Source organism: Mizuhopecten yessoensis, unplaced genomic scaffold, assembly GCF_002113885.1.
Source record: "Mizuhopecten yessoensis strain PY_sf001 unplaced genomic scaffold, ASM211388v2 scaffold4819, whole genome shotgun sequence".
In the NCBI taxonomy this organism is placed as follows: Eukaryota; Metazoa; Mollusca; class Bivalvia; order Pectinida; family Pectinidae; genus Mizuhopecten; species Mizuhopecten yessoensis.
Window position 1 is genome coordinate 45,599 of NW_018405737.1, and position 72,089 is coordinate 117,687.

General features: G+C 35.7%; 2 protein-coding genes across 5 annotated transcripts in view; one reads left to right on the forward strand and one right to left on the reverse strand.

Moving 5' to 3' along the window:
- Positions 1-8,003, forward strand: part of LOC110449756 (melanotransferrin-like) — a 20,098-nt gene extending 12,095 nt beyond the window's left edge. For both annotated transcript variants that reach the window (XM_021496810.1, XM_021496811.1), the window contains 7 exons: positions 1-206; positions 479-594; positions 1,132-1,248; positions 2,953-3,126; positions 3,662-3,856; positions 4,743-4,818; positions 5,394-8,003. The exon at positions 1-206 is cut by the window's left edge and continues 41 nt beyond it. In XM_021496810.1, the coding sequence (XP_021352485.1) occupies positions 1-206; positions 479-594; positions 1,132-1,248; positions 2,953-3,126; positions 3,662-3,856; positions 4,743-4,818; positions 5,394-5,664 (1,155 nt within the window). In that variant the 3' untranslated portion in view covers positions 5,665-8,003. The remainder of the gene's footprint in view (positions 207-478; positions 595-1,131; positions 1,249-2,952; positions 3,127-3,661; positions 3,857-4,742; positions 4,819-5,393) is intronic.
- Positions 8,004-17,882: 9,879 nt separating this feature from the next.
- On the reverse strand, positions 17,883-43,338 carry LOC110449757 (neurogenic locus notch homolog protein 1-like). 3 transcript variants are annotated; one of them, XR_002462896.1, is made up of 12 exons: positions 42,627-43,337; positions 37,892-38,033; positions 34,498-34,754; positions 28,712-28,892; positions 26,234-26,404; positions 24,049-24,156; positions 23,455-23,695; positions 23,051-23,241; positions 22,698-22,811; positions 22,301-22,498; positions 18,574-21,945; positions 17,883-18,475 (listed from the first exon to the last, which is right to left on the reverse strand). XR_002462896.1 is itself a non-coding variant. In XM_021496814.1 (11 exons), exons 2-11 carry the CDS (start codon positions 38,010-38,012, stop codon positions 21,899-21,901), a joined length of 1,614 nt encoding a protein of 537 aa, XP_021352489.1. In that variant the 5' UTR covers positions 38,013-38,033; positions 42,627-43,338; the 3' UTR covers positions 17,883-21,898. The 3 variants fall into 3 exon arrangements, 2 of the variants coding, with proteins under 2 accessions (XP_021352489.1, XP_021352487.1); XM_021496814.1 differs by having other exon boundaries at positions 17,883-21,945; positions 28,727-28,892; positions 42,627-43,338; XM_021496812.1 differs by having other exon boundaries at positions 17,883-21,945.
- Positions 43,339-72,089: the final 28,751 nt, after the last annotated feature.

Here is a 72,089-nt window from a genome sequence, read left to right on the forward strand (position 1 = left end):
CCCTTGAACTGGGCACGTTGGTGTGTCATCTCCAAAGACGAAAAATCAAAATGCCAGACCATGTTGATGGCGTTTGAAGCCAAAGACCTTCGCCCTCGACTTGACTGCATTCTTGGCTCCAGTACAGATAACTGTATGTCCATGATTGCCAATGGCGATGCTGATCTCATGAACCTTGACCCCGGTGATGTGTACACCGCTGGCAGGTGAGGATTTGTACCAAAGCTGGACGCATTGACCATCAAAACAATGATATATAGGCTTGTCTTTAACTGCTAGATATTAACTGCTCAATAAATGAATATCAACAAATTGTTAATAATCCAATGTGTCTGTGTTTATAATAAAAAATTAGTAAAAAAATACGAAAAAATTATAAGATAAAGTTATTTTTCAGAATTAAAATGCGTGCCATTCAAAATCCAATTATCAGTGCAGGGATATTTGCCATCTCACAGCAAGACTAATACTTTTACAGGAAATATGGTTTAAAACCTATAGCATCAGAGGATTATGGGAACATGAATTCATCATTCTATGTGGTTGCCGTGGCGAGGAAGAGGGACCACTACATGACGCTCTTCAATCTGAAAAGTAACAACTTTTCTTTGCTTCATATTATGTTATCAATTATCTAATCTATGAAATAATGAAGCATATCTTTCTTTTCTGCATCTGATGAATCATTGATCTTGTAGTTTATAAAACCATCAAGATTAATTCCACATAACTACAAACCAGATGGGTTTTATCCTTGTGTTTGAGTAGAACAGACATACAAACATGTATTTGACAAAACCTGAACATCTAAGTTGTTGGGATTGTGGAACATTTTGATAACTATCAAGGTTTTCAAGATATCAGACTTTGAATTGCTGATAACTCTTCTTTTCCTAAGAAAGGGAGTGCACTATGAAAAAACAACAAATACATACTTTTATGACCTAAATTAAAAAAATAATCTTCTCAAATTGTTATTGCTTGATGACAATAGTAAATACAAATCATGACAGGACATACATTATGTGTCACCCAGTTTTAGTTTAATACTTTGCTACATAAAACCACAGAGCACTGCAGACTGACTATTGTAGGTATGTTTAGTCACATTTATGAACTGTTGTGTTACAGAGAAGCGAGCCTGTCTACCCGGGATAGGACGAGGTGACGGGTGGATTGTACCGGTCAACATCTTCATTGAGACGGAACAGTTCCTGCCACAGCATTGTACAATATTTGAAAATCTTGGTACGCATTTCAACTGTTCTCTACTTCCCATGAAACCAAGGCATTAGGCTCTTCTTCCCATGAAACCAAGGCATTAGTCTCTTCTTCCCATGAGACCAAGGCATTAGTCTCTTCTTCCAATGAAACCAAAGCATAAGTCTCTCCGACCCATGAAACCAAGGCATTAGTATTTTCTTCCCATGAAACCAAGGCATAAGTCGCTTCTTCCCATGAAACCAAGGCATAAGTCTCTTCTTCCCATGAAACCAAGGCTTTAGTCTCTTCTTCCCATGAAATCAAGGCCTTAGTCTTTTCTTCCCATGAAACCAAGGCATGAGTCTCTTCAAGGCATTAGTCTCTTCTTCCCATGAGACCAAGGCATTAGTCTCTTCTTCCAATGAAACCAAAGCATAAGTCTCTCCTTCCCATGAAACCAAGGCATTAGGCTCTTCTTCCCATGAATCCAAGGCATTAGTCTCTTCTTCCAATGAAACCAAAGCATAAGTCTCTCCGACCCATGAAACCAAGGCATTAGTATTTTCTTCCCATGAAACCAAGGCATTCGTCTCTTCTTCCCATGCAACCAAAGCATAAGTCTCTCCTTCCCATGAAACCAAGGCATTCGTCTCTTCTTCCCATGCAACCAAGGCATTAGTCTCTTCTTCCAATGAAACCAAAGCATAAGTCTCTCCGTCCCATGAAACCAAGGCATTAGTCTCTTATTCCCATGAAACCAAGGCATTAGTATTTTCTTCCCATGAAACCAAGGCATTAGGCTCTTCTTCCCATGAAACCAAGGCATTGGGCTCTTCTTCCCATGAAACCAAGGAATGAGTCTCTTCTTCCCATGAAACCAGGGCATTAGTCTCTTCTTCCCATGCAACCAAGGCATTAGTCTCTTCTTCCCAAGAAACCAAGGCATGAGTCTCTTCATGGCATTAGTCTCTTCTTCCCATGCAACCAAGGCATTAGTCTCTTCTTCCAATGAAACCAAAGCATAAGTCTCTCCTTCCCATGAAACCACGGCATTAGTCTCTTCTTCCCATGCAACCAAGGCATTAGTCTCTTCTTCCCATCAAACCAAGGCATTAGTCTCTTCTTCCAATGAAACCAAAGCATAAGTCTCTCCTTCCCATGAAACCACGGCATTAGTCTCTTCTTCCCATGAAACCAAGGCATGAGTCTCTTCTTCCCATGAAACCAAGACATGAGTCTCTTCTTCCTGTTCAAAGCATGGCAGTCATACAAGTTGTCCTTATTTACTATCTAAGGTATAAACCGTACCAGTTGACTCTACCTCTTGTGTGTAGTATATCAGTTATATCAGTTATCTCGTCCACCTGTCTATAGTAAACCAGTTAATACTACAGCCTATTTTAAGCATGCCAGTTACCTCTTTACTAGAAGTCCAAATAAGTCACATTCAAAAATATTATTTATAGGACATATATTCTACTTCACAAAGTAACATTCAAACTTTGAAATTTGATTTGATGCTATGGAATCCACCAACATGTTGGGTTGTACTTATCGTAATTGGTAACATCCTAGGAGCATTTTGATTGGTTGATAAGAAATGGTAACTGATACCTTGTATATTGTGTTTCACAGCAGTTTCTATCCTAAGACTGAAGTTATGTGTTTGCTAGTTGATGAGAAGGTTTTCAGTTGATATTTGTTTTTGTGTGTGTTTCTTAACCTTAACTTTCGTGTGTGTAAATCTAGGTCAACTGTTTGTGCGGAGTTGTATCCCGGGCGCGGTGGACAAGTTATACAACCCCACACAGAAACCTATCAGTCTGGTAGAGGGATGCGCCTCGGGAGGGGCAAAGAAGGGGCGACGTAACAGTGACGACTATTACTACGGAGCCACAGGGGCCTTCAGGTGTCTCGTAGAGAGTAAGTGTTGTGTACATTGTAACAGTCATATAGGAGTTACTATTTGTTGACATATCAATACGATATGAGTAATAAATTCACTGGCTAGCCTGTATCAAGGGAAATAAGTTGAAATTTTCCACTGAAGATTCATATAATTTGAAAATTTGATTGTCAGTTTAAAGGTGAAGAAAAAAGATAGGTTAACATATTATTTTGAGAAAAAAATGATGAAAGGAATTATGTAATGATTTGAAATTTTGTGAGTTAAATGATCCTCCTTATCTTCAAGCCGAATATTTGATTAATTATATAAAAGTGCAAAACAACAGAGAAATAAGATAGGCCTTTAGCTGTAGTGCTATTAGGTGTGGCCATGTAAAATGATACAGGATTGGGACCATACATAATCTAGGTTAAATTATAGGACACCTATTAAACGTGCTATCTTTGCAGTTTCTGTGTAATACCATTTTTGGTAGACATGATTGTTCAGTTGGCTAACAGAAAACATGGTAGATCTTTTATTACATCAAAATGGTTTTGCACATTACAGAGGGTGGAGATATCGCCTTTGTCCGTCACTTGACAGTCCGAGATAATACTGACAGCAGAAATCGAGCTATCTGGGCGAGAAATCGTCGTGCTGATGACTACGAGCTCATGTGTAAAGATGGAAGTCGTACTCAGATCGACAACTGGAGAAACTGTCATCTTGGCAAAGTACCGGCCAACGCAGTGGTGACAGCTCGTAAGTTTGTCTCAGTCGTGTAAGGGAGATAACCTCTTCTCTACTGACTTATTCGTCTATTTAGCTCTGCGTTTCTGAATTTCAAAACTTATGCAATTTAATGAAAAAAGCAGTATCAATATTTGAATAGCCCCAGATGATGGTGGACAGTGCAGGAGCTAAAAGATCTTCACTGAGACCTTCACTGTGACCTTCAATTTATTTTATGATTATATTACTACATTTACTTTATTCAGTTTCTGAACTGTTATAATCAGATAACTAGATCTACAGAGAAACAAACATAATTGCCATTGAAAAATAAAATAGTCACTTTACAGAATAAGCGATTTTGTCTAACACTGTATGTTCTTCGGTTTAAAAAAGACATGTATTTAAGAAAAGCAATTTGGAGGAGACATATATCACTCAACAAAATGATCTGCATTGTGATAATAAATTGTAACACTAAACTAAATTACCAATTCTCATATAAATTTACAGATATGTAAATACAGTGATGATCATTACACTGTCACCATTTGTCCAGGGAAATTTTGGCATAATAAAGGGGTTTGGCAATATTGTTTTCTAGTGCCACCATTTTTCAAGAAAGGAAGGGCCTTACTAAGAGGTTTTGTGACACAATAATTGGGGCAAAAGAGCAATTGTTAAAAATGAAAATGTTATACAATGACATTGTAGGTATTAGGATATGTTTATGGTATTAGGATGATGAGGCAAATAAAACAAGTGGCATTATATCAAGGTTTTACTGCACAGCAGTGGGGTGGGCACTTGGTGTAGGTCTCATTACACAGGGTTTCATGTTAGTCAGGTACACAGTATAATGACTCCCTTTAAGAATATTATACATTATAATGATATGTGTTTCCCTTTATTTCAGAATATAAATCAGAGGAGGAAAAACATATATACTGGCAGCTTATGAATTACGGACAACAGTTTTTCTCATCTGATATGTAAGTTTTATTTTGTTCTTAATTTAGTTTAGGCAAGAGTATACTTACATTCAAGAAAAACTTTCTGAATAGCTAAAAGTGTAATTCTACAAACAAGAGTCAATATACAAAGAGGTTTTGAATGGGAAAATTTCCCTATTCTTGTTCTTGCCCCATTGCGTCCTTGATATATACTTTTGTATAAATAATGATAACACATTTACACATAGAAATCTGGTGCTAGCTGAACAGTTGTTAAATGTCCATGTGTGAATCCTGTGGTTGACAAGGTTACAAGGAATTAAATTTTTCTTGTGCTTTTCTTGCTATTTACGAAATTCTGTAAAGTAATTTAGAGATGATATTCTCATTGCATGGCCAAGATATTAATAAACTATTAATGGATATACCACAATTACATAGAATAATGGTATAACAGTGTCATATACCATTTATATAACTATATATAGCTAGAAAGATGTTTCCCTAAGGCACCCCACAGGCCATACAATACAAAATATGGTATTCTCACCAACACACATATTTATATTGACATACTATAGTCTTAAATCAATAATATAAACTTTGTGTTACAGACTTGGTGACTTCAATATGTTTGATTCTGGGAAATGGTCGTCAAAGTCGTGGTCTAGTGATCTCATTTTCACGGATGACGCAGTGAGGCTGATGAAGGTTGAGCCGGCGAGACAGAACTATAAGACATACCTGGGCCGGTCTTTCATCAACCAGATAGAAAACCTACACAAATACACCTGTGTTCCAATCAAAGAGGTCAGCTCGGCCACCACATGGTCAGCCTCAGTAGTTATAATAACACTGACCACCATACTTCAACTTCTCATCTGAAGTTCATTTCTCTGTTAACATTTTATAAAAGTTAAGTATGAATTTCTGGCAATGTACATTTCAAATGATGAGTTACCATATCAAGGCTTATAAAATCACCTCTGTTTTATTTTGTAAAGATCATACTTACAATTCTTAACCGTATTCGTTGTAATAAGTGCCCCTCCCTTTATAAGCGCTCTCACATCATTTCAGTAGGATTTGAAACTAGATAACCAGCCTCCCTGTCTTGAACAGGCCCAACCAATAAATAGTACTCACACTATAAAGGAGAGATATATGCCTGGACACCATAGCTGGACATCCTATGAAGGGAATGAAACCTTTGATTTCCAAACCTCCAGCCACACTGGAATGTTTAGAATGTCCTTCAACAACAGTTTTAGTTTCTCAACCTTTTCTTTCATAACCCACTTTTCATTATCCTAATAAAGTGCCCTGGGAGCTAATCACAGCAAATATGGTAAAAGAATCAATAAACACCTTGAAAGTCCAACTATCCATTTCAAAAGATTGCTCAATTACATATAGTTTCTGTATTAAATTTTGAAAAATTTGATGATAAACCTGGAATATTAAGAGCAACCCTAATGCATTGTTGTTTGGTCAGTTATAACTAATGCTGGACCGAAAATATGTTTGAGGAAGCTAGCTTTTAGTCTTTTATATTTGTCTTCCTTGTATTTTAAACTTTTATTTGTAGATTTTTTGAGCAAGAAAAAAACGTATTACAAGATGAAAGAAATAAAATAAAACATATACTAAATACTAACATTCCAAATTTAGTGAAAGGGTTTAATCTAACCAGAGAATAATAGATATTTTTAATGAAGATTATTAATATTTCATGTCAGACATGTAAATATGTTGTCATAAGTGATCAAATCAATTATTTTTGTACACAAAATGTCTGTATATTTTGTCCATGTAAATAGTTTTATACTTGTAAATATGTACATTTTATAATCAGCTGATGCAAATTTTATACATCTTATGATCATGTGCCATTGCAATACCTGTTGTGTAGTTCTGTGGCTATCTAACATTCTCTGGCCTCTCCTCTTACTGAAAAGGCCAAAACATGTCCTGTAGCTTTCGTTTGTAGTGGAGGAAAGATATGATTGAATTATCTCCCCTCATCTACTCATTCCTCTCATAGAGATTTACTGGAGCTAAACAGAATACATTTACAGATAATACAATTACTGTTACACCTGTAAAATATAATAAGGATGCTTGGTCACTTCAGCAAAGATATTTTGTTATAGTTCAGACTTAGGCTAATTATGCCTGTATTTCCATACAACCGTGTCTAGATCTTTCACTAATTATGCCTGTATTTCCATACAACAGTGTCCAGGTCTTTCACTTATGTATTTATTTTTAAGCATAAATAAGAAAAAAAATGTTCTGTTCCATACAAATCACATGACATTGCATTTGTACGTTTTGCATTATAATGAACTTGACCATTTTTGAAATAATTTCTCTTTCCAAATGTAAAGGATATAATATTGAACGCAGTTGAATAATTAATAAATGGTCTCCTTTCAAACATTTTATTTTTAAAAACATTAAAGGTTTTTAAAAATAAAATGTTTGAAAAGAGAAAATTTAAATTTGGTGATGATATTTTATTCTACAAATGACCTGATTATCCATTGTGGGAGACTTGGTGAGTACTGTTTCTGTATGATACTGTTGTGGGCCCCTTTAGTCAGTATGTAGTCCCTCTCTGTATAATACCGTTATGTAAACACCATTGTAGCGGCTCATTTCTGTACATTTTCACTTGAAACCTGTTTAGAATTCAGACTTCACCATATACTGTCATGTGTATATATTCATTGTGAATCGTGAAAAGTGTATGAAATAGAATTGTCATGATAATGGAAGTTCATATTTATAATTATCATGGGAGAAAGATTACCATTTATTCATTGTATAATTATAGGAAGCACTTATATGGATCTAGAAAAAATCGTAAGAAATTTAAATATTCATTGTCTCGTGAGTGCTTGTAACATTTACGTCAGAGTACAGAAGTTATATACGTGTACAAGTACAAATATATGTGGAGAACAGTTACCAGAGTTGTTTCCCCTTGCACTGGATTAGTCAACAAAAGGCTTGTTGACACTCTGTCAATCTCTGAATGTTTAATATTTTAAGTATGAACCATTGCATAAGTTATGCAGTCCTTAGCAACTTCTTTAAATCGATTCTATAAATTATGATTGTTGACAAGTTTTAGCAAATCAATTTCAATATTCTACTTTTCATCAGAAGTGATTCGTTTATAAATCTAGTAAGTGCTTTTGTATATATAAATGTGTGACTGATTTTTAAAGAGTCAAATTGAAATCATCAAATCAGTGTTTAGCAAAATTGTATATAACTACTACAACTAATTTGTACAATAAAAGATTTTTTAATAAAATATTTTGATATATTATGATTATTTTGTGTATTTCTTTCTTTTGGACGGATAGCACATACAGTGTTAAATGAGAGTATTTTGTAGTAGTCTGTTATTAGAATGTGTTCTAGAAGTCAAGGTCACTTGTTGGTTCACAATAATAATAATAAAAAAAAATCATGACTTTAACAATACTCCTCATAATCTCAATATTTCTCCTTACAATGTATAAATTTCCTACTTTGAGACAGAAATGGTATTTTCACAGACTTTCATACAAATATAGGTCAGGTTGTCACACTGAATGTCATTTCCCCCATTGAGTTGGTTCACTTTGGCATACAGTAACAGTTAAACTTTGTTACTGTTGTCTTGCAATATACATAGAAGAACTATTTGTGTATTTTTGTTTGTTTCGGGTTTAGCGTCCTCTGCAAAGTGCCAAGGTCATATAAAGATAGGTCTATTTCAGTTAAAATGACATGTGGTATAAGTCTGTATGAAGTGTTGTCTTTATGATAATGTATATTGAGGTAATACCCCCGCTAAGTGTGAAAAGTAAGTGGGTATTGTATAAATCATGATAAAACTTACCAGGTAATTGCTTGCTGACGAAAGATGCACAACGCCATGGTGACATTTGTAGATTTGGCAGGGCCAGACATACCTGTCTGACTGGCAGTCTGATGCTGCAGGAATCGCCAGACAACAAGAATTCGGTCTGCCAGGTATGAAATGGGAGATTACTCTATATAAACTATTCAGATAATGGATTGGACCTTATGATGCTACTTGGCGTTCAGCCTTATACTTAAAGGTAATCCGTTCAAGATACCTTTTTTTTAAAATTCATTCCATTTCATTTAATGTTGGAGACATTGTTTATATGAAACTTTGGAGCTTTATTCACGTACAATTTTGATAATTTAATCTTTGATTTTTCACATGGACTATAACAGTATATACTTAAAACAGGGCTATCTGCCTGTGGTAGTTAATGTCTTAATATGAAATATATTAATTACCGACTTCTTAACTTTGTAAGCAGCACATGAATCTTAAAGAGAAGACATCTCGGACACATCATTGTAAAGCATACATATTGAACACATTGAGAGAATACACTTTTTAAGATAATGTCCCTCTAAGTTTGGAGAGTTCGTAATAGAGGCTGTTTATACACGTTATAAAGGAGATTAGTACACCGGGTATATGTTATAGAGATAAGTACACCGGGTATATGTTATAGAGATTAGTACAACGGGTATATGTTATAGAGATTAATACACAGGGTATATGTTAGATTAATACACCGAGTATATGTTATAGAGATTAGTACATGGGGTATATGTTATAGAGATTAGTACACCGGGTATATGTTATAGTGATTAGTACACCAGGTATATGTTACAGAGATTAGTACATGGGGTATATGTTATAGAGATTAGTACACTGGGTATATGTTATAGAGATTAGTACACCAGGTATATGTTATAGAGATTAGTACACCGGGTATATGTTATAGAGATTAGTACACCGGGTATATGTTATAGAGATTAGTACATGGGGTATATGTTATAGAGATTAGTACACCGGGTATATGTTATAGAGATTAGTACACCGGGTACATGTTACAGAGATTAGTACACTGGGTATATGTTATAGAGGTTAGTACACCGGGTATATGTTATAGAGATTAGTACAACGGGTATATGTTATAAAGATTAGTACAATGGGTATATGTTATAGAGATTAGTACAATGGGTATATGTTATAGAGATTAGTACACCGGGTACATGTTACAGAGATTAGTACAATGGGTATATGTTATAGAGATTAGTACACCGGGTATATGTTATAGAGATTAGTACAACGGGTATATGTTATAGTGATTAGTACACCGGGTATATGTTACAGAGATTAGTACACCGGGTATATGTTATAGAGATTAGTACACTGGGTATATGTTATAGAGATTAGTACACCGGGTATATGTTATAGAGATTAGTACACCGGGAATATGTTATAAAGATTAGTACAACGGGTATATGTTATAGAGATTAGTACACCGGGTATATGTTATAGAGATTAGTACACCAGGTATATGTTATAGAGATTAGTACACCGGGTATATGTTACAGAGATTAATACACCGGGTATATGTTATAGAGATGAGTACACTGGGTATATGTTACAGAGATTAGTACACCGGGTATATGTTATAGAGATTAGTACATCGGGTATATGTTATAGAGATTAGTACACTGGGTATATGTTATAGAGATTAGTACACCGGGTATATGTTATAGAGATTAATACACCGGGTATATGTTATAGAGATGAGTACACCGGGTATATGTTATAGAGATTAGCTCACATGAAGTTTTATATTGTAATGGATGATCTCAACATAAACTTCTATAATTATTGAACAGCCTGTGTACCAGATGTAGCTGTTGGTTTATCTCTGATGATCACAGATACACTAGACTGAGATAGGTCTGATACTAATTGTTATAACTAGGGTAGTGAGTTGATACTACTCTAAAGTCACTTCCATGTCTATAATGTCACTGTGACCTTGACTGTCTGTAGATGACAGATACATAACACTCTGACCTTGACTGTCTTTGTAAGAACGGAACATGTCACTCTTGTGTCATTGTGACCTTGACTGTCTGTAGATGACAGATACATAACACTCTGGCCTTGACTGTCTTTGTAAGATCGGAACATTTCTCTCTTGTGTCACTGTTACCTTGACTGTCTTGGTAAGAACGGAACATGTCACTCTTGTGTCACTGTGACATTGACTGTCTTTGTAAGACAGAAACATGTCATTCTTGTGTCACTGTGACATTGACTGTCTTTGTAAGATCGGAACATTTCACTCTTGTGTCACTGTGACCTTGACTGTCTTTGTAAGAACGGAACATGTTACTCTTGTGTCACTGTGACCTTGACTGTCTTTGTAAGACAGAAACATGTCACTCTTGTGTCACTGTGACATTGACTGTCTTTGTAAGACAAAAACATGTCATTCTTGTGTCACTGTGACATTGACTGTCTTTGTAAGAACGGAACATTTCACTCTTGTGTCACTGTGTCCTTGACTGTCTTTGTAAGAACGGAACATGTCACTTTTGTGTCACTGTGACCTTGACTGTCTGTGTAAGAAAGGAACATGTCACTTTCATGTCACTGTGACCTTGACTGTCTTTGTAAGAAAGGAACATGTCACTCTTGTGTCACTGTGACCTTGACTGTCTGTGTAAGAAAGGAACATGTCACTTTTGTGTCACTGTGACCTTGACTGTCTTTGTAAGACAGAAACATGTCCCTCTTGTGTCACTGTGACTTTGACTGTCTTAGACATCTATCTACATACCAGCCTCTCTGATCAGTGCCCTAACAAGACTTTGTAAGAAAGGAACATGCCACTCTTGTGTCACTGTGACCTTGACTGTCTTTGTGAGAGAGAAACATGTCACTCTTGTGTCACTGTGACCTTGACTGTCTGTGTAAGAATGGAACATGTCACTTTTATGTCATTGTGACCTTGACTGTCCGTATATGACAGATACATATCACTGTGACCTTGACTGTCTGTGATTTCATTTTTACTGTGCAAAACATTCAAATTATTTGAAATATTTTGAACATAAAACACAAGGTCACCTGGTTTCTGATAGCACCAATCAACAATTTAGATATATTTATTAATTTTCACTGCAGTCTTGGGTGAATCTTGGCCATTATCAAATGTGGTCTTTTATCTTAATGTTGATGACACAATTTAAGATCGTCTTGAACTCTCTAGTGTTTGAAATTCACTTTTATACATGGACTTCTTGGCCAATTTCAGTTCACTCCTTATTTGAAAAAGTAATTGCATATTTAAATCTTATGTAATGTTATATATTTTTATCCTATCTACAAATTAAATACAGTTGATTACATCTAATTTACAGTTTGAATTTTATCTTCTGCCAATAAATCCTAACGACTTAAATCATTAACTAGTGTACACTGTTCATAGTAATGGCTATATATTGTAGGACTCTAATGATAATCTATTTATCTCGGTCATAAACAACATTTTTTCATTAAATAGCTGTATATTGTAAAGCAGGTGTTGTATTGTAGCTACTTGTAACTGATGAACATCAAACAGAGACATATCAAAGTTAAAATCTTAGAAAAAAATGTATAGAATACATACATAAAGTATTTACAACTGAGAACATATTAATTCAATTTTTTCATTAAATCTGTAATAGTTATAGCTTATATGTTGAGCAGGTGTTACTCTGATGTTAATTGGAGCTGACGACCTACAAACAAACTTACTTATCTGAATTAAAATCTAAACTAATGCAACAATACCTGTATATAGTTATAGATAATAAGCTATCTGACCTCAAAAATCGCAGATCAATAAAAATGTATCAATCGTATTGAATCATTTTGAATTTTTTTTCTCTCTGTAAATGTTATCTGTTAGCAGAAAAAAGCCAATTTAATGAGGCTTATTAATGGGTTTTACAATTAAGATGTTTTGTTTTAACATGACAGTGCGATTATACTTTAGTCATTATCACTGAGGAATATTATGTAACATGAACAAGCATTGTAGTCGATCTTCTCGGTAAAATAGACCTATCAGATTTAATATCTAGATTAACTTGATACTGTGGTGCATTTGAATGGATAACTTGATACTGCTGATAATGGCGTATCAAATCCGAAACACGCTATACCAGTTTGTAACAGCTGAAATCTGGACGCGTGCCTATGTTCCGTCAAAAGGGTGAGAAAAAATACATTCTGGTCAATTAGTGACCAACTAAGATCAACTAATGTCGCGAAAGACAATACCATTAAATAGAAAAAAGCAATTAATATCAATTTTGTGCAGCTCTTTTAAATATTATATACTGCATTGTTAATTTGGTTGAAGATTCTTCAACATAACCAATTCATAAGCTAATCATGGAACTGGTGATTTTCAATTATTTATACAAAAATATTTCCTTATTTTAATATATATTTAATAACAAAAAATGAAACACAAATATCCGTTTTCACTTTTATGCATGCAAATACATGTATTTAGAATAAAAACGTAAATATTTTTTTTTTATATTAAATTTTGAAACTAACTAGACATTTTACCTGTAATTCCGGTAAAACAAAGGAATCAGGTAGGCAGATAATTAACACAGGTACAAACAGATTAATTGCTCGTTAAGACACACCTGAACCACGCTAATTAGGTGTCGGGTAAGACAATAGGTAGACAATAATAAGGTGTGTATAAAGTATGTAGATAGGAAGTTGCCAGCTAGGGGTTATAGGTCAAATAATGTACTCAGCAAAACTGCAAAATCACTGTTTAAAATTGCTGAACACATTTTTAAAAAGGTAGTGAAGTTCTAATTAGTGGTTGTTCTTCATATCTCACCAAACAACTGGATAGTGACTAGATTTGTCGCAGAAGTGCAAAATATCTGTCATAGGGGTAAAACAATGTGAAATTCAATGAGAAATCAATAAAAAGAGCATGATGCCTCGATCATCTGTTAAACAAGATATCCATAAAGAAATTACTTTTGTATAAAACTTTTGAACAGAGAAATCTGTTATTGTTTATATGTAAGTGGTATTTTTTGCAACTCTAGTTGCCAGATTGTATAGATAGGACCAGATCTGAAAAACGTGTTTAATCAGTTTTTTCAGTAAATCTGGATGTCTAAATATAGCATTTAGGGGTAAACCCCTACTGCTTTTCAAATGAAGTTAATTTTGTAAATGAATATTTAAAGTGGTTATGGTATATTTTTTAAAATAAAATATATTGTAATGTTCAGCACGATTGTTCAACATTAATTATACTTACGGTAGTCAAATTGTATGATTAGGACACAGATTTAAATATGGTAGAAACCTGACAGCACTATCCAAATAATTCAATAAATAACCTATTTTCCTTTCATCTTATTAAAGAAGCATATACTAAACAGTAAAGCACTAATTCAGCTTTATATCACATCATATTCACTATCACAATTAATAAGTCCAGAATTGTATTTTAATTATAACATCTGGCTAAAGAGAACAAATGCTATTATAACACCTCAATAAGTGGGCGGATTGGTCGAGTGGTTAACACTTCGGCCTTCAGCGCAGACGGCTAGGGTTCGATCCTCGAAGTCGTCGTACGAATGGAATATCAGAGAAAGCGTTTTTCTCCTGCCCACACAACTGTATCTGTGCTGTAGTATTCAAGTGAGGTGGCACTATAAAAGATGCCGTTGGAAGCACGGTCCCACTACCAAACAGAACACAATACATATCCAGCACACACGCAGGCATACACACATAGGGAGATATTAGCAAGGTGGCATAGGACTAGTAGTTAGCACCTGATAAGGCAGCTCCTGCGAATTCCTCAAAATTGAATTAATTAATGTATATGCTAATTATATGAATTGTATATCTATGTACTGTAAAGCGCTTTAGAGTGGCTTATGTTAGCTAGATAGGGCGCTATATCAAATGTTATATATTATTATTATTATAATAAAGAGACACCTGTAGGTTGTATTTATAGAGAAATCACCTCCATACATTGTATTATCTGATTAAGGGATGGACATCTCAATCATTTCCATGTTGTGACATAGAGTATAAGCTGCCAGGGGAGGGGCAGACCCAGTGGCAAATCCTGGTAGCATATCTGTGTTTTTCTCATGTCCAGCAAATGCATGTATGGTAATGGGATGGGGATTTCAAATCTTTCAAAGTTATAACCCTATGACTAAGCAACCAAGTATGGGGCCAATCCTTCATACTCAGCAAGGGTACACATGGCTATAGGGTGGGACTCTTTTCCATGGTATGACCCTGGGACTGAGTCCCTATAGGAGGTAGCCCAAGTTTCCTCTGGCCCTACACCAGACTTTGACATTTTGACCGATAGATGTCTGTTATGGGGCCAGAGCGCACTGCTATATGAAAACGTGGATTTTTTTGAAATTTTGAACGATTGAAAATATTTGTAGGTAATGGGGTGACTTATCAACAAACTGTACTGATCTTGACCGAAAGCGTAATATATTATTCTTGTTGAGAAGATTTCCGGACTGTGTCTTTTTGTTGATTAGTCACTCCCCGATACCAAACGGTGTCTGAGAATTCCACGTTTTCATATAGCAGTGCGCTCTGGCCCCACACCAGACATCTATCTGTCAAAATGTCAAAGTCTGGTGTAAGGGCCAGAGAAAACCCGGGCTACATGGGAGGGGACAGACCCTGAGGTCAAACCTGGTAGCACATCTGTATTTGAACTTTCCTGCACTGCACCTGTATGCATCTTTATAGGGTTGAGATCTTAACAGTTTCCAATTCTGACACAGAAATTTAAGTCCCTCGTGATGTGGCCGGACCTAAGAGTCAATTCACATATCATGATTGTGTTCCGTCTTTTATATCCAGTAATTGTATATTTGGTTATAGATTGGGCTGAACTCGACTGTTTCAAAGCTATGTCCTGTGGACTAAGTCTCTAAGGATGGAGCAAAACCCTGGAACAATACTGGTAGCATATGTGCATTTTCCTCTTTATCCTCAGTAATTTTAAATACAATTATATGGTTAGTGTTCGGACTTCAAATGTTTTCAAGTTGTGACCAAAGTTCGTAGGGGTGTGTGCAACCCCAGGGTAAATCATTCTCTTTGGCCTCACTTCTCAGATCCACTATTTGGACAATTTTGAATTCTCACCAGCTAGAGATGTTTGGAGTCAAATTTAGTTAAATTTCAATCGGTTTTTCAGAAGAAGACGCTTAAAGAACAGTTGCCACACTATGGCATAAGCTCACCGTGGTCCTTCGGAATAGGCGAGCTAAAAGCACTGGTTGGAGTAATCATTCAAGATTTACATTGTACTTTAAAAGGAGCAATCTAAAACAAATAAACTAAACAACAAACCTATCAAATTTCATATGATATATCAATTTTCTTTCACAATATTGAAATAATATAGCTGTTGATATTGTAAGTCTTATCTTTGAAACAGGACACTATCAACTTCTCAACTATGTAATTTGACACTTATTTTTTTTTTAAATATGAGACATTTGGTTTAATGAACAACAATGACAATTGAGTTTTGCGGTCACTGAGAACATAAACTACCATTGAATTCTCTAACACAATTCGTGATGTGATACGTTGATAAGATCATCCGAAGGCATTAGACTGGGCAATTCCTATTTCAAACAGCGGAAACTGTTTAGACAGAATCTATGGTGATGTAACAAAGCATTCTATTGGTTGGATTGACAGGTCATCTAATGGGGATAGACGGTATAACTCAATAAATAATTCATAAAGTTTTGGCTGTAGATTGTAATTAAACAGATCTTGTCGGATTGCTATATGATTAATACAATAAATCAATAACAATTATCAAATCTTTATTATTTTCTTATCTAATCAATGAACTGATCTAGTCTGTCTGCTCAACATATCAGGATGGTATAGATAACTTGTGGCAAAAGGTAGCGACTCCATTTTAACCGAGATCACTGTTTTGTACAGAGGACTGTCTGCTAGAAGCGTGACATCAAAAGACAGACAATATGCTATCAGAATAGTTCACGCCACTTAAACTAATCCATGTCACATTCAGACTACCCGACCACAATATCACCTCTGGTTCCAGTCCAAATTTTTGAAAAAGAAATAGCACAATTGCTTTGTAAAATGACATGGGAAAAACTATGTTTAATGTTAGTTCACAAAACCCTCAAAATACTTCAAAAAGTTTTTTAATTCCTTCTTTTTTTTTGAATGAATTTTTTATTTTAGTCAATCAAACTGGTTCCAATATGTCTGTGAGATTTATCTTTAAAATTCACGATGATCCTATCAGAACTGAGTGACACATGTACCTGTATTGTCAGTGGTGTAAGAAAGTTCGTTAAGGACATACCTTACCTGGCCCAGGTGTACCAAGTACAGTCATCTTGATCAAACATTAACAGTAGTATTCAAATACATGTAGTCCCCAACTTCATCTGCCACAATTGTAAAATCTTTGATATTGATGAAGAAGCGATGACCTATACATACTATACACTAAGAGAACACCATTTAGGATTAGACCTCTATAAATGGGTGCTTCTCCGTTCCCTTCTTTGGACACTAGACTATCCTTGCCACATTCTGTTTCGTCCTACTAAGGGGAACAGACAGTAACTCTAGTAACAGGTTTTCATATTACCACAGGTACATGGGGGTCACCTTCCTGAATCTCAAGTATTGTCCATATGTATCAAATTCAACATAAAAAGTGGATGTCAAGGTCAACATAAACAACAGAAATAAAAAAGTTTGTCAGATGTCTTAGGTGTGTGGTCTATCAACAGCATACAGGTTGGAGGTGGTCATGCTATCATTGCATTGACTGTTTAACGAGTTGATTTTGTTGTTAACATTGAAGTCTTTCTGCCATGTGAAGGTAGCACATCTTCTATTCTTCTCTCTGGTTGTCTTTAGTATCTTCAGTACCAAAGAAGGATAACAATTTTTTGTGATTGAATAAGGGTCAGTTCAAGGTTACATTTTGTTTTAAGTCCATTGGATTCTGATATAATCTCAGAAACAAAAGTGTGGACAGATAGATAGATAGACAGATGGACGGACACCATGCTAACTATGGGGCACCAGCCTCTCTGATCAGTGCCCTAACAAGATCTCCTATATCATTAGAGAAAACAACGAGAATACAGTGTCATCTTTTTTACACATTTTCTTTATTATTTGATATCACTGGCATTTGTTTGCACTTGCACTTTTAATATGGTATCATTCTGATAACAGGTGATGTTAAAATGTTATCAATGATAACAGATGATATTGAATCTGATATCATTGACAACACATACCATTTATAATGTTATTACTGATAACAGGTGGTTTTAATATGGTATCAATGGTAACATAATATTAAAAAATGTTATCACTGATAACAGATAACATGTTGTACTGATGATAAATGATATTCAATAATGTTGTGATGATAACAGATCAGATTTGGTTAATAACGATGACATTTACAAAATATAACAACAAGGAAAGGAAACTTAACATGTGACAATGTGGCATCAACAAAGTGGTGCTCAATCAACTTAAACAAAAACAATATCAACCCTTCCCTAAAGTGTGACTTCACCCTTACCTCAGAACAATATCTACCCTTCCCCAAAGTGTGACTATGTCCCTAACCTTGAGTCCATACAATATCTACCCTTCCCTAAAGTGTGACTTCACCCTTCCCTCAAAACAATACCAACCCTTCCCTCAAAATATGACTTTATCCCTAACCTTGTGTCAAAACAATATCAACTCTTCCCTAAAGTGTGACTTCACCCTTACCTCAAAACAATATCTACCCTTCCCCAAAGTGTGACTATATCCCTAACCTTGAGTCCATACAATATCTACCCTTCCCTAAAGTGTGACAATATCCCTAACCTTGAGTCCATACAATATCTACCCTTCCCCAAAGTGTGACTTCATCCATCACCTCAAAACAGTATCTACCCACAAAGTGTGACTATATCCCTAACCTTGAGTAAAACAGTATCTTAGTGACCCTCCCTCAAGTGTGACTTCAGCCCCCAACAATATCTATACCCTCACCCAAAGTGTGACTTCAGCCCCCAACAATATCTAACAATATCTACTCCAGCACAAATTAAAGTGTCACTTCATTCCTAAGCCCTCATTAAAAACATATCTACCCCTCCTAAAAAAGTGACTTAATTCTTGACCTTGTGTCACCAGACATCTACTCTTCCCTTGACTTTATTCCTCACCCATTTTCTAACAATAACAACGATTTGAAGACTTTTAACTTTTAAAACAAAATAGTCTTTTTGCGTCATAGTAAAACATATGTGACCTTTATAGCACATATGTCCTTGACATGACCTTTACCTGACCCTGGTGACAATGTTGTTATCATTTAGTATAAACAGAAAATATTCTTTTCAAATTAACTTATCATTTTTTTTCTTTTGTGGCTTTATTAACTACTTGACTGTCCTATTATTTTGTAGAGATTTATAAACATTAGTACATATTTAGCAAAAAGCATATTTTCTAATAAATCAGAATGGCAAAATGATGCAAGGTTACCATGGAAACTGAATGTGTGGGTGTGATTTGAAATGATATTACTGGCAGTTTGAAGCATACATTGATACAAGATAAGGAACAATTTTCAGCTCAGAACTTTGTAACATGTTTAAGACTTGATGATTACGTGATCATGAATGCATCATCATCATTCCCACGTAACCCTTACTCACACAGTAAACATTGCGAAAATTCTAAAAAATATACAAAAACCTTTGTATATTACATGAGGTAGATTTTCATCGATGTACTTATCCAAACTAAAAAGTCCTGAATGGTGATATTATTAAAATGAAGATTTTCCAATTTTAGACAACCCTTGCCAAAATTCTTTTAAATATGAAGTTCAGTTCTATCATTTACTATTTCTCCCTTTGTTCATCGTTTATAAAAAAGTGTTGTTCATGTTAGATTACGAATTTTCAGTTATGTCAAATGAGATTCTTATCACAAAAAGAAATGAAGAATGCATGGATAGGTTTAATGGACATTATAAGCTCGGTCATGGTTCACATTACTCATAACTTTCAAAATATACAATAAAAATTTCAAAATATCAAGTGAAAATTTCAAAATAAAAATCAAAAATTTCGAAATATGCGATGTAAATTTCAAAGTATAAAATGAAAATTTCTATAAACATTGCATACATTGAAAATCTCAAAATTTATACTACATGTATAAAAATTTCAAAATATAAAATCAAAACTTCATAACTTAGAGGAGGAATTTCAAAATATACAAAAAAAATCAGGTGAAACAGTTTCTCAATATGTCCTTTTTTTAACATGCATGTTTATTTTATGAGTATGGAATACGAATTGTACAGTCAAAACACCTACAATTTTTAGACATTCATTCTTCAGATTTTCTATCCACTTTCAATTTTTTCCATTATTGAGGGTACCTACAGCAAAATTTGTACAAGCAATTAAGATTTATAAAAAACAGTTGTATTACTATTTCTCAAATTTGCCCTTACTTCAATTGTAGAAAGAATGACATTTTTTCAAGTTATTTTGATACAAAAATATTTTCCTTTTAAAATTATAAATAATTGGGATTGGAAAACCATGAAATTCTATTTCCTTAAAATGATTGCAATTATCTCCAGATATCATATGTAAAATTACAAACATTCTAATTGCTCTCATACATGTATTACATTTGTTTCCTAACGTGTCACCCGTAAGACTCGCAATCAAACACATGTTATTGATTTGGACCTGTCTGCTACAATCATTACCTCACAACCAGACGCAGTATATATACACCATAAATATCTATATCATTGTATATATACACAATTATCGTGATGGTTGTTCACAGACAATACACATACAACAATTAAAACTTATACATAAGTTTTGATATATTAATTTACGATGAACCTCATTCTCCACACTTCTGTTCCCTAACATAATCCCGAATGACACTTTTTATCAAAGAGACCAGGATGCTGAGAACATTGTTTTCTATGCATGAACATCTAAAATGTTTGTTTTTTAAATCTGGAGTTTACACTTTTCAGGTTCTATTGTACATATATATAAAATAGAAACAATTCTATATTCAGAAACAAAATTTATATCAAAGTTCATAAAGTTATCTCCCCCTGAACTGACAAGAGTTATGGGACTTGTTTGTAGATGTGGATGTATAAATAAAAGGTTATTTACAAGCTTTTTACAGACTAAGAACACTGCTATATTTACACACAGCCCTTCACATTGTCTCTAATGAACACTATAACAGCCAGGTACAGTCACACAGACACGTACCATCATTGTCCATGGCCTGTATTGCTCTCCATACCAAACAATTCACCATGACATGTAGGAGGTACCATACTTTAACAGAGATCAATGTCGTCTCTAAGCCTGATAGCTCATTTGAATTCTAATCACAGAATTCTATGGCCACCACAGGCCTCCATACTTGTCCACAATCAAGGTCTCTGTAGGTTTCCATAGTTCCTATTGTATTGTCTGTTTATGTCATGGACTGCAACTTCCTGGATTTCTTTGATGGATGGAGATCACACATGTTAGCAATTATGTCAATTTTCTTCCGGTTCAACAGAAAATGAACTCTTTATTCACCACTCTGACTTTCTTCACATTAATAGAAAAATAGCTGTTTTTCACATTTAATTGTCTTTGTTAATAATGTGTTTTAAAGAATTCAGTTGTTTCTTCCCGTAAACAGTGGAACACATCTCATCACATTTTCATTTAAGATCTATGAATTTATGACATCTTTGTCATGCTGATGAATATCTATGACATCTTTGTCATAACATGGGTAACCATGACACCAATCAACGTCATATCAATAACCACAAAGTCATTGTCATATCGACTTGTAACCATGGCATTTATGTCATCATGATATGTATCTATGACATATCTACAATGTCATGATACAACCAGACTGTCTGTTTCACACATTCCTAACAACAGTCCCCACGGTGTACGGAATCAGCGACAGAGTATCCGGAATAGACACAAGTATAGACATGTAAATCACGCTGATGGGTTGTCTCCCTTGGCAGCAGTTTGAGCGATTTATCACAAACAGTCACATGCTATTTAACATCTGCAGATCTCACCGCTCTGTTCGGTTAAGATGTGATAATTTCAAACTTTCCAGTACTGAAATGAAAATTAAACATTTAATCAACAAGAGTTATCCTTCCTTAGACATTTTACTTAAGTTTCTACAGCTTTTAAACTATATTTGAACGCAAAATTTTGTTTCTTTTACAAAGCAGTTAAAGCAATGTCTTTATTTCAATAGTCTTTTCTATATTTTTCACATTCTTCAATTTTAAATATCGATTTATGTCAAATACACATACAAATTGAAAGCAAACCTGTTGGAACACATTATGAAAGTGATTCCATTGGTTGGCATGATGATATGTGATAACATGGGTAACCATGGTGATATCTGACATAGGCAACCATAAAGATATATGATGACATTAGTAACCATGGTGATACTTACAATGTTCACATGATTTTCCGTGGTGTGTTGGCCCACATTTGCACTTTCCCCTACGACAGCGTCCCCCGTTTAGACAGGGAGTTTTACAGACGTGTTTAAGCTTTCGTCGACATCCCTTGCCTGTGAACCCTGGCATACATTGACACTTCCCTGGCTTGACGCACACTGCACGTGCCCCACAACTCTTACTGCACACAGCTGTAAAAACAACAAACACACAACTCATTATGACATGAGACAATTTTCAAAAGACATTGCCTTTATAAAAGCAAACTCAGGAAAAACGTTTCTAGTTATGTAGAAAATGGAATTATTGGAGAGATGATTTTGAGAAATTGTCTTGGCTATAACGTAATAGTTATGGTAAGAAATTGTAACTACAGAGTAATGTACTTACGATTCTGACACATGGCGCCTTTATATCCCTGTGGGCACTGACACGTGTTGTGACCAACACATTTACCACCGTTGACACATGGTGGGGTACAATTTCGGGATGCTGGTGGCTTCTCTATAGACACAAAACAGAATATTAGCAACAGGTATAACAATACAGACTCAAATAACGTTGTGACAGGAATTCATTCTGATACGTACCTTTATTAGAAATTCATACTTATAAAATGGATTTATACTGAGAGTAAGCATACATACGATACTAATATTATGCAATAACCCATTTTCTGTTAATCTATCCATTAATTTCAATTTCAACTGTACTCGACTGATATAAATTGTTGGAGAACTTACCTGCTGGTGTTTTGATGGCCGACTTTTTACAACATAACACCCCGGAGGTGACACCTTCTCTATAGGAACAACCCTTAGTCTTGTCTTTCACTTTGAACACATCTATTCGACCTTGAGATAAGCATGACTGTTTCGTATATCGTAGTTTCCCACATTTTCTCCCGAATCCTGCCATATTTCCCTTTTTACATCTGTAAAAAAGAATTTACAAAATGAATTTATGATATTCAGATGATAGATAAATGAGCAGAAATATTTTGATTGTGCCAATTCTCGATATTAATGGGCAGTGAAGATGCAAGTTTTACAATGAGTGTTGAAGGCCACGGCACTTCTGAAAAAACTGACAATAGTCTTCAAATAGTAACCTAGATATTTGTTTGTTAAGAATCAAAGATGCGTACCTTCGACAGGTGCCCTGACGACTAGCTGCATTGTAAGCATAGCAACCATCTACATCGAACACATCCATCCAGGACAGGTCGCGGAGAGTTTCTGTGTCTGACGGACTACACACCTTCCACCCCTTCCTGCATAAGCTCCGCCCTTTCCTTACATGTCCTGCCCACTTTCCAGCACACGCGTGAACGTACTCGTGAGTCCCTAATCCTTCTGTGGAACCATCCCGACAGCCTGACAGGTGCTCTGAAGTCATACAGGATCAAACTTAATCTCCAGTTATGTTTTACGTAAGTATACGAACTTGAAGACACTGGCTACAGTAGTAGTAACAGTGTGTATACAATATCTGGTTTAACCCTTTCACCACTGTAGACCATAATAGACTCATCCAGATCAATGTATGGTCGAGTCTACTAAAGTTACCTAGGGGTGAAAGGGTTAATACGGCAACTAAAACCAATACCAACTTAGAAAACAATATTTCAAAATCTCATACTGCCTATCGATTATCTTCATATTATATAAATTAAGCTCTTTTTTTTGCCTTGACCGATTAAAAAGTGTGACTGTTAAGTGATTGGTCAGTTTGTACTTACCTCTGATGACCACTATAGAGCTGGCCATATCCACTCCCTCACTGTTGATGACCTCACAACTGTAGAGACCAGAGTCTGACCTTCTCGCCATGGTTACCAAAAGGTCACCTGAAAAGTTCAAAGATTTAAATGAGTACTAGAGATCTTTCTAGTCATATTGGAAATACAGTTTGTCTCAGAAATACAGTTTTTTGTTTCACTGAGTGCAACTTCTCGAATGGAAAACACCCTATTTATTAAGTTAACTTTCAGATGTGAAAATTTGATTAAACACAATACATTTTAACAAATGTTGCCAAATAATCACTTTGTATAATCTAAGATAATTCAGTATGATATCAGCTCGGAAACCTAGACGTTTGAAGTTATCACAACAACAGACAATCGCCCATTAGCGATGTGATGCTGAGGCTGATACTGTTGGTGATAATGTGGTATAACTACAGGTGCTAGACTAAGGTAGTCCCAGATTTACTCAACACTGTTAACACACAATAAAGAAACACTTTAATTACGTCTTGTAGATATGCCAACTACTTCTGCTAATTTTTTTATATCACAATAGCTAACAAACTACCATTCACAGCACAGGTACTCAAATGTAACATAGGTTGTGTAATTGGCTGAAGTGTGAAGAACACAGCTTCTTAGATGAAAGAATAATCAAAATAATTGCTTCAAATAATATTTTCACTTTTTGAAAGACATTTTCAAAGTGGAGAATAAAGAGCACATTATTTAACATCACCACATCAAATAGGATTTGTGTGTGCGAGATGCGAGGTGTTTATTAGGCCTAAGTGGAGGGCTTCGGTACAACATTCTTTCCTGCGATACAGCTTTTTCGCATGTACCTTAACTTAGCATCAAATATAACATGTGATAGGCTTGTGGGAATTGGAGATCACAGGAAAATAGTTCTGAGGTTTAACCTCTGGTATTTGAGTAAAAATACACACATCACCGAAAACAATGAACAAACATCTTTTGAAAATTTGATTTTCTTTCGCCTTTAAAAGATTAAATATTCACAGTGAACAATTTCCTTTTGAGATTTTACTTGTATAAGCAACTAAATATTCCCAATTAGGATATTTCTGTTGATGCAGACAAAATATGATGCCTGCCAGATTTAACATCTAATGAACGTGTGGAACATGCGAGTATGTGCAAAGCACACTCCTGTTAAGTGCTTCCTGCTCGTTAATCATGAAACAGACACCATATATCCCATAATACTATAATCGCAGACACTGTACATCCCCATAATGCTATAATCTGCTATCCTGGTTTCTATCTAATGTGTATGGTGATGTAATGGTCTTCCTGTTAGCTTCTCTAGTTGACCCTACTACATGTTAAACCCTTCATACAAGTACTACGGAATTTAAATCGCGCTTCAGACCGGCACTTGAAACAGTCATTTATCTTCTACTGATTTATGGAATGTGCACCGAAATTTCACGGCTTACGTTATATTTAGTTTTTATTGCTCATAATGTTCGGACCCTCAACTTTTGATCGTTTACGAACTTCCACTAGATTAAGTGTCGGCATACGATAACGAATCAGGGAACTTGTAATGTAAAAATCTTTACTTATGATAAATATCAAAACAAAAGAAATTTCATTACAACATTTTTTCCTTTTTCATGTAGATATACAATTATGTATATTAAGTCAACATGATCTATTATATACTTTTTCTATAGAAAAATGATATATCTTGATAAACAGCAAGTCGGTTCGAAGTATTGTATTGACCTGATCAGGATTTTGTTTCTAAATTAACATTGTGATGACAAATTCCAAAACCTCATTCCAGATCGCCTGTAATTTTTGTTATTGCTCAATCCCACGTAATGGTTTGAAACTTGAAACAGTTGTGTGTTGGTTCCAAGTTTAGAATTTACCTGAGGAGAGAATTAACCTGAGGAGAGAATTTACCTGAGGAGAGAATTTACCTGAGGAGAGAATTTACCTGAGGAGATAATTAACCTGAGGAGAGAATTAACCTGAGGAGAGAATTTACCTGAAGAGAGAATTAACCTGAAGAGAGAATTTACCTGAGGAGAGAATTTACCTGAGGAGAGAATTAACCTGAGGAGAGAATTTACCTGAGGAGAGAATTTACCTGAGGAGAGAATTAACCTGAAGAGAGAATTAACCTGAAGAGAGAATTTACCTGAGGAGAGAATCTGGATGCGCTTGCTGGCCTTAGTGATCTGTGTTCCATCCTTGTACCATTGGGTACGAGGGGGTGGGGTTCCATGTGCCTGACAGGTCAGCAAGAAGATCTGACCTGTGCTCACTTGCATCATTGGCCGTGGCCGAACAAGGATTCTTGGCTTCTCCACTGAAACACACAAGAACACATTATATATGGGTGTGTCATAGCTTACAGTTCATATAAAGTTCATTACAAATGTCCCCGAATCACCTATACACTTTGATAAAGGTCAAGGTTGAATTTATTTTTTTCCCCTTTTAAAGTCTCAATCAATACACTACATACATAAGCTCAGTCTCAATATATTTTGCTGATAATGTCAAGGGTCTTTTCCTGTTTTTATCTCCATTTAAATACCCATTCAAATGTAATACATTGTAAATAATTCGCTTCATTAGATACAACTATGACAATGGTGAGTTAATATTTTCTCTACAATTTTATTTTATTTCCTTTTATACAATTTCTCTTCCTTAAATAGTGACTTAATCCTTCCCTTGTGCAGAAAAACACCCTCCCTGCTATATCCGGCGTAAGACTATTTCTGGGTAGGGGACTATAAGCAGAGAGATTAGGCACTATAGGAGTATTGTTATATTACTTAACTCATTCACCCCTGAAATTTCACAATGAACTATTCCAACCTCTGAACTGGAAGAGTTCAAATGTATCTTCAGGGGTGAATGAGTTAACAGCGTTCAGATAAAAAGCTAATAAAACCATGCCAGCCCTTCCTATTCATGCCTAATTTTGGTACATGTTTTTTATGAATTAATCTTAAGACATGCCATAAAACAGCTCCTATTAAAATACTATAGTACATGTTTAATGTCCAGGTTCCTCCACAGTGTCTCCCTGTGTATGATGGAAGACTGTTCACGCATGTAAAATATCCAGCAGATTCTCCTCTGAGGATGAATGCAATAGATTCAGTACCTCATCTAATCTTAAGACAGATTTCTGAACTTGTCTGAATTAGTTATTCATTTTGAAACCTTTAGAAATTGAAATTCTTAACATAAAGATGTTTTAATATGATGATATAATATTTATCAGGAAAATTACCAATAACTCATTCACCCCTGAAGACACAATTTAACTCTTCCAATTCAAAGGCTGGAATAGTTCATATGAAATTTCAGGAGTGAATGAGTTAAGCAATAAGAAACTATTCTTTACACAAACAGAAATCTTCATAAGCAGTTAGGCTAAGGGTGCTAGTCTATATTGACCTTACATCCACTCCTATACAATCTACTGATTGTCCATGGTCACTACAGGTTAATAACTATGTTGTTCATGTCCTATGTTAAGGTATGTTGTAGTATATTGTTGTTCCATGCTAATTTTATAAGGTTAATAAGTGTAAGTTGTTCCATGCTAATTGTAAAGGTTAATAAGTGTAAGTTGTTCCATGCTAATTGTAAAGGTTAATAAGTGTACGTTGTTCCATGCTAATTGTAAAGATAAATAAGTGTAAGTTGTTCCATGCTAATTGTAAACGTTAATAAGTGTACGTTGTTCCATGCTAATTGTAAAGGTTAATAAGTGTACATTGTTCCATGCTAATTGTAAAGGTTAATAAGTGTATGTTGTTCCATGCTAATTGTAAAGGTTATTAAGTGTAAGTTGTTCCATGCTAATTGTAAAGGTTAATAAGTGTAAGTTGTTCCATGCTAATTGTAAAGGTTAATAAGTGTATGTTGTTCCATGCTAATTGTAAAGTTTAATAAGTGTAAGTTGTTCCATGCTAATTGTAACGGTTAATAAGTGTTTGTTGTTCCATGCTAATTTTAAGGTTAATAAGTGTAAGTTGTTTAATGCTAATTGTAAAGATAAATAAGTGTAAGTTGTTCCATGCTAATTGTAAAGTTTAATAACTGTAAGTTGTTCCATGCTAATTGTAAAGTTTAATAACTGTAAGTTGTTCCATGCTAAATGTAAAGGTTAATAAGTGTAAGTTGTTCCATGCGAATTGTAAAGGTTAATTAGTGTAAGTTGTTCCATGCTAATTGTAATGGTTAATAAGTGTATGTTGTTCCATGCTAATTGTAAAGGTTAATAAGTATAAGTTGTTCCATGCTAATTGTAAAGGTTAATAGGTGTAAGTTGTTCCATGCTAATTGTAAAGGTTAATTAGTGTAAGTTGTTCCATGCTAATTGTAAAGGGTAATTAGTGTAAGTTGTTCCATGCTAATTGTAAAGGTTAATAAGTGTAAGTTGTTCCATGCTAATTGTAACGGTTAATAAGTGTATGTTGTTCCATGCTAATTTTAAGGTTAATAAGTGTAAGTTGTTTCATGCTAATTGTAAAGATAAATAAGTGTAAGTTGTTCCATGCTAATTGTAAAGGTTAATAAGTGTAAGTTTTTCCATGTTAATTTTAAAGATTGACATAACTCTCTATAGCAGGCTGATAACTGTGATTTTTACCTGCTTTAAACTCACTTGGCTTGCGACAGCACAGTACACCCGACATGGTTGGGCGATAGTGGCACGCCGTTTTGAAGTGGGCGTCGACGCAACAACTCGCATCAATCCGACCGCCGGAGATACAGGACGTCTGACCAAAGTTTTGGTGAGGACATCCAATTCCAATCCCTGCCAGATCATCCTGAAAGAGAAACACTTTGTTACTCAGATGTTAAATGCACACAATATTCTTGCCTTTAATTAACCTATTCAAGTGCAGATGAAATCCAAAATGATTTTGGCAATATGCTTTGAAACTGTGATTTATGTTAGCAAACTCTATAATTTGTAAACTTATGACAGAGTGCTTTCAGGCTGCTTACTGCTAAAAACTAAAACTTTTTTTTTGAGTATATTTAGGAAACCAAAACAAAACACATTACGTCTGTTGAAAAAGAAATTTAATGTTAGGCTGGTGGTGTGAGAATAATTGTATTCCCAGGGAAAGTTTTTGTCAAAGTCAAATACAGAACAGTCTTCAGGTAAAATTGTACTCCACCTATGCCCTTTAAAAACTGAACTTCATCAAAAGTTCATAAAAGTAAAGTATAAAACAGCCAAGGGGGCCACTGCAATCCTGAACCATTTAAAATTTAGATGGTTGAGACGGAATTGGGTCAGATCACCTACGAACTGATTACCTGTAAACGGTCCCAAATAATGAACGCCACATTAAACAGAGTTCTCAACCAGGTTCTAAACTCGTAAATACTGAGTTTTACGATGTGATAGGCTACAAACAAGTGACTGTCGTAGATTTCAATACAATTGAATGATCTTTAACTTAAACGTTTATTGAATTCGCAGGAAAATGATCCTTATTCTCATGACATATTTCAAGTTATAGTACCAAGGTTTAATCCATTCAATATCAGCCGCCATAGGTTCATACAGACGCAACAATATCTGCGGTCAGTGGTCCTACAGACATGACGAGCTAAAAACGCGTTATTTGTACAATTACAAGTCTGTGATTGGTGTTCATTTCTCCTAGAACAAGATTGTTTATTGTAGCAGCAGTCGGCTACCCAATTAACATTGTTTTACAAATGATGGGACCTTGCTTGGCAGTAGAGGTCATAAACCAGCCACCTGTAGGGGATATAACGAGTAAACATCACACTTATTGTTAAATTACAGGTAGAAACTTTTCAGGTAAATTATATCAATGGAAAATAAGTATTGAAACTCATAAAATTCAAAATATACAATAAAACTTTTGTTCAACTGAAAACTTCGAAATCTTTGCTATTAAAGACGTTTACTTTATGATTTGCATCTCTTCCTGATCTTGTATTCCAGATGTTTTATAAAATAGTCAGAACTAAAAAAATCTACCGTTTGAATTCTAAAGATCATCTTCCATAAAAACTCTATGAGAGTACATATAATGTTACAAGATGTTATTGGTAAATGTTTATTATCATTTCGCCTGCAGTGATCGTAAATCTTCACATGATTAAGCTGTTCCTTTGTTAAAGATAATATCTTTTCTTCTCAAAAACTGCCACAGTTTTTCTCCTGCCAACTATTTTAGAAGCTGTTTTAGTACATGGACCCCCATGTGGAGTGGAGTATACCTTTTACATTGTTAATCTAATACAGCGGGACAAACATAGTTCAACTCCATTTTGCAAGACAACTTCTTCTCGGGAGTGCAAACAGGGACTCGTAAAACTCAGAGTTAATTGTAGGATGGACGGATGTGGTAAATAGACACACATGTGGGCGAATCATGAGCAATGTCGGAGATTCCTGCTAGGTGTCATGTATTTTGTTGCGAGTGTATCGCGTGTGCGTTTGTATATGTCGCTGTAGTGTACCTGTGAGCTTGACGAGCGGAATCAGGTGGTTTACAGGTGTATATACTTACTACTACCTACATTAGTGTACATTATCCTAACATTACAGAGGTATTGTTATGGGTGATACAATGGAACTACCCACTAATTACTACCCTGTCTAAGACCACAATCACAGCCACCACTGATCGAAATTGTCAATCAGGAGTGTAAGGTAAAAAATACAAACTGAAATCTGACTTAAAGTGAAAATGTAGAAATTTGTTGTCTGTATCTACTGAAGCGTTATCATTGTAAAAGAAAATCCTACTCAGGAAATAGATATCTGATGTTGGTATCTAGCTTTTTCAGCACATTTACCGTAAAACCTTTTCCTTCTCTGTAGATATTTGATGTTGGTATCTAAATATATTTCAGCACATTTACCGTAAAACCGTTTCCTACTCTGCAGATCCTATCCACCTCCTTGAAATTTGACATTGTAGTACCTAGGTATTTGAGCACATTCATTCTAAATCCTTTCCCTATTACAGCAGATATTTAGATCACAGACAGAAGCATCCTCCACAGAGCATGTGGCTCCCCACCATATACACAAATACACATTATAAACAAAAATCCCAGGGGTTATAAAATTATAAACCATTTTATTGTGATCCATCCTGTCCCCCTTAATTCCCGTTCATAGCTGATGACGGCAGATTAAGACGATCCATGGCGTTGAAGTTATATATGCTGAGACCAGCCTGTGGTGAACACGCCAAAATCTACGACAAAAACATGTACTTTTGGCAAACATTGGTATGTTCCCTTCAGGTGAATGCAAAGAAGTAGTAGACAGGGACCAATCAAATTAGGCTAGTTAGCTTTCAGCCATATTTTATATCTTCAGATTTATTTTATTCATTTTTCATAATGTTATACTATCATTCATTTAACAAACGATAAGAATATAATAAAATTCTGCAACTTTTTGAAGAATTTGGCAGTATTTGTTTACACGGGGCTGCTTGTGGTACCTTTTATGTTAAGCGAGTGCAATGTTGGGAAGAGATACTGTTAAATAGAGAATGGCCTATATCTGATGTGGACGGAGCACATGACGCGTAACTAAGGTAACTATGTGTGTTGTAGACTTTCTCCTCGTGGGGCAGAGTCACTGGGTATGAAATTAAGGAATCTCTTTCACAAGACTGCTCCTTTATAGTTGAGATAATTATGGCACAGATTCCATAAATCTAATGTCCTTTGAAAGTGTCTGGTGTCGCAAATGTGCAAAAAAAAAACACCACAGTATGATTCAGGGGTATCGTCATTTACCATCACACATGAAGTGGAAAATATATTTTTTCAAAATCTTCCATATTTTTGTATGCAATTTTATCACTGCACATGATACAATTGAAAAGCTAAAAAAAAGATCTGTTTGACAGGTATGAGGAAGGGAAGAAAACTTTTCTAAGAATTTGATCTATGACTTTAAATGATTGACTTTACGTAGATTTGTATGCGATAACCAAGGGTATTCAGCGATGTTCACGCCTGATCTGCAGCCATCAACTCCTACTATGGTGTGGACAGGACATGTGATGGTATACAATATAATCTGGCTCAGTCGTTTGTGTAACACATAACTGTCCCGACCTTAGGTCATGTTTAACATGTCATTAGTCGACTGCCTTTTGTCTTAGTGACTTTGAAGTGTTTTATCCAGGGGTGTAATTGTATCGACCAATGTCCCCTACCGGAGGTGTCGGTACTGTTGATGTTTATGTACCATGGCACTGAATACAAAATCTGCTACGTAATAACGATACAGCATATTATAGTTTAAGGACATGTTGAAAATATTAATTATTACTTGGTCAACACAATGCGTATAGCTACATAGGTATATATGCTGATTATGATAAAATATTTTCATACATAGTGAGATTTAAAGATAACACAAGGATTCTTAAAGAACAATGTAACAGAAACTGCGTGATGTGTATTACGAGCTTCAACATAGAAATTTGTAATCACCAATCTTCTATCTGTGGGGTAAATAAACAGCTAAGAGTTTCGAATAGAGGTATTTGTTATGTTCCATTCAACATAAGATAAGGCCGGTGTGGTAATACAAGTCCGGGACATCCAAAGTTTAATCTACAAGTATTCTCTTAAACTTATACACTGGTAACTTCCACCTTCAGGTTTTCTATAGATTATATTTGAAAATATTCTATAGAGTTTTATTCATTTTTTTGAGCTTAAAAGAGACAAATTAAAAGGAGAGGAATTTATGAAAGACAACATAGGTGTGAATAAAATGTGAAAAGTTAATTTAACAAACAAAAAGTTTAAGGTAGGGGGTAAAAAGCTGAGGGTTGGGGGAGGTATATATTAGAGCTGCCTTGATGAGGTAATATCATAGTTGATAACCCCACTTCCATGACACTTCAACAATGTTCTGTATGACTTTGTCCAAATTTCTAAAGCTTTGAGAAGATTCGGATGCCAGGGGGGTGCGTAACACATTATCAACGTGTCAGGGTTTTGTTTACTTTAAAACTTAATATCATAAACCTCAGTATATTACGCGGGGCCAATCTTTCTCTGCGGGAGTTGCACTAATCAATGAAAGTCAATAATCTATCATTATGTCTACCTTTGAATTCTCCACAAACATTCACTATGAAGTTCTGACATGAAATTTGTCAGGAAGGAAATCTTTTAAAATTTGTTACCAACAACAAAGTACAATTTTCACATCAATTTCAACTTGTCGATGTTTTATCAACAGCTACTTTTGGACCGTTTATCAGAAAAATGATACTGTCAATTAAATAAAGCCCTAGCTATTACCTACCATTTGGCAATAATAAAACATCCTAAAAGGCACTTCAATCCATCCCCAGCCATTGAATGGTGATGTATAACTAATTACGACTATAAAAAATCCATTTTTTTCCAAGCTCAGAAGTGAACAAAATTCTATACCCTAGCATTTTATTAATATAGGCTTATATGTCACACATCAATATATTTGCTTTACTTTTTAAATACATTTAATGGATTGCTCAGAGTCTATACTGTTTTTTGAAGTGTTGAGTTAATTTTCAGTAACCTATATCCTAGTCGGACCATTTTCTAACAAAGGCGTTGTTATATAGACATCAAAAGGCCTGTAATTACAGGAACAGACGACCTAGCAAGAATGAAAGTATGCACACGACGGGCCAAAGTCGTTGACCTCGACCTACAGGTATGCAGCAGTTGATACACCTGCCCACCAGGTTGTGTAAGTTGTAGGTAAAAATTTAAACAATCTATCCAAATAAATAATTCCCCATTATGGTGAATCGTTTAAACCGGAGGTTGTCAGATTTCAAGGCTTCACCTGACAATAATAAATCAGAAATTTTCTGTCTTTATCAATGAAGCAGTGTTGAGCTTAGACCACATCTGGTTAGCCATATTCGAATGAAATCTATCCCGTATTTAACAAACAAAAACAAGATGATATTTCTACCATCGAGGCAAAAATCATGACCTTTATGTTAAGCCTAGTTATAAAAAGTTCCTCCCTTGTGCATTTGTACTCGTACTAAATTGTATGTACACTGTAATGATAAAACTGTACATATCTTTAACGTTTGGTATTGCGGCAACAGGTAATTTGGTTATTTTAGAAAGTTAACCAAATTAACTAAACTCTACAACTACCCAACAACCTAGGGCTTTCGGTAGACTCTTGACAATGCGTTTACTTCCAAAAATGAGTTTCCACACTAGGTTTTTAGAGAACAGCTTATATTTGGCACATGTTTCGACCCTACAATATTCTGGGAATATGTTGTACTACGTTGACTTTTGAAATTACTACATGTCATGAGTCAACTGAAATCCCTGTAAGCTGCCATGTCCTCCTCCCTATGAGGAAGCTTTTGTCAGCATCCTTACCCTTTCCATGTCTTTGCCACATTCACGACATCTTCCGCCATCGTTCGCAGCATTATAGGCAAAACACCCATGTACTGAAACTGCCTCCTCCCAACGTATGGCTCGTAAACGTCCAGCATCCTGCCATGAACACACGCCCCACCCTGGGGCACACAACTGACTACTGTTCCTAATATGGCCCTGCCACTGTCCACGACACGTTGCCATGTCATCATGGCCGAAAATATATCCAAACGAACTGTCTGCACAGGCTGAATCTGAAATATGAAAATAAGCAAATGAGAAGGAAGCACTTTTGAAATTCAATACTTTGATATTAAGAAATTAATTCATTCTAATGAACGTTCAAACTGCTTATGGGAATCACATAGTTCCAAATCTGAATTTATTATTATATTACCAGATTTCTTTTTAAAGGTAATTCATAAAATTGTTGAGCTGATTTGAAGAAAATAACTGAAGACTATCAACTAAGATTTTTTTTTGCTAGGTCACTAAAATAAGGTGATTTGTATTGTGCTGTTTGCCGAGTAAATAGGGATAACATGATGACAATGAGCTTCTAAAGCTACAAATAACTCAAATATTTGTATCATAACAATACGAAGCCATGAGAGAAGGGTAAACTTGAGAAGTGAATTGTATATGAATTGATCTACACAACAGTTATCACATTACGAGGGCTACAGGTACATTTTTTTGTTAGAGTACAGATACCCACATACCATGGAGCCATGGCGTTTCCAATTCCCTCGGCCTATAAATCTTACACTGTCTGAGTGAGCTGGTGGGTTTTACCCTGAGACCACACCCATCAGCTGGTCTATCCACCCTCACCAAACTGTTGTCAGTAACTATAGCAGATCCTCTAACACGGAGGCAGGGATCTGTACAGGAACACACTACACCCGAGAGGTTAGGGACTACACAATATACCTAAACCCTACTAGTCTGGGGACAGCATCGGACCCGGGGTAAAATTGACCTTTAACCTCTTGACCATTGCCTTACTGTGGCCTGACAGATCACTACAAGATACCACTTGTCTAACTAATGACACAATATGTAATTACTAAAAGGACAAATACAAGTTAAAATTTGTATCCAATCTGCAGCCTATTGCTAATTCATGTCTTGAATACCCTGTTTTGTTTTTCCTAGACCTTTTGACAATATTATTTTCATAGAGTATTTTAAGTATTGACCTTTTCATTATAAATCTATGATTATGTTTTTTACATCTGTTTTCCTATCTACTCCCTCCCTGAATACCTGACCTGTGTCTGTCCAGGTGAGTGGTGGCCAGGTTGGCATTCTTACCTGTAGGATAAGTCGTTACAGGTGGTGTTACAGGTAAGAAGTTGATGCCCTGTTGTAGGTATCAACTGTCTCTAACTTAGCATGTCGCTTGTCTTTACACAATCTTATAGGTACAAAAACATCTGTATGTGGTTTTGTCCCCATCCGAATACCGACAACCCACCTGTTCTCAGATAACACATAGTGATGCATTTCATACCTACCCCCACAATAACACACTATACGCTTGTCTAAATGCAGCTGGCTAAATCGGGATATTTGTAGTATAAAAACACTTCCTATATTTCTATTTTCCAGATTTCATGGCAGAGATCAAGTGAAGTTTCTCCAGAAATATAGATTTCAGGTATTATCTATGTGTAAGTGTCATCTGTTTTTTGTTTTTTTGTAACATGTATATTATCACTTAGCCGGGTACAAGATGTCTTCTACAAGTCTCCGCTGTTATCACTACCGGGGAAGTATAATCAATACACAGAAATTATCAAGCATGCAGTGCGGTTGTACGAAATCATCCAGCATTATTTGGAAACTAATTATCATGCATGTATTCCTGTGTCTGTATATGTGATATCTACCGTTGAAGTACCGGCCAGCCTATTTCTCGACTGCATTCCTCTCTAAAGTCACTACATTTACCAAGTTTGCTCAAAGTACTTTTACATGTTTGCAACATTTTTATGGATGATATTTTCATAATTTTGCTTTTTACTATTTTATTCAAATTATCATAGAACACATCAAATAAAATCAAAAACATCAACATTTCATAATATGTCTAAAGCAATTCAATTTGAATTTCTGAGTTAAAACGGCATTAACTCAGGTTCACTTTGAAAAAAAAGTGACATGTAAAAAATCTCGGATGACATTTTGAGTCAATTTCAAAGAAACGTCAATGGGTACAGATATAAAGTGACGATACCACGCCACAGAGAAAATACTTGATCTCATTGTTAAAGTCTGATTATATAACAAAAAAACAACCATTTTCTCATTAAAAAAGGCTTGTTGACTATGAAACATCTGCTGGGACTGTGTGAACTGTTCTTTCTCTGGGGCTGATGGTTTGGACTAATGACAACAGTCATTTCCTCTCCTCTGCACTATAGCAGGGTATGTTTAATATAGATTGGACCTAATTACGGTGCAGACATTTTTCTGTGGTTTGACAGTTGGTAATGTGGGAGATTTTCAATCACATATGAATTTGAAAAGAGAAAAATGTAATCATTGCTTCAGAGCATGTCTACGGTAAATTTAGTAGGAAATGTCCTGGTAGCCGTGTAGGTATAAAGAAATGTCCTGGTAGCCGTGTAGGTATAAAGTAATGTCCTGGTAGCCGTGTAGGTATAAAGAAATGTCCTGGTGTCCTGGTAGCCGTGTAGGTATAAAGAAATGTTCTGGTAGCCGTGTAGGTATAAAGAAATGTCCTGGTGTCCTGGTAGCCGTGTAGGTATAAAGAAATGTTCTGGTAGCCGTGTAGGTATAAAGAAATGTCCTGGTGTCCTGGTAGCCGTGTAGGTATAAAGAAATGTTCTGGTAGCCGTGTAGGTATAAAGAAATGTCCTGGTGTCCTGGTAGCCGTGTAGGTATAAAGAAATGTTCTGGTAGCCGTGTAGGTATAAAGAAATGTCCTGGTAGCCGTGTAGGTATAAAGAAGTGTCCTGGTAGCCGTGTAGGTATAAAGAAGTGTCCTGGTAGCCGTGTAGGTATAAAGAAGTGTCCTGGTAGCCGTGTAGGTATAAAGAAGTGTCCTGGTAGCCGTGTAGGTATAAAGAAGTGTCCTGGTAGCCGTGTAGGTATAAAGAAGTGTCCTGGTAGCCGTGTAGGTATAAAGAAGTGTCCTGGTAGCCGTGTAGGTATAAAGAAGTGTCCTGGTAGCCGTGTAGGTATAAAGAAGTGTCCTGGTAGCCGTGTAGGTATAAGTATGCATGACTGTATTGGGTACGATTTGTAACCACTTCAATACACCTGCTATCATATGCACTGGTAGGATTATGTTTTGTGATGTACAGTTACTCTCTAATAATTGTATATTAAATTATGCCTGGTCATTTGTAGTAAACCTTACCTTTTCTCCATGACTGCTGTGGCTGGACCGTGGCCGCAAGACTAAGAAATAACGCTGACCACGCGAGGATGTAACGCCGTCCACAAAACCCTGGGTTTACTCTCGATTGACACTCCATCATCCCTCCTAAGTATTTCCACACCTGGAACAAACGAGGAAATCCTGCATTACCTGAAGATTATGACATTGAGCAGGCTTTTCGTTGTACATAATTAGCTGTAATTACTACACCTGAACCAAATGAGGAAGTTATGCATGTGTTACTTGAATGTCTTGTATTTGGGGATCACACTTGACACCTGGAAATAACAGACAAACATGTAACCCTTGATCTATTTTGGGTATCACACCATTCCTGTGTCATCACACCAGGATATAACAGAAAAATTACCTAAACCTCACACCTAAATATTCTGGTATTTTGTGGAGGTGGTTCTTGAAAACTTGTAGTAATTAATCCATGTTGAACCTCTCCTGACAAACCTTTTTACAAAAATAACTGTACGGTAAAAGACTGCAACATTTGATAGCTTGTAAAAGATAATTCGACTCTGACCAATGTTACTAAAAAAAACAGTTGACATCTACCTCAGTGATTTATGGTAATGTACTGGTATAATGTACTGGCCAGTCAATAAAGGACACAAACATTTGTTAATTAAGTCTAAATTCTTATAGTATTGATTTGTAGTGATCGCATTACCTGCCGGCTACCTGTCAGCCTAATTAGATCTGATGAACATGCACCTGTTAATTGGTAACCCGTACACCTGTGTAATATATCACCTGTATAATACATCACCTGTGTAACCGTAGAACTTCAGCACCATGTTATTGTGTCACTGATAGGGGATCAGATAAATATCTCGCCCGGGTATCTGATCCATGTTGATCAGCCCACATACTTAATACCTACCATCTATATGTACTCAATCCTTCTTAGCTTCCTTGTTTTGCATTATTAAGATTCAAATTTGAAAGATTAGGAACCATTAGAGACAGCCTGAACAGTTTGACATCAGTGGATTGTTTTAAACATGGTAACTGACATGACGTCATGGGAGTTTGTTTGGTCAAAGCAACATCACTTAATTTTGTTGGTGGGTTTTTACAATAATGACACAATCCATTAGATTCTTAGTAGAATTATTTATACATGTTTACAAGGTTAGCTAAGAATACATTTCTTAACAGATCTAGACAAAAGGTAGGTATCCAAGGTAACCTCGTCAGGGTTTCATATCCTTCTTAGGTCATAATTCTTCATTATGTATAATGTCAGGTTGTACCTGAAGGTCTCCATGACCCAAACCACAGTCCTTAGCAATATAGTTTTGCAATCTAGCCCTTCCTTGTACCTAAAGTCTCAGCTTTTCAATGCCTCATTTCTGATCCCCAACTCCGTCCGGATTCGTACTTCCCAACCCCTACCCCCCCTACGCACCCTGGGTGTCAGTAATTTGTTCCCCCTGTGGAGCTAAGCTGACTGTTACCTGCCCACGGCTGATCACAGGTTACTTGACAAGTGTTACCTTTCCTACCCTCAAGTATTGTTCAGGGTTTAAATGTGACACAATTTTCACAGTTTTAAGACAGTAGTACGTGCTGATATTCACAAATAATTATGTATAATGTCTCAGTGTGGGCCCCCTAGTAATATCAGCAAATCCCTTACCCCACCCCTAGTAGGGAGCTGTCAATGGCTCTCGCCTCTCTGGGAGGGAGGTCTGCTGGGTACAATCCTCCTTCCTCTTACCCCATGGCTACCTAATGATGTACAGTGGCATATAAAGACTCTCACCTTGTATATTACAATAGAGCAAATAAATTATTAATGCTTTAGATTTATTCAGGTAATTAAGACATGGAAATAAATTTGCATCATTGTATGGGCGTCTAATGCCAACAATGCAGCCAGAAACCGTTAAAGTTTATACAAATATCCACTACCACTGTTTAAAACATGGTTACTTTGAATATCAATTAATTATAGCTACTAACAATACTACAAATTGCTGACAAATGGAGGCACACAGGCCTGACAGATAGATTAGGTTTTCTCCCATTCTGTTTGTTGTTAACCTCGCGGGTTTTATCTGCGAGTTTACGTGAGGTAAAACTAGACAATAGTGGGGAATTATCTGTAAAAGACGGGCCTAATACCAGGATTAGGTGGCAAATCTAAATAATGGTCACACCAATCACTAAAGAATTCGGAAATCGTGACAAATGTCAAATTCTTAAGTAAGGCATTGACCTTTTCCTTAACAGTACCTGTATGCTGGACAACTCCAAACTACAACTCTACAGTATACTGGACAACTCCAAACTACAACTCTAAAGCATACTGGACAACTCCAAACTACAACTTTATACTGGACAACTCCAAACTACAACTCTATAGTATACTGGACAACTCCAAACTACAACTTTATACTGGACAACTCCAACCTTCAACTTTATACTGTATACTGGACAACTCCAAACTTCAACTTTATACTGGACAACTCAAAACTACAACTTTATACTTAAATCCTCAAAACTACAACTTTATATTGGACAACTCCAAACTTCAACTTTATACTGGACAACTCAAAACTACAACTTTATACTGGAAAACTCCAAACTACAACTTTATACTGGACAACTCCAAACTTCAACTTTATACTGGACAACTCAAAACTTCAACTTTATATTGGACAACTCCAAACTTCAACTTTATACTGGACAACTCCAAACTACAACTTTATACTGGACAACTCCAAACTACAACTTTATACTGGACAACTCCAAACTACAACTTTATATTAGACAACTCAAAACTACAACTTTACAGTATACTGGACAGTAACTCAGACATATAAACTTCTGTAGAATTTACAAGTTTGTGTTAAATTGTAAAAGTTGTGTTAAATTATAACAATCATTTTATTATAATGCAGCAATGGACTCTATAAATACTAATTTCATGCTTTTAAAACTGTTTTTATTTTACAAAACTGAAATTATATGAGTAGTTGGAACATGATTTAAAATCTGTAGTGTTTGAACAACCTACCAGTTATAAGAAGTGATCCTTACAGTCATCATAAAGTGGATTTTACTTCAATCGCAATTTTATTTTTATAGATGAAAGGCTTATAATTGAAACTTCAACCCTTGTAATTGAATAATCGCACAAAAATCTTGACAAGCAAATATTACTTCACTTTTTTGTTTTATCTCATCATCTTTATAAATACAAACTAATTTCGTGCGACTGTATAATATCGATTTTTATATATAAACTTGACAACCACGCCGAGAGGAAAACGGAGACGGAGAGTATAACCCGAGTGTGGAGTGCGAGGAGGTGTTTATCAGAAAACGTATCAAATGTTTACCCCACGGAAGTTAAATACCACAAATCAAACCCAGCACTCCACTAAGATCTGTTATTGGATGGTGGAGAAATTCTAGAACATACAAACAACTTCAGAAAAGTCGTAATTCTTTTTAATTTTTTTCTTCATTATTTTGATTTCAATGAAAAAATTAAACCATTTGAGTTTCGGATTATAATGGTTGTTCCAAGGACAACTGTTTTTCTCTGTTTAGTCATAAATCTTTGTAGGTCTTATTATGTAGCCATATATACCTTGTTAATTTCAAAAACATCAATACAGAGGACCTTTTAATTTTATCAAAAGTTCAACCAGTTAAATAATACATTTAATTTTTTTCAGTAAGTTTCCTGTAAATATTTAGTAGTAAGATTCCTTTGACTTGCCAGAATGTGGGACCATGTTTTACACTACAGTGGAGTATATCTCCGACCTTAGGGTTGTAGACTTGATGTAGGTTCTGTGAGCCTTAGATTAACAAAAGCCCTGTGATGTCCCTAATTCCACATGAAAGAGAAAATTCTTATGAATTTAAAAATTTAGTTTACTTATTTGATGAAAGGCTGTGTTATCTGATTGAGTCTGTTACAGACACCCAGTGCAGGCAAACACTTCTAGCTTAAGTCAATACATAGCCGTCAATTGGCTGGTATCACCCGATATGACCATCCAAATCAACAAATTCAAATTCAAGTCACAGATGTTAACAAAATAACATGTTAAAGTTATACAACACCTTCACAAAAACAGGTACAAAATATTTAATAAGAAAAGCCAGCCATGCCTATCAGTGCTAGATACATTATGTAACTCTATATACTCCATATTTAGTGTGTAAACTTGTCTGCTAACACACAGAAAGTCTACTATCACTTCTGCAGAACATCCAAAACATTCTAGGTTTTTTCTTAGTTTGAAAAAAATGCTATAATAAATTTTTCATTAAATTGTGAAATCATCACCTTCACTTTAAGCTGCATGAAAATTCCCGCACATTGTACAAAATTTCTTCGTACAGTTCAACTTTGTGGCTTGAAGTTATTCTTTACTATCCCGCTAATTTTATAATATCAAAATTGAATTACGATTTTTAATAAATCATCGTTTTATGATTTTTTGACATTTTGAACACTTTTCTTTTTTTACCTCATGTGATAAATTTCTGTTCATTTTTCTGTAATGATAGCTACATAGCTGTAGTGTTATCATTAAAAGTAAAACCACATCAGGAGTTTAACGGTTAGCATTAACACCTGTGTAGGGAAATCTAAACTAGGGTCACAGGTACAAATGTCAAAGATAAACAGACACTCTGTCGTGTAAAAAGTCACCATTTCACCAGTTTGTCTTACCTTTTACTATAGATCTGCAAGTTGTAGAGACAAATTCCAGGGTTTCTGTAGAAAACTTAGAAGATTACGGCTCACAGGTGTACAATAAACTGATACAGTCACTTTCTTACATCCCAGAACACAATTCATTATAGGGTTCTATAGAAAATCCAGATAAAAATGAAATCTTATTTAAACACTGTTCCGATAAATAATCATAAAAAACAATTGTAGAAACACTTATGTGTGAAGTTGCTGTGGTCAGTAAGGTAAAATTCTACACACCATCATTATCATGATATTATCATGATATTACAGAAAATATGTTTTTTGGTAAATCCTTTTTTTTTTTTTTAAATCTTTAAAAAAATCTTCGAGAATGTTTGCACTTTAGTATTGTAGTAGCTCTGTATGCTGTAAAGCCTGGTGTCCTGTAATAGTCCTGTAGTCCAGTAATAGTCCAGTATATATGCTGTAATACAAAACACTTGTTGCCTGTTGTACAGCCCTGGTGGGTATAGGCACCGGTAAGCTATCCTCTGGGGTATCTACCTATAGCAGTATGACAGACATCAACTGTATGAATGAGCCAGTTGCTCTGTAGTAATACTGGCCCTTTACTACTGCAGGGCCGCTATCATTGGTGTAGAGTCTTACACACACTGCTGTGGATATATATAGTAGTAATACACTAGCTAGGCCTACAGTGTCGGCCCCAGTCACTGGTCAGGTGTGTGTATACCTGCTAGACAGTCCTACCTATGGCACAGAGCACTCTGTATGTCCCTGAACGGCCAGCCTGTCGTGGACAGATAATGATCACGGAGACATGCAATGCCCGTGTCCAGTTATCTGTCCCTATCCAATCCCAATAATGGAACAACAATCACTGATCGCACGCCTTATTAACCATTTACCATTCAGAACTTTTGTTAATCGGTGATAGATATGTACGGGCGAGCATACGACAAACCTCAAAACCGAGTTGATAGTGTTACCGTACCTTTAATGAAGTACGTACAGACATCAGGACAATCGCCGTGGAATCGTCTTGGAGCCAGCGTCACAATGATGTGACACCTCATATTGAGGTGTTTACGTTTTGTCAAATTTACGATCCTATCGTTAAGAAAACAACACGTTTAACAAGTACACTTAATTGTTGTCTTTAAAAAAATAATTAAAGTCATTATTTGCTGCGTCATTACTGAGCATATCGTGATTGACCTCAACGCAGGAGGAAAAAGCTTGGAATTCCTCAAAATCGGAAAACCTTTCTGTCGTACTTGTCCTATCTGCCTGTGATCATGGCAAATCATTGTTAAAGGAAGTAGTTGAGAAAAAGTTAGAAATTCTTGCCGAGCACCCAATCAGTTACTGCAGTGATATACCATGACAGGACAGCCGTAAATGTTTTAATTGGGGTCTCTCAGGTAAAACACCTCTTCTACAACTTTCTACCTGAATAAACTTCCCTATATTAGGAATTAATTTCGGCAATCATTTGGTTATGTAAGGTGTCAAGATATTTTGCACCCATATCCTTTGGCCGAAACATGTCAAATTAGCAACTTGATGACATCACAGTTATTCTTTATTGTTCGAGTCACATGACCTTTATTGTCATTGTACCATAGTTGCAAACATCATGTAACTGTGCTCTGAAGACGGCCTCCCTTTGGCCGAAACATATCCAATTAGGATGTAAATCAAACATTACATTTTGTACCGGATTCAGTGGTGTTGTTGCTCATCATTTCTATTTCCATATCAAAATAATTTAATTTTCTTGTGATAAATTCTAAAAAAGTGCAAAGACATCTGATAAAATGTTTTAAGAACAATGCATCATGATAATATAAAATGTTACCACATTAGCAGTAACGACATCTTTCATTGGTTAATAACTGTATTATTGGATGATATTCCATCCATGTGCACACATTATTTCTCACCAAAGCATGCATGTGGAGTACTCTCTAAAAGTCTCCACTGTTGTTTTAGACAAATTAGTTTTGTCAAGCGAGTAAACATGCATTGCATGAGAAAGTCTTATAATTTCCACATACACCAATATTAAATTGGCAGAACAGGAAAATTTGTTTCAGCATCCAGAAATTATGACATCAATTGTGAGCTGCTTGTTGGTGAAAAGAAAACGAGGCATCAAGTGACAAATACTTATGTGCGCAAAAGAATAGCCAAATATAAATAATTGGATGGTCTACATGTAGGTCACATTGTCCTATATGCAGCGAAGTAAATTTGAAGTACATTCAATTACATTTTCTTGTTGTAGAATAGATATAATCAACATATGTCGGTATATTATTTAAAAGGTAGAACTTCAAAAATTTCATAACAATGATTAACTCTGTCCAAAGTAAGCTTTGACAATTCTTTTTCCCATTCTTTTTCGTTGTTATATATTTAACCAAATAACATGTGTTGATTATTTCTTAAGCAAACTGTATTCTGTGGACAAATCATACAATATACTACAGATGAAGTAATATCATATGAAATAATGTACAACATAAGATGGATAAATGATAAGGGTAGTTGCTGGAGTAGTTGTTGGGGGACACCTGGTTGAGTTGTTTATGTGGCTAACGAGTAGTAGAGTCGAGGGACTGACATGTATAATTATTATAAAGACCATATAGGGAGATGATTTTATAGTACCTTATTATAGGAAATATCCACACACCCGTCACCATTATACTGTCTAATTATGTTTTATATCCCGGTCATAAAACCACCTCTGATCATTTTCCATAGATGACTTTGATTGCGGACCTTTTGTGGGAAATCTTCATCCATAGAGGAGGGTCAACATCGTAAGTGGTCCAGGTGAGACTAGCCGACAAACCCTGAATTACCTGTATGTTCCTTTCACCTTCATGCAAAATGTTACCCAGAAATGGACAATACTACAGCCTACCTGTGCATTTGTTTTACCTGTGCAAGTGATGGTATGGTTGAGTGATGATTACAGGTGTGTGTCTTTCATCACCATGCATGTAATAGGTATAGGACTTATTTGGAAATAAAACACTGTACCTGTGCATGTCTGCGACTTCTGGAAGTTATACGTTGTGCACTAATTATAGGGATTACACGTGAAACATCCATTCACCTGTGTCCACATCGTAATTACTGGAAGATAATCTAGCATATCTGTGTATGAAGTTTATCTGCACAGGTATATCATAGAGGAAACCTTAATAACAGATGGTGTAAGTGAGATGCATTATGATCACAGGCATAATTTATACTGGACAGACAATAACACCTGAAGCGAAACAAAAGCCAGGTAGAAATGTAATATAACAAACTACAGGTGCTACATCAGGTATATCACCAACAGCAAAAATTAATTTTAATTTCAATAAATTCATAACAAAATGTCATAGGTCTGTTACTTCTATAGCCTTAATTTATGATGCAAAACTTATTGGTCACATTATGCTATAAAAAGGATGTCATGCTCAATGGCCTCAACCATCCATATCTTTAGTAGCAGAACCACGTATACATCCTGACAAAAAAAATCTATTTTCCCCCTCAAGTTATGAAGTAATTTATATTCAAATCAACAAGATATGAAGCAATCAGAAATTAATATCCGGGAATGTTTTGCTACTCATCAGCATCTCAATGTAAACCTTGTATCACTAAATCTATTTACCAGCCGATGACAGGGAGAATCGTAAATAAGGCACTCTGCGTTAAAATTACAAGTAAATGAAGGTATTCTTGCGAATCATTTCACTCTGTTCAGAGGTGGTATAGAATTCTGCAAAAGTAAATAATGTGTCGAAAATGAAACCGTTGATGGATAGGAACAAATGATGGAGAGTAAGAACAGTTGTATGATACAGATTGCTGAAGTATTTCTGGCCAGGTATACAGCCAGAACAAACATGGCCGCCACCTCATCATTCCAACCTACCACTATCACCAGTGATTGTCTAATCATTTCATCAGCTTCACCGAGTGACAGCAAATTTGAAATTTCGCAGTCAATGACGAAAAAAGGATGGTGACTCCATACGTCATGAATTCTGTGATAAAATGATTAGAGAGAAAAGATGAGCACCTGATTTAAACGTTTTAGATTTGATGGTGTAATAAAGAATGCAAAAATCTTAATCATAAAAAAGTTTAAAGACTTTTTAAATAAATTCAAATTTCGCTTTTGCTATAATTGTAGGCAGTGAATAGATTTATCTCCCCTGAGTGTGGTGATAAGCTGTTGGGGAATCTCAGCACTGCTGTGACAGGTCTCGCACTGCCATGATAATGTACTTGTACATGTATACATTTAGGAGCATTAAATAGGCAGGCTTATCTCCATACTCCTCAGGCCTGAACATTCACCAGGCACTTTTCAAATGTAGGTGTGAAACGGTTGCAACTTTACATTATTTTTTGCCTCATTTGATCTTTGTCACTTTAACTCATAAAACCTTCAGGTAGATGAGGAGTAAAGATCCTCCAAGTTTGACAGAGAATGATTTATAATCCTGCAGTCTTTTGTATAAGGTAGAAACATTAGTTTGTTTAATCCTACTTTAAATATTATTTAAGCTATTTATTCCAGTTAAAACTTGTGCATCAAAAGTGGTTGGATCAATGTATCAGAATCTTCATCTGTTTTCAATAATAATAATTTCTTTAGTAAGCACATGGTATTATCTCCCTCTGAACTTTCATTACCTCCCCTTCCCTGAACTTTTATTACCCCCTCCCCTTCCCTGAACTTTTATTATCTCCCCCTGAACTTTTATTATCTCCCCCTGATTTTAATATAAAGCCATGTTAATGAATCAAATGTTTATGTGTCTAATTTTCCTGTTTTAAATTGTATAAATATTAATGCATCAACCATTCTCAATGATTTAAGTGACTTTGAGATGAAAGATGTAATATATGCAAAGTGAAGGGGGATTACTGAAACATCTGGATCATGTGACCCTGACATTTGGCATGATGTGTTCTGCTGATGTATTTTTTTGAAAGCAAGAAAAAAATGCATATGTACTCTCAAAGACATAAATAATTATCAGTTTCCAGAACATAAACTTGTACCAATACATCATCGTTTTTTGACAGCAGATAAATATCTAGTACTGGGACGAGACATGCTCTATGTGCACGGAAGCAGAATTGTTAGCTTTGTCAATATTATACAATCTTTCCACAAAAGAAAAGGATCACAAACAAAAACACCTTAAAAACATTCCAGCATGAGCTTTAATATATCAATTTGCTGTTCAAACAAGACGAACTCAACAGGAATATTATAGAGTAATTATATAAGCTGACAAAATGTCATGATTCCTAAATTTAAAGAATGGTTAGAGAGTAAATATTAACAATGAAAAAATGATGGATATCAGAACATTTAAAGCTGACAATACATAACCAAAGGTTAAAGGTAAATTGTCACTGTTGTCAATGATGAAGTATATATACAACATAAAAAACGTCACAATAAACAGGTTCTTCTGATATTGTAATTTATTCTGTACTTTTGTATTTTTATTTTCAACAGTTAAAATTTTCAGCCATTCATTTTGACGATATCTTGATTTTTCCAGTCTTATATTTTATCACCACTCGCAAATATTACCAACAACAAATTGCTCATAATGTTAAACCACTGAAAAACAAATGTTTCTCAAAGTACAATTAGTTGTGTACAGTCACTTGGTTGTCATTTTATTCTGTTAGATTCCTATTTATGTCCCAATAACCTGTTTTATACTGTTCGATCCCTATTTATGTCCCAATAACCTGTTTTATAATGTTAGATACCTATTTATGTCCCAATAATCTGTTTTATTCTGTTAGATACATATTTATGCCCCAATAGCCTGTTTTATACTGTTAGATTCCTATTTAAGTCCCAATAACCTGTTTTATACTGTTATATACCTATTTATGTCCCAATAACCTGTATTATACTGTTAGATACCTATTTATGTCTCAATATCCTGTTTGATACTGTTAGATACCTATTTATGTCCCAAAAACCTGTTTTATACTGTTAGATACTTATTTATGTCCCAATACCCTGTTTTATTCTGTTAGATACCTATTTATGTCCCAATAACGTGTTTTATACTGTTAGATACCTATTTATTTCCCAATAACCTGTTTTATACTGTTAGATGCCTATTTATGTCCCAATAACCTGTTTTATTCTGTTTGATACCTATTTATGTCCCAATAACCTGTTTTAATTTATTCTGTTAGATACCTATTTATGTCCCAATAAACTGTTTTATACTGTTAGATACCTATTTAAGTCCCAATAACCTGTTTTATACTGTTAGGTACCTATTTATGTCCCAATAACCTGTTTGATACTTTTAGATACCTATTTAGGTCCCAATAACCTGTTTTATACTGGTAGATACCTATTTATGTCCCAAAAACCTGTTTTATACTGTTAGATACTTATTTATGTCCCAATAACCTGTTTTATAATGTTAGATACCTATTTATGTCCCAATAATCTGTTTTATTCTGTTAGATACATATTTATGCCCCAATAGCCTGTTTTATACTGTTAGATTCCTATTTATGTCGCAATAACCTGTTTTATACTGTTAGATACCTATTTTTGTCTCAATAACCTGTTTTATACTGAGATACCTATTTATGTCCCAATAACCTGTTACTGAAAAACAAATGTTTCTCAAAGTACAATTAGTTGTGTACAGTCTCTTGGTTGTCATTTTATTCTGTTAGATTCCTATTTATGTCCCAATATCCTGTTTTATTCTGTTCGATACCTATTTATGTCCCAATAACCTGATTTATACTGTTAGATACCTATTTATGTCTCAATATCCTGTTTGATACTGTTAGATACCTATTTATGTCCCAATAATCTGTTTTATTCTGTTAGATACATATTTATGCCCCAATAACCTGTTTTATACTGTTACATCCCTATTTAAGTCCCCATAACCTGTTTTATACTGTTAGATACCCATTTATGTCCCAATAACCTGTTTTATACTGTTAGATACCTATTTATGTCCCAAAAACCTGTTTTATACTGTTAGATACTTATTTATGTCCCAATAACCTGTTTTATTCTGTTAGATACCTATTTATGTCCCAATAACCCGTTTTATACTGTTAGATACCTATTTATGTACCAATAACCTGTTTTATACTGTTAGATAGCTATTTACGTCCCAATAACCTGTTTTATACTGTTAGATAGCTATTTACGTCCCAATAACCTGTTTTATACTGTTAGATACCTATTTATATCCCAATAACCTGTTTTATACTGTTAGCTACCTATTTATGTCCCAAAAACCTGTTTTATACTGTTAGATACTTATTTATGTGCCAATAACCTGTTTTATTCTGTTAGATTCCTATTTATGTCCCAATAACCTGTTTTATAGTGTTAGATACCTATTTATGTCCCAATAAACTGTTTTATACTGTTAGATACCTATTTTTGTCCCAATAACCTGTTTTATACTGAGATACCTATTTATGTCCCAATAACCTGTTTGATACTTTTAGATACCTATTTAGGTCCCAATAACCTGTTTTATACTGGTAGATACCTATTTATGTCCCAAAAACCTGTTTTATACTGTTAGATACTTATTTATGTCCCAATACCCTGTTTTATTCTGTTAGATACCTATTTATGTCCCAATAACCTGTTTTATACTGTTAGATACCTATTTATGTCCCAATAACCGGTTTCATTTGAAAACAGTTACGTCTTACAAATACATAAAAGAAAGCCTTCTATTTCAATTCAAATATGCACTCGTTTTTTAAAGTTGAATAATAAATATTTTTGAGATTACAATTTGTAAGTACCAGGAAACCATCAAAGGATCATACAACATTATACATTGCTAATCTGGAATATGAACATTAATGCTTAAAACATTTCACCGGAGTCACAGGAATTCTTTATAGTCAGCACTGTTGTGTCCAACACAAAAATCACCTTTTGGGGCTTTCCAGGGGTTGGGGAGGGAATGGGGGCACACTTTTAACTTAATTTCCTTGGCCCAGTGCTAATACATGCTAAAGTTAGTCAAAATCTCTTCAGCCATTCTGGACTAGAAGTCTTTTAAAGGAAAAGTTGAAGATGAATGATGGACACTGAGCTAATGCAGTAGGCTCACTTGGCTCGGAGTCTGATGAGCTGAGAAGGAGACAACTTCCCTCACATCATTGTCTGGATAGTTAGGTTTTCTGTAAGTGAATGGATTGGTCAAGTTTACGGAAGCCTGACTGGTGCATGTATAGGTGTTGATTGTAGAGAGTCTGGTGTTGAAGGTGTGCTGAGGGAGGGGGTACATGGGGAGGAGGAGGAGGAGAAGGACGAGGAGGAGGAGGAGGAAGGGGAGTCTGACTGTGTCGGTGGTTGTGGAGCTGATTACAAACCCTGCCCACTATATATACACACACAGACAGCAAAAATGTGTGATCCCTCACAACAATCAACACTTATTTATGATGTACCTGGTGCAACCTTTCTGGGTGTCACATCCATTTTCCCCAGCGCTCTCATTACTGAGCCTCCCTCTCCCCTACAGACTACCCCCCTTACCTATACAACACAAACGCCCTCCTCCTCACCTGTGTATCCCCTACACTGTATCCCACACCTTTGAAACCATCCCCCATTCCATACCGACACATTCAGATCCTCATTTGAATGCCTCTGTCACCTTTACTAAGCCACAAACATTACCCCATTTCACACTCGTTAATCACCTCGTCTTGCCTCCAATACTATTCCATCAGGAGTGTCCTAGGCATTGTAGAAGTCTATAACCCCTGCCAATACTACCTCTCCTCTCCGTTTCATCGTAGGTCTTCTTGACCTTCCAAATGTCTGTCACCCTAGGCTTCTCTATCCCAAAATACTACCTTCTGTAGATTTCAAAATAGATGTGTTTGGCCTTCCAAAATTCTCTAACCCCTGCCTTGACCCAAATACTACCTTTCTTCCATTCCATCATTCGGTAGGGTATAGTTCATTGGCTTTTTCAAAAGTCTGTAACTCCTGTCTTGACCAAGATACCACTTCCTTTGAACCCCCCCCCCCCCCCCCCCCCCCCCCCCCCCCCCAAAAAAAAAAGGTTTCTTCATACTTCCAAAAGTGTCTTACCCTTGTCCTGACCCAAATACTACTTTCCTTTGATTCCAAACAAATAGGTATCTTCAGTCTTCCGAAGGTCTCTTACCCTGTCTTGTCTCAATACTACCTCACCTCTATATTCTGTCATCATTGGGTTTTCTTTAATACAGATCCCTAATGGACCAGGAATTAGGGAGCACCAGTTGATCATGAATCTCATGTCATTGGTGTAACTCTTGCCAGACTTTAGAACACATATTGATCTGAGCCGATTCATGATTGCATGCTTACTCTCTATGATGTCCTTATAATTCTAGACTGTAAACACATGTATCCTTCTAAGACCTTCACTAACTTTTTATTTTAACACACTACCATCTACAGTGGAAAAGAGTGTTGGGAATCAGTTCTAATTTACATTCAACTGATTATCAATTAATTTATTAATTTGAATTGTTGAAAATCTTTGAGATACAAAAATGCCACACTGTGTCATTCCTAAAGTTAGCGAAGGATTACGAACTTCACCAATTAATCTCTTTTTGTTTTGGCTTTGCTTAATTAGTTTACTTTATTTGTAAATATTTTTCAAAACATTAATTTGGTCAACCACAAGAGGATTTGTTAGTGTAAGCAATTCCCTCAACCTTCAGCCATCCACCCAATACAGACCACACCCTTTTAACCCTTCACAAGCTTATGTTTTTACTCCTTATCACAACAACCCTTTACCATATTCATAATAGAGCAAACACGATTTAATGAGATAAGTACAATAATTGGATCCCAAAGACCTTTTAATATACAGCTAACTATTTACTATAAGATGACCGTCCCTTCAACAGGAAGTCATTGGCTCCGATTAAATTGTAGGGAAGGAAACCCCAACGCTCCAGTGACAACTTGAATGAACTGTATCGCGGGGGTGAGAAAAGGATACATGTACTTTGTAACATTAATTTAAAATCATGTTTACATTAAAGACGAATCCACATTTAGGGAGAGTGAATCAACTCAGTGACGTTCAAATTTAATTTTGACCAATAAAACTTCCTAAAGTGTATTATAAAGATGTGCGCAGTTTCAAGTATATATAGGAAATATTATATTATACAGACACTTCACAGAGTTTTCAATTATCTTTGCACGAAAACTTCATTATAAACATGTAAGCAGCGTTCAATTATAGAAAATCAAATTTCATTTGAAGACGTACACGAGTGTATGTACGAACGTTTACTAGTTGTTCACATAGGTTCAATTCATAACCCTGAAATATTGACAAGACAATCCTGCGTAAGGCAAGTGAACCTGCGGAGACAAGGTTCATGAAAATATAATAAGGTAATTTGTTTGGATGTATGACGCAGTGTATAGGAGTAAAGTGGAGGCTCTATGGTTTAATTGTAACCAGTATTGCTTGTATAGCCTGTCAGTTCTTAGTATTATAATACCACAAACACAGGAAACCTGTTGTTCTCCTTGACATCTGAAGTGGAAGTGAAGTAATGACGAATCCAAAACGTTCACCGGTGAAAGCTTAGCTTCAAAAACAATTATTATTACCAATATGCTTTATGATTTTGTCAACAATGACTGGGAAAACATGCTAATTAAAAAGAACTGGTATAAAAATAACAGATTCCAGACGCGTGGGATTAAGGGACATATGTGGGAGAAAAGTTTTTGTAACAGTGAAAACAAAATAAGCACTTAAGAAAGTCTATGTTTTGTTATAATTTTGTCAACAATGGCCAGTATAAAACATGTGAATTTTTAATCTCAAAATTTTAAACAGGGTCACATCAATATGGAGCAGACACTGGTACACAACTAAGTAAGCATACTGGGACCCGGATCATGTGGTTAGCCATTCACAGACAGTTATGATAGTTGACATATATTTCTTTACAATGATTAAAATTACTGTTACATAAATATTGGACTTACATCTGTTAAAAACATAATGATTTACATGAATTCTTTGTGAATTATTTTCCTTGAAATAAAACACAAAAATTTACTTCACCTAAATGAAAACCTTGAAGTTCCTTTATTTAAATGACGAGTTTGGTAAGTGTTTTGGTTGACGACAGAATACACACAAAATGATACAATTTCCGTATGTGTAGATCTTCAAACAAAAGGAGTTCATGCCATACAAGTGTCACAGCAATTTTGTCTGTCGTTCTCCATTGACTTTCAAGCAAACCTGGTATGCCATAACCTTAGGACAATAAATCCACTTTGTTTATGTCAAATTTTGCAAAGCAGTAAATCTTTTCCAAGATGATACTTTTGAATAGTCCTTGGAGGAAAAGTGAACCAATTCTTATATATGTATGTGTATGTTTCTCAGATAATCTCCAAACAGTTTGGAAGCTTTCTAATCAAGTAATGTTGGAACAGGGTGAAAATCCTTCATGAACTAAGATTAATTGATATTCCTACCTTTTGTTTTCATAATAAAAATCTGAACAAACATGACACTGTTTAGTTTGAATAAGGTATAACTTTTATATACAGGATATAGGAACTTTTAATGCAAATAAGTTTATAACAAGACTTTGACTAAAGTTTCACAACATAGCTAATACCATTTCCAAGACATAATGAAATTGTGTATAAAGATATGAGCTTGAGGATTCTTACAAGCCTTAACTGTTTGGAGGACGCACTGCATATACGACTTTTCAACCATTCTAGTCTGTCAGAGAGCTCTATCGCCTAACTCCTGTATATTATGGAGTGGCATCTGCCTAACTGTGTACCCTTCACTTCCGACATGCATTTATAAATCTGCCCGCTCACCTCTGTCCCTCAGCAGACAAGGGGATGAACAGAAGGGGAAGAACAGGTCCCGGGGGAAGACTAAAACCAGGATTTATCATACACAACACATCAGCACTCCTCATAACTCTTCTTTTTTTTAATGAAAAAATTAATAAACAAAACTAACTGACACATACAAACCGTTTAATCAAGATAGAATCTTACAAAACGAAACTAGACAGATTTTTGCTTTTTTTCGAAAGAAAGATCTTACACATCTAATAGAATCTGATAAACTTGTTCCTTTAGCATTGACGAAAAAACCCATCATATACATGTAAAAAAGTTAGAGGTACTGGGAGGAACCCTACATATAAACCTGGACCATTGATACTGAGCATACAATGACAAGCCTACATACCTCATGAATAGATGGAGATTCCTTTGACAGATACAAAATAGATTATTTAAATATAAAAAGCATTTTTTTTTGGGAGGAATACATTAAAATATGCTTTTTTTCAATCCAGGAGTAGTTAGAGTGTATGAAGCCATACTTTACCTCACCATTCCTATGATGTAGTGAAATTTTATTTATGTTTTTATTTCTTTTTCACCAAATGTCAAGAACTTAATACACTTCTTACATCATTTTTGATAAAAAGTTTAAATATTTTGAACTCTCCAAGTTCCGATATCTATAAAAATCAAATACCCTTGTCGGACTGTTTTTAAGGTTCTCAGCTTTCCTGTTTCTCTGGTATAAAAATATTATCTCTATTTAGTGCTTTGAGACTCGAGTTTACCAGCAGGGAAACCACTCCATTGGAATTTAACAGGATTCCGTTCCTAAGACCGGGAATGCTCCCTTAAGTTGTCATAGAAAGATTCTGTAAATGTTTGATATAAATTAAAATTTAGGTTTTACAAATCATGTGAGGAAAAATCTTGTACTTTTATCCCTAGTCCACGGTTAAATAGCACAGTATCTATAAACATCAAGGTACGTTCGACAGCTTCCCCTAAACATTTTACAAGGAATTAATATTTATACACTTATTGCAACGGAAGTAGAACTTTTACGTAGTAAAAACAGATTAAAAGAATTAAATAGTCATCAGAAAATATCATATTGGCATCAGGCCCATCCTACTTACTTTACAAGTGGATTTTTATTTAATAGCACTCCATTTTGCATTGAATTTGAACTATTATTTGTAATTGGCAGACTTAAAACTGTCACAGGTGAAAGTATCACCAGTAAAAGTAATACAGGTAAAACCGATATAGGTAAAACTGTCACAGGTAAAACTGTCACAGGTAAAACAGAAACAGGTAAAATTGATACAGGTAAAACTGGAACAGGTGAAAAGTATCACAGGTAAAAGTAATACAGGTAAAACCGATATAGGTAAAACTGTCACAGGTAAAACTAAAACAGGTAAAATTGATACAGGTAAAACAGGAGCAGGTGAAACTGTCACATGTAAAACAACAAGAGATCCCAGATGGATCTTGGCGCCCACCATTGTACCATCTTCATTAGTTCTTTGTCAGTTCAATCTTTTCTCTTCTTTCCTCTAATTTGTTTTATCGAGTCATGTTAACGGTTAATGCACCTTGAGGTAACTTTTGATCTAAACTTAATACTGATGTGTATGAAAGCCAACCTTCAAAGTGAGTTTGTCATTTCACATATTTACTAGTACAGTACTTAATGTGAAAGAAATAGAATCGATCATTGCAATATGAGAAAGATCTGTTTAGTTCTTCCTTTATCCATTTTGTTTTTATGATCAGTCTCAAAATATAACGTGCACAACGAGGGATCAAGGGGAAACTACATATCAAATTTGAGAAATATCCCTAACGCCCAAATAATTTTGGGAAAAAATATTTCCTCAGCATTTAACACAATGCTTCAGCACATTTGAATTACATATAACATGACAATGTTTGTAATATGTAAAACAGAATAAAACATTATATTTTTAATTCTTCAACCCTAGTTAAAACCTGACATGATCCACTCCATTCAGGTCTTCCAAAAAAGAAATACACAAAACTTGCACCTCAAAGAAGACACCCTGGCAGTATTTATAGAGAAATTCTAAATCACAGACAGTTCGATTCAAATCGAAGTAATGACAACTGAAAATGTACTGCCCCTCAGTTATTGTGGAAGGGCCTATAATTTCTTTTATTCATTAATTTTTCGACAGTCGCCCAAACTATTTTTGTTGGGCCAGTGACTACCTCACTTTTGACAACGTTTGGTCTCTCGAGCAAGATTTTAACTGCCATTGGCGAGCAGGCAACCGTCCATTTCAGGCATTGCTGCACAACAAGGGAACAAAGGGAACCTACATATAACATTTGAGAAAGATCCCTCTGGTACTTCCCAAGAAATAGTGATAACAAACCTTCACTATCAAAATCCAAGAGGGCTGCCTGTCGGCCATGTTGTTTATCCGATCAGTCTCAAAAGTTACCCAGCACTGCTAGGGATCAATGGGAACCTAAATATAAAATTTGAGAAGATCCCTCTGGTACTTCCCGAGAAATAGCGATAACAATCTTTCACTATCAAAATCCAAGATGGCTGCCTGTCGGCCATGTTGTTTATCTGATCAGTCTCAAAAGTTGCCCTGCACACCTAGGGACCAAGGGGAACCTACATATAAAATTTGAGAAAGATCCCTCTGATACTTCTTGTGAAATACCGATAACAAGAATTGTTTAAGGACGGACGACGGACTACGGACGGACGACGCACCACGGACGCAGGGTGATTTAAATAGCCCACCATCAGATGATGGTGGGCTAAAAACAGGTTAAACTGGTACAGGTAAAACTTATATAGGTAAAACTGGTACAGGTAAAACTGGTTTAAAGCAAACTGGCTCAGGTAAAACTAATACAGAGCAAACTAGCACATGTTTAACTAGAATAGGTATAAGTATCACTGATGAAACTAATACAGGTAAAACTAACACAGGTGAAACAAGTACAGAGCAAACTAGCATAGGTAAAACTAGTATAGGTATAAGGATCACAGATAAAACTAATACAGGTAAAACTAACATAGGTAAAACTAGTGCAGGTAAAACTTATACAGGTAAAACTAACACAGGTAAAACTAATACAGGTAAAACTAATACAGGTGAAAAAAGTACAGAGCAAACTAGCATAGGTAAAACTAGTATAGGTATAAGATAAGGATCACAGATAAAACTAATACAGGTAAAACTAACAAAGGTAAAACAAGTGCAGGTTAAACTAACACATGCAAAACAAGTCAGAGCAAACTAGCACAGGTTAAACTAGTATAGGTATAAGTATCACAGATAAAACTAATACAGGTAAAACTAGCACAGGTAAAGCTAGTACAACAGGGCAAACTAGCACACATAGAACTAGTAAAGGTATAACTAGAATAGGACAAAGTAGCACAAGGAAAACAAGCACATGTTAACTGGTACAGGTAAATTAGAAAAGGAAAGCTCAAAGATAAAACCATAACAGGTAAAAGTAACACAGGTATGATTAGTACTGGTAAAACAGGATAAGGTAAAACTAGTAAAGGTAAAACCACCCAGTATAAAACCAGCAGAGGTATAAACTAGCACAGATAAATCAATGACAGGTAAAACCAGCACAGGTAAAATGATGACAGGTAAAACTAGCACATGTAAAACAATGACAGGTAAAACTAGCACATGTAAAACAATGACAGGTAAACCCAGCACAGGTAAAACTAGCACAGATAAATTAATGACAGGTAAAACTAGCAAAGATAAATCAATGACAGGTAAAACTAGTACAGGTAAAACTAGCACAGATAAATCAATGACAGGTTAAACTAGTACAGGTAAAACTAGGACAGATAAATCAAAGACAGGTAAAACCAGCACGGATAAATCAATGACAGATGAAACCAGCACAGGTAAAACGATGACAGGAAAAACTAGTACAGGTAAAACTAGCGCAGATAAATCAATGACAGGTATAACCAGCACAGGTAAAACTAGCACAGGTAAAACGATGACAAGGTAAAACTAGCACAGGTAAAACTATTACAGATAAATAAATGACAGGTAAAACTAGCACAGGTAAAACGATGACAGGTAAAACCAGCACAGGTAAAACTAGCACAGGTAAAACGATGACAGGTAAAACCAGCACAGGTTAAACTAGCACAGATAAATCAATGACAGGTGAAACTAGTACAGGTAAAACTAGCACAGATAAATCAATGACGGGTAAAACTAAAACATGTACCAGTGATGTACAACTGGAGCCTAAGACGATGGGACAGAATTCTACTTTGTCCATGTTGTCTTTTCATAAATGATCTGTTGGCACTTTCCAGACAGGAAGTTGATAAATGCAGCATCAAACATGTGACAGAGTTGACTAATGCTATAAATACATAATCGACAGAGCCACACTACAAACTCCAGATATGTGTCATTGTATCACCAGCATCCATAAATCACCATTGCAGCAGAATTTAATAATCGCTCAAATATTTGGGATATGAATATGGAAAGTGTTGACACTGAAACTTTGACTTTTCAGAATCGTAAACTACACTAGGGGATAAATGTCACAATAACACAACAAATTGGTTTAGATTTGTCACCGAGGTATTTAGGTAAAATGTCGGGGTGGACAGACCAATGATTGGACATCTGTCAGGTCGTGTTGTGTGGCTATTAGCGAGGCTGTTAGAGGTAAGTAACAACCCTGTACTTGTTACCTCCTTACCATGGTAACCGTACCAAAGGTCATGCCAAGGTCACAGTGGTTGACAAGTCAAGACGTTAGAGGCCTGTCAAGCGTGTCAGTGGTTTTGGTCCAATTATGGTGGGTGAAGTTTTAGTGCTGTCTTCTAGTTAGCTTACACAGTAATGTCAACTCTCCGTTCTCAAAAGATTGTTTATTTCAATATTTTTGGTCAACTATTAGAAATTAGAAACAACTAGAAGTAATTGTACGCAAATAATATGTGGTTGATCACATCAGGATGAAATTTTCTGATGATACGTTTTACAATAAATGCATTGAAAATTCAGATTAATTGCTGACATTACCAGATAAAATCTGTCCCATATTGTTACTTAGCTTGAATAGCTTATGATTATGTTTTTGTGGCTACAATACTATTTTGTTACAACACCATCAAGTGGTTTCTTCTGTGTGCAATTTTGCTCAGTAGACAGAGCACACATTAACATCAATCTGTTGCACCCATTGAGATTCTTGGGATCGAATACCTTTGACATTTTACCTGCGCTCTACAACTTTAATTAGGGTGTGCCGCTTGGTGCAATTTAATGATTGTATCCTTTTTCTACTGTTTGGACCTGAATGACCTTATGTTGTGGAGGAAACATTAAGAATTAATGAAATTATGGTTCTGTTTCTACCTCCATGTTGATGTACTGTTTGTATAGGCGAGTCACCTCAAGCTGCCTAAGCTAGGGTTGTTTACATCTCTCTGTGACATTTAATCAGAAAATATAAGTTTACCCTCTCATACCCTACACTCCCTCCTCTCAATAAACCTAATCAATGAACTGGTGCACTACACACACAGCTCCTAGACATACCTGTCAATAAACATGTAAGGGTCATTAAATCTACCAAGTAGACAGAGGTCTTCTAGCAGCTGACCAGCACAGGAAGTAACAGTTACCGGACAGGCCAAATTTCACTGACATACCACAGATATGTGTCTCCATGACCACACGAATGTTGTTTTTTATTTATTTTCACATGCAACATATATTCTTTATGACATAAATAGACGTGAACACGACATGGTTCAACAAGAACTACCTGGAGCTATATCTCTCAATTTACTATTTACAAGCTTATTAAATGCCCATGCAAATATTTGTTTTGCCTTAAGTTGTGTTTGTTTATATAAAGTCCCTTCCAGTGAGTTACTGCTCCAGCTAAGGTTGGGTGACAAGGCAGCATCATTGAATCCCATACCTCAACTTCCCATTATCATCACCTGCTGCTGATTCTGATCTGTGAAACTCTTCACAGTGGGAGGTAGATAAGGTGATTAGTAGCGTTACTCTTTAACCCTAGTAGTGTTCTTAAGGCAATAAGTGGATAGAGACCTTTACCCTGGGAGGGTGCTGACTTCACCAATGTTACACTTCCCTACTGATTACCACACAATAGGCCACACCTGATAAGGAACTCTACTGGGTGGGGAGGTGGTACTGTGCTCCCTGTTGCTCTCTGTTAGAGAAACTGAGGGGCAAAGGTTCCAAATTCGCCACTTGTACAATGTCATTCTATAAACCTAAGCAAACGTTACCACTTAACAGCGCTGTTTAATGTTACACAAAGTCAAGTACCTCCATTCCAAATCATGTGTGTTTTATGTTTTTGATAATAAAATTTAAAATGTCAAAAATTCACGGAACCATTTTCTGTTTTTATCTTCAGAGCTCTCCTTATTTTTATTACATGTAATACACGTAAATCAATTTGCAAAAAAAAAGCACCTTTGAAGAAAAAAAACAAGAAAAAGGAAAACTTGATGAAATAATACCAAAAGTTGTGGGAAAGCAATTCCTGAATGAAGAAATCTGTCTAAAAAACAGAATTTATCACTGTTGCATCAGTGATCGCGACGACGGGTGAAGACAAAGACTGGGTGAGTCAAACCCTCCCCACAATACAACACTTGTTTTCACTATTATCTATGTTACAGGCAGAATTTAAAATTATTAGATTGGGATCTTTGCATCCATTAATATGGTAATTGAAATTGTTGTTGGTGTAGATCAGGTAGTGTATTCAAGGAGACAGATTCCCTCGGGGAGACGATACCACATGATACCACCTACTTCACCGTTAACTACAACACAAGTATTCCTCATCATCAACTATCATCACAACAGGTCTGTAGTAAAATTCTTCAATTTTGATAGCTTAAATAAAGGATTTTTTTAAATATTTCTAATACAACCACAGGGCAATCATGAATAAATACAAACTTAATATCTTCCTCATGCATTTCTCCATTGGGAGAGTGTTTAGTATTTCAGATGCCACATAGATAAAAGATTTGAATTTGTCTTACAGAATTTTGATTACAAAACTTTGAAATATGCATCCCTCACTGTTTGTTGACCTTTACCGTGTTTGGTATATCTGTGATTAGGCAATCAATGTCTACGCTGATATTGTTGATAGCGTTGTCTTAAAAAATAGCATATCAACTAGCCAAGGGGTCTGCCATAATCTAAATTAAATTTTTCAATGGTGGAGCCAAAAAATCCATTGAATCCATTTTCACAATCTAACGTAATGTCTCCTATAATGAAATGTCTGGCCGATTCTAAAAGCAGATGTCTCAATTACCCCATAAAACTTTAACTTTACGTGAAAATTTGCATATTTATGTGTTCCGTCTGTTACAATTTCCATTGTTTCTGCTGTCACTGGAAAACACGTAAGTATATCACTGTAGGGAATGAAGTGTGGGATTCATGACCATGACCTCTGTGATCTTCGTGACCTTTGTGACCTTGTTACTGATATAAACAGGTGAAAGACAATTCTTTCTCAATGAAGGACACAAATCTTCAATTCCAGGCATGGTTGGCTGCTATATTGCTCTTTACGTGAGTTGTGTATGAGATATAGACTTTATCAATACTTTAGTGTACAGTCCCTGTTAATCTTTTTAACCTGACCACCTTATATACTTACACTTGCATTGAGCAAACCTCTTTTAAACATACAATTCTGTTATAAGAAAAGACACCCTCCACCTGGTTTCTACGCCCCAGACCACTGACACACTCAGCTATTGGAGAGGCCGGACCATACCCCCATGTGGTTTTTTAGTAAGTGACCTTGACCTTGAAATATAATCATGTATCACTACTACACACAGTATGTCAATTTTCAAAAAGATTATTTTTCCAGCACCCATGTTTCTGGTGGGGGCCTTATTTATAGTGTTAACTTGCCTTAGGACCAGTTTGCATTAGTCCTGGGCCATTCACTTTGGGGAAACTCAGCAATTGTTTTTTATAATCAGTATTATTATAATATCTTAAGACATCTAGATTAAAGTTTAAATAACATCTTTTTGTAAAGTTTTAATTACTTCTCCACAATAAATATGGCAACCATAATTTCTACCCTTTGTAGCTTATTGAAATCACTGCCAAACACTGATACAGCTACCTACAACAGATACTTTGTGTCAGTCATCTCCAAGAGACTTAATCCGAAACCATCTGAAATTTATGATTTTAGATTTGTAATGAAAAAGTCAAAATGTAAAAAGAACAATAACTCAAATTCTTTCATGCATGCCTAAGTCTTAAACCGTTTACCATTATCTGAAACAGGGTTGTCATGAAGTGGGTTCACCAAGTGCAAATTTGAAACTTTGTTAGACAGAAGGAAAGATGGGGTAGCCATCGTGATATTCATACATTATTCATCCGTACATTTATGAGTTTAATATCCAATTTCATCACACAATATCATATTCTGTCCCATGACATCATGAGAAAGAATATCATTTTTTTCTAAATATGTCATCATTTCAAAATTATATTCATGTAATATTTTGTACTGTAAACATGAAAAAGATATTGAAAGGTAGATAGGTCGAAAACATATATAGTTAATGTATTTAGAACTATACAAGAACAGGTGGATATGGGGGTACCTTACACGCCCCATCTTGTGAGGAGACGTGGTAGATGTTGCCTTCAGAATTACCAGTTTTGAGTGAAATTGGATACAATCACACAACAGCATTTTAAATGTTTAATAAATAATTCATATTTCCCTTCAGATCATCTGTAGAGATTTAAAACTATAAAATGTCACTGGAGCAATTTTTGCACAACAGAATTATAAGTTACGTCAACTGTCGAGTTTTAACAAAAGCATTCCAAACAATATACCTGGCATCCTATAACACAGAGTCCACTATGAGGGTACTGGTGCCTGCTTACCCCCCCCNCAGCTTCAGTGGCAGACTCTGCACCTTGGTTGGAGGACAATTTGGAAATATTGGTCCCGTGGAGGGCCTAATTCTTTAAGTAACAGCCCCATATACTTCCTCATTCCAGACACCTGTTGAGTCTATACAGTTAAATTCATACCTCCAATATGTGAAAACTTCATGAAATTAAAGCAATTCTAAGGCGAAGATTTTATGAATAAGAACAATTCTCAGGCGAAAAAAAATATGAAATTGAAAAATTCTCAAGTGAAAAATTCATGAAATTAAAACAATTCTTTTTCAAATTGATAATCAGTTGCCATGATGTAAAAAAGAACATAAATACTTTATACTTCAAAATATTTTCCTGATCAAATATCGATTGGAATGAGCAACAAAAGTATATGTCAAAAGTATTTAAACAAACTGAACAAAACAGTTCTTGTACCAGGAATGTCGGCTATTTGTAACCCTTTTACCTTTACATGAACAAAAGAATTGTGGTTTAATACCAAATGAAAGCAGGATAAAAACTGCTGCAGCAGTACGGTATTTCATAACCACCAATAGAAATGAGCACGACTCGAGGCTTTTTGAGTAATAAAATGCAATTTTGTTGTTGTGTGGTGAATATATATGTGTAGAATTTGTCAACACCTTACACAAGCATACAACCTCTCTTTCAGTCCATTTAACAAAGTACAGGCCATGAATACAAAACAACCTAAAGCGTCACCATTTCTACAAGGTTCTTCCTTGTGAATGATGCATTCCTCAAAGTTCTTTGAGAAAATCATACGCATGACGAACTCTTTTAAGAAGGAGATAGTAAAATCAGGATATAACATACAGCTACGACCAAAAGACAAGTTAAGTTCATATTCTCGTCATGATCGCTCCCGGGGAATGATTGGTTGTGTGGCTTTCGATGCTTGTCCAAGTGGAAGACCAAGGCATGCATATCCTTCCATTGTGACAGGACCACAGTATGGGACAGGGACTGAGTATTTATCATGTTGGTGAGCACACAACAGAAACTCACATGATTGGACCAAGAACATGGTCATGAAATGTTCTGAGTAGTAAACTTATTAAAATGATACTGTACCTACATAGTATCATGTATAGTGTATCTGATTGGATTATATCAATAACATAAATTTGAAATAAAAAATATTTCTCTATTGTGGTGAGTGCCTCCCATTTATGACAATAGCACTGCAAGGAAGGTAACTTTGCATCATTTTCAGAAAATATATTACAATGTATAATTAAAAAAAAAACAAAAAAAAACATCACTTGAAAGTGAATAGCTTAACTCATTCACCCCTGAAACCACATTTGAACTCTTCCATTTCAAAGGTTGGAATAGTTCATTATGAAACTTCAGGGGTGAATGAGTTAAGAAAGTTAATTTATGAGCTAACTCTTTTTAAGGTGATAAATTTTCATTATAAACTATTATTTGATAATACAGTCTGTATTTATTGTTTTATGATGAAACGAAAGCAATGTCAAAAATAATACTGACATGTTGGAGATAAAATAAAAGATGATATGTATAATGAAATTGAAATAAGTAAAAGGAGATTGTCTATATGATGTGGTTCATAAACAGACTACCAGGTTAGAAGTGTTGGTTGGTACTTATATAGCTTATCCAGACTGGATTATACCTATTTTTTATTGTGGGAGAAAGAAGGAGGATAAAAGTGGAGTCATATTTAGTTTGTTATCAACACATAATTACTTTTCAATTTGTAAGTGGTAAAGAATTTTAACCTCAGAAAATTGCTACACAGATTTTCTTTCTCAAGGTGAAGACACCGTTTGATCTACTTTCTGGTAGAACAATGTTGCTTTGTCAGCGTTCAGAATACACCACATGTGCATTCATTGTTTTAAGAATTCATCGTTTATCTCCAAGTTTACCTACTCCTCCCAGCTATTGAGGAGGGAAATCACGATTCAACCCCGCTTGTTTATACTTCACATGAGAGGGTGCTTCACCTAAACAGTGTTGACCTCCTGGTCTTAGAGTCGATACTACGTTTATCCTGATGAGGTTAATATGGTATATTGGGGTAACTGAAAGCATCAGAAAAATGTCAGAAAACCAGCTCTTTTGTTCTGTATACTTCAACATCTCCTTTTTCATCTTTCTAGCGTGTTTCATATCATACGCACATTTGTTGATTATAGAAAGTGTCGGAGTTGTTCACGCCTTCGGAGAATGTAACATGAATATAATTACCTTAATATCAACGCCATGTTTTTATTTATTTCCCCTGTAATACTTGGCACCTTTCAGCTAAACCTAGACCCTGTACTGGCGTTAATAGGAATTGAGGGGTTACTGCACTGGAACCATCGCTGAATACCTTCTCATATTTCTCATCATATAAATATCAAAATGCCTTTTAAATCAATTTTGAAATCATTTTATTTTGCCAATTAGCATACTTCAGACACATCCTGCAAGCAACAACAATTATCTCTTTCTTAGCTTTTCAAAATTCAAATAAATATGAAAAGGATTTTTGCCTAATCATTCCACCCTCACATTCTAATTAAGCTTAACAAGTAACTGCATGGCTCTTTTGCTTTGATGAGCGTCTTTTACTACTGAAGTAGAACTAACGTTCCTTCAAGCTGGTGAGCTGAACTTGAACCTCACAGAATATTTTACATAATTTTGCATTCATTGTTTGCTGTAGATATTTTTTGCATGACATATAATTAACATATGATGTTTTGATTTATATTTTGTCACATTGAAGCTGTAACACAATCACAGAAATATTCTTTATGACACAGCATCGATCAGTTATTACAACCATGATTGATTGACATCACAAACAACATATTAGTGACAACATATTAATTTAGCACGGAGCAAAAACAAATATGGTGGCTTAATATTTCTCTAGGTCTTTTCAGTGTCCAAGTGTTGACCAAATTTGCCTACGTAGGTTGTATTGTGATGCAATGTGATAAAAAGGATCTGAAACTAATGTTTCTTTGATTTGATCAAATCTGATGTAAAGAAAACCTGTTGGAGAGTAACAGGAATTTGTTCAAGAGTAATAGGAGCTTGTTAAAGAGCCTATATGTACCGTAACATTTCAATGCTATTTATAACATTACACAAGACCTGACACTAAAGGTGACTTACCTGGACCGTGTGGAGGAGGAGGAGGAGGAGGAGGGACTCAATGAATCAGTGTCCACTGTAACATAGAAAACAACCAGGAATCAAAACTAAACCAGTTCCTGATGTAAGGTATAATATACAACAGCTGACAGCAGTTAAAAGGATGAACAGCAGCTTTCCTGAGAACATTAATGTGACAAGTGTAAATGACCCATCTACCCAGCTAAAAACATTCATTTAATCCAATTAACAGTGATAATGAAATTATTTCCCCGAGCTGGACTTCCTGTCCAAGCCAAATCCTGTAACGTCTTGATCTAATTATGATCAGTGACGGAGTAAGACATTAAGTTGATGCTGAATATTGCACAGTACTCCTTCATCCCGACATCAAGCTGGATTCAAGGTTAATATGAGGTCTCCACACGACTGTATGTAGCTGTATTTGACTGCATATTTTTAATTCAAATTTTGAAAAATTGCTTAAATATAACACCTTGCTACTGATGATCACCGATGAAACTGAAAAACTTAACTCATGGTAACACAAATGTGATATAAATATGATGAAACCGTATCACAGTTTTAATGCCATACTCTGATGCAGTCATTTTTGTGGTTGACAGATGTCCACAGATGTCGACAAGGAAACAAATAACACCGAAATTCACCGTTTTCATTCACATTATTGTTTCTTGGCCTTTTCCCCATTTTTCATTTTACCAACCCTTGCAGAAATGAATATATAATTGTGTACTGGGAATGATAATTAGCCGACATGTTTATAGATAGGGCAGATCATTCTTACACCTATTGGTATGTCATAATACAATCAATTGGCCAAGGACCTTGGTAAAACACGGCAAATAGTGGCCAGGTGGATTCCCTATGATTAAAGAGGAAACACATTGTATAAGGTATCATTGGTACTGGTATTACAGAGAAATGATTCCAATGATGAGACTGGTACAAAGTTACTGGACATCTTCAGAAAACACAGAAGCTATTATATAGAGTATCATGTATAGGAGTAGATATAAAGACTTAGTCCCTAAGAGATTTATGTTCTACAAGGGGAGTGTGAGTGAGGAATAGAGACTGTGAGATTGGAGGTAATAACCAGTATCACTGTCTACAGCACTTTACATCATCTACCTTATCACACTACCTTGGTGGTCAGCACCAGTATCAGCTGTTAAAATCACCTCCCAGCTTCCTCATCTCCTTCCTACTGTACCGCTCAAAGGATTCTATCATGGAAAGTGTAATGCTCAACCACAGAGAGCTCAAGACACCAAAGAAAGATGATAACATCTACCTCAAATTTCATAATTCAATAGAAAAGTAGCGAAAGCTTACAATATGGCAGAAAGCACAAATATTCTCAACACAAAGATTACCAGAGAAATGTTCACTATTCTATCACAGTCTACCAAATAAAGCTCATTTTCCCTGTATCAATACCTCCGTCTTCTCTCCATTCCTCCCTTCCCTCCATCAGTGCTACCAATCTCTCTCTATCCCTCCCTCCCCTGTCAGTATTTCTCTCTTCTCTCGATCCCTCTCTCCCCTATGTAAGTACTATCCTCCTCTCTCCACCCTCCTTTCCCCCTGTCATTACTACCCTCCTCCCTCCTCTCTGTCAGTACTACCCTCCTCTCTCCATCCCTCCCTCCTCTCTGTCAGTACTACCCTCCTCTCTCCACCCTCCTTTCCCTCCTGTTATTACTACCCTCCTCTCTCCCCTATGTAAGTACTACCCTCCTCTCTCCATCCCTCCCTCCCCTCTGTCAGTACTACCCTCCTCTCTCCACCCTCCTTTCCCCCCTGTCAGTACTACCCTCCTCCCTCTCCTCTGTCAGTACTACCCTCCTCTCTCCACCCTCCTTTCCCCCTGTCATTACTACCCTCCTCCCTCCCCTCTGTCAGTACTACCCTCCTTTCTCCATCCCTCCCTCCCTTCTGTCAGTACTACCCTCCTCTCTCCACCCTCGTTTCCCCCCTGTCATTACTACCCTCCTCCTTCCCCTCTGTCAGTACTACCCTCCTCTCTCCATCCCTCCCCCCCCTCTGTCAGTACTACCCTCCCCTCCCCCCCCTCCTTTCCCCCCTGTCATTACTACCCTCCTCCTTCCCCCCTGTCAGTACTACCCTCCTCTCTCCACCCTCCCTTCCCTCCATCAGTGCTACGAACCTCTCTCTACACCTCCCTCCCCTGTCAGTATTTCTCTCTTCTCTCCATCCCTCTCTCCCCTCTGCCAGTACTACCCTCCTCCCTCCACCCTCCTGTCCCTCCTGTCATTACTACCCTTCTCCTTTCCCTCTGTCAGTACTACCTTCCTTCCTGCCACCCTCCCTTCCTTCTGCCAGTAATACCATTTACTTTCCATCCCTCCCTTCTCTCTGTTAGTACCCTCCTCTCTCCATCCCTCCCTCACCTCTGTCAATATTACCCTCCTCTGTTCATCTCTCCCCATCCTCTGTCATTGCTATATTAATTTTTCACACCCTCCCTCCCCTCTGAAAGTGTTACTCTCCTTTCTCCATCCCATCATATCATCTGTTAGTGATGCCCTTCTTCACCCCTCCCTACTTCTCCTCCCCTCCCCCTCCCCTTGTCAACGCTACATTAGGCTGGGTATCTCACCTTACAACTTTTGTATTTATAGACAAAACTTTATTTACAATATTAACACTTTCTCCCCAGACTAAGCGTCAACACATCTGATGGGTGAGGTGAACTCCATTATCATTGCTTTCAATGGAAGATTAACAGAGCAGCATTTTGTTGGAATTTTAAAGGAAACTGTTGTTGTCTTGTGTATAAGGTTACTAGAATGATGTTGTCTTGTATAACATTATCAGAAAGGTTCTACAGCGAGGGATTTCATCATCAGTAAGATTAAAGTAATTATTTCAATTAAAACTTAAATCAATTTGAATACCATTAATTCAAAATAATTTGAAATATCAATTTAGATAATGTGAAAAGCAGGGAAAAAACCTTTGATATTATTAAAAAAGTGAAAATGTACTCCCTGCACCAGATGTACAATTCTCAGCTTTGTGTTAAAACACTAGGGAGGAATGGGGAGTGTGCCATAACGAATTTGTAATATATCTTAATTAAACACTGAAATCTTGATAAACGTCCAATGAGAGCCATATGGAAGAACTCGCTGTAGGTAGCTCTTTTCTAACTCCACCAGATATAAATCTTTTACGTGTCATTTTTCTATCACTACATTTTAATATTCCACTAGAAAACATGTAAAATTGCCACAGTATTAGGATATCAAAGACGCTGAAGATTAAACATATACCACCATCGTAGATTTGGTTTCCATCATGTTCAGAGAGATTTCTTCATTTACAGAACGGGTTATTAGTAGGTCCGATACCAAGTTACATTGCTATTAGTGAAGGCCAACGGACACTATGTAAGCCAATGAAACCCATCAACATCACAAAAAACAGTTCGGTGTTCAGTGTTTTTAATAACGGGATATAACTCACAACAGAAAATTGTAACATATATGTCAGATACATTCATCTCAAGTACCCATCAGGTTGTTTTTTTTCCCTATTTTTTCCCCCTCATCTGGTAATGAAGGAGGTTAAAAAATGAAAGAAATAAGAAACTAAATATTTTGTACATGATTTTGTTAATAGAATTTCTGGTCGTTACACATATTTAATGATATATAAATCCTTTAAAATTATGATATGACTAAAAATGCCACAAAATATATTCTGGTAATCGAAGACCAAACGGTGAGACCTAATTTCTCACCGTTTGTGATAATGTCTTGTGCACTTTTATCCTTCATTCAATATGTGTTCCCTTAGATATGAGCTCCACAGGCAGAACCTCATTCCTCAGCAAAATCTTCTTCAGCTTTGTTTTTGCAATTTCATTGAAATTAAGCATTCATGTGGTACCAAAAATAGCACAGCGTCACTGCACTGTCATGCATCAAATGATTATCACTTCAAATGTATCTTTAAGAATCAAACACCACTTTCCATACATAGAATCTTCTTATCTTTGTCGTTTTCTCAAATTCAGAAAAATTGCATTTTCTATCAAACTATGCGAGAACTACATGAAAATAATGATTAGGCTGAGCTAACTATAAATACCTCTGTTATCAGGATCAGCCTGATCGGTATAGCTGTACATTGTCATTACAGAACAGGAGCAGGACAGGAGAAAAATCAGCCTGGTATTCTAAAAGCCTTTTAACTTTTTTGCTCAACCTTATCTACGACCTGTCCTTTCGAACAAGACTGATAACACTGACGTAACCCAACATCTTTAAATGCTCTGTCGGCATATCAAAACGCAACAAAAAATGTACCTTACTTCATTTTCATTCTGAATGAATTCCAAGGAAGCGTGGACAACACGACAGAATCATGCTTGGGTAGGGACATTCTAGCCTTGTGATTATGTGTTGTGGTCTACGCTCCATTGGAATTCATAGATGAGCTTATTAGTGGGGACTCCTTGTACTAGCAGTATCCATGGTAGTAATCATCTGACTTGCACTGGATTTTCAACTTAAAAGGGACGCTGTGTCTTCAACCCCCTTTATTTAAATGAAATTGTTTTCAATCTATAAGAAAGCACTGAAAAATTGAAAATAGCTCTTGTTTCACCAGTTTTATTTTTGCAATTTGTGACATGTTTCTTTTTTTTTTATACTTAGTTAACGCATTCACCCCTAAAATCACATTTGAACCTTACCAAATCTAGGAATGGGCAAGTCCATTTTAAATATATAGGGGTGAATGAGTTAATTAGAACTTTTAACTATTAATACTGATATAGACATGATACCAATTAGGATATAACATGTGACGATTAGTGTTTGTTCCAGGAACGTACTGTTTGCGCAACTGATACAGTAGGTAACTGATATTCAACATCCTGTGTTTATCATTAAAGGCCTGGCATTCATTGATGCTAGAATATCACAATTTTAAGTTGTGAAATTTCTACGTGAAACCAGTGGGGGTAGAAATCAGGAAAGTGAAGGAGTGATGCTGAGAGATTTTCTGGCAGGCTGTCAACTGGACACGTACTATGTGTAGGTGTACCCCGAATCAGACCATCAACATCACTTATTTAAGCACGTATGTGCCTCTGATTAATTGTGATGTATTCCTCCATTTGTTGGTCTCGGCCAAAGGTTGCTGTAATTGTCAAATTACAATATTAACGGGCTGACGTTTACACAGATATTACTGTAAATAGAACAGGCAATGATACATGTGTAAGATTTTATTTCTACATGAGACAAATGCTGTGTTAATTAGATAATAACTATGACTGTGTGATAGTCTGGTAATCATTGAAAACAAACCTATCAAAAACTCATAGAAATTAAAACGGGGTTTTCTGAGTTA

Coding starts and splice junctions, on each gene's coding strand:
- LOC110449757 (XM_021496812.1), bottom strand. CDS start 38,012: ATGATGGAGTGTCAATCGAGAGTAAACCCAGGGTTTTGTGGACGGCGT. Junction 23,242..23,454: donor CGTCAGGGCACCTGTCGAAG/GTACGCATCTTT, acceptor TCTTTTTTACAG/ATGTAAAAAGGGAAATATGG. Junction 21,946..22,300: donor CGGAAAATCATGTGAACATT/GTAAGTATCACC, acceptor TTTTCATTTCAG/TACTGGAAAGTTTGAAATTA.